This window comes from Meles meles, chromosome 21 (assembly GCF_922984935.1).
Source record: "Meles meles chromosome 21, mMelMel3.1 paternal haplotype, whole genome shotgun sequence".
Classification (NCBI taxonomy): Eukaryota; Metazoa; Chordata; class Mammalia; order Carnivora; family Mustelidae; genus Meles; species Meles meles.
Window position 1 is genome coordinate 12324498 of NC_060086.1, and position 70147 is coordinate 12394644.

Genomic DNA, 70147 nt, shown 5'->3' on the forward strand with positions numbered 1-70147 from the left:
TAGTCATCAACGTCTACAGTTGGGGTACTCTCCCAATGAGGGCAAACTCAACCAATATCATCGAGTCACAGGGTCACAGGGTCTCCTGCCAGAAGTTGTTTCCAGCCAGCTTTGGAGGCAGCTGTCCCAAACTAAGCCCAAGAGGGGGAAAGGGGATCACAGGGATGCTGAGCACTTAATGTCTGTGCCTCAAGCTCTAATTTGAGCTTCACAAAACTCCTGTGGCAAGAGTCTCTGAAGGGAACTGAGGGAGATGGAGACTCATGTTAAATCTAGGGTCACGGAGCTAGGGTGTGAGGAGTGACCCCAAAGATTATGCCGGGAACACAAGCAAGGGGAGTAGGAGAGGGAGAAGCAGGCTTCCCACTGAGCAGAGAGCCCGATGTGGGGCTCAATCCCAGGACCCTGGGATCATGAACTCCAGCCAAAGGCAGACACTTAGCAAGTGAGCCACCCAGGCACCCCTCACGATTTCTATTGCAACAAAAATCTTTGCTTGACCTTTCCAGAAAGTCATCCAACCTAGTGGCATCTCTGGAAAGGCTGGGCAGGATCTTCTCCCGTCCAACCGCAACCTCTTCTCCCCAACCTCCCCCCGGGCCTGTCACCTATTTCCCTACCTACTCCTCACTTGACCAGCTTGTAAGGAAGCAGGAAACGTTATTCTGACACTGACTGAACTGGATGGGAGAGGGGATTGGTGTCTGTAAGCCCCCAACTTAGCCCAGTTAATAGAACTTTCCTTCTCTTCATGCTTTCATTTAAAAAAATTCACACGAGCGGCGCCTGGGTGGCTCAGTGGGTTAAGCCGCTGCCTTCGGCTCAGGTCATGATCTCAGAGTCCTGGGATCGAGTCCCATATCGGGATCTCTGCTCAGCAGGGAGCCTGCTTCCCTCTCTCTCTCTCTCTACCTACTTGTGATCTCTCTCTCGCTGTCAAATAAATAAACAAAATCTTTAAAAAAAAAAAAATTCACACGAATAAAACAGCTGGATAAAAAATATTCATTACCTGATAACCTTTATTGGAGAAGTGAAAGGAACTTTGAAACAGTGCTTTGTAAGGCGCATCATACAAGGCCTTTGTTTTCTATGTGTGTGAGGACGCTGCCCCAGTCCCGCACTCCCACTCGGCCACCCAGTTTATTAAGATGTCATCCTGGTTGGCCACAGAATGGTGGTAACATCTTAGCCAGTTTCACTTTTACATGGGCAGAATGACTAGAGAAGACACTGATACTTCCAAAGTCAGGCAGCCTGCTGAGGTCCCAGATCCTTGTCGTCTGCATTGTGCTCTCTCACAATGATCCCAGCTCATGTTTAATTTACATGCACAGAAACCCTGTGAGCCCCCCCACCCCGCCCCCACTGTGGGTCACAGTCTGCTCCACTATGCTGAGATTTCCCACCCTTCCTCCACGATCTCAGAATCTTCCAAGGAGGATGAAAACAAACTAAACCGAGATGAGAATGCTGGGAAGATACAGATACACAAAAGGACAACCATGAGGTGGGGGCGGGGCGGTGAGCGATCAAGACAAGAGGTTCAACTATGCAGTCACACTGCCAATTTAGAAAGATGTTAAGAGACACACTAGATAAAAATAAAACCCATCTAGCTCCCTTCTTCCACAAGATATTTTAATGCAGCAAGCAAAAATACTACATCCTTCTTGTAGTAAGCACTGTTAGTATTCAACGCTTTAACATTTACGGTGCATCACATAAAAACAAAGTCATATGCTTTTGCACAAATCAAAAAAATGTAGCAAATCAATAAAATGGCAAAATCAGGAGGAAAAATTATAATTTCTCCTCAAAATACAGAAAGTTTTAGATTAATTTGTGGACAATAAACGTTTGAGGCCCCATATAGAGCTTCTGTTGCCAATTGAAAAATGAAAAAAAAATCATCCTGACATAGGATGTTCCAACAGCCTAATTCACAACAACAAAAAAAAAGACAATTTATTCTACATTTAATAAAATATTTATTTAGGATGGTAACACAAGACAAATCATGCAAGAGCTCAGTAAAAACAAAACAAAACAAAACAAAAAAAAACCAAAAAAACAAATCAAATAGTATAAGGAATGGCGATTGGTGCTGCCAATTAGGAAAAAAATGTAAATCTGAGCAGGGACATGGTTGTAGTAATCTTTTGGAACTGTTAATTCAAGTGATAGGTGACTAACTTGTGTTCCAGTCCTCAGAGGAGTCGAGTCCTAGATCCAACATAATCATTAATATCCCTCACACCCCACATTTAGATGGCAAGCAGCCCAGAACCCCTGCCCCCCCAAGTTCTCTGACACTCCTGGAACAATCTCAAAGTCACTCTTCTTAGCAAGAGAGTGGGGCAGGCACCTTTGGTGACTCTTAAACGAGACTCCATCTACATTCAGAATCTGAAAATTTGGTAACGAAAACCATAAGCTTGTGAGTCATCCTTACCGGCCTTACATGTAGTGTTGTGACGTCCAAGGAAGGATTTCCACATTCGGTGGGAAGAGATTTGAACAAAGATAGACCAGATTGAACATAGTGTCTCAGATTTCAAACAAATATAACTCATCTTTTGGCAAAAAAATAAATATAGTGGAATGCAAATTTGATAGATGGAAGAATATATAATCTACCAACTGTCAAGGAGTACAATTTCATTGCAGACACAAAGAATCAACAGTTTCAAAGAATTAAAAAAAAAAAAAGTTTGCACTTATTCCTCACAAAATCTTCACTTTTGGAACTACCCCAATTGAAGCTACACACTGAATTTATTAATACAGCATTAAGTTTCTTTGTGTAAAAAAATCTTTGTACATAGTAATAAAAAAAGATAAGGCAAGATGCATTAAACAGAAACCTTCTGGTTCTTTTCCTCTGGGTTCTTACAGAGCCACTGATGACTATCTGCAACGAAAGAGTTAAGTTTCTGATCTTTCCGTATCGAGCATCTTGTGCCTTTGCTGTGGTAAGAATTCTGTCCGAGCACCCTGAAGGACAGATGCTGGTGACGGTCTTTGGCACTTACGCTGGCAGACTGAGTTTCTTTCCCTTGAGTACTAGAATTTTAAAGAGAGGAAGAGCAAACAAAAGGTTACTGGTCTTGACAAGCTGATCATTTCCTTCTTCCTGTTCCTAGAGGTCTGTCACACTCACAACACTACAGAATGAGGTACAAGGAAAGTCTTTGGCACCAAGAGTCACTGGATTTTGGTGTCAATAAAATAAGGCCCCCGAACTATGAGTATGTCATGTACACGTACACTGGAATTTTCTTCACGTGCCTTGATGTCACAGCAACTGAATTTAAGAAACACAAATTCGACTGAAACTGTCACTAAATCCACATTTTCTTCTCATTACTTTCTCCCCTAATCAACATACAGTAAAATATAACTGTTAATACGTACAGAGATCTATGAAATTTGGGATGTTAAAAAAGAGAGAAAATATATATCTCCCCGTAGCTACCAATTCTACCATTAGGAATTATACTATATAGCAAGGGTTCTTAGCCTGAGTCTGTGGTTGGGTTACAGGGGCTCCTGAATCCCCTAAAACTATATGCATACATTTGTGTGTACATGCATTAATATGCCTTTTTTTAAAAACGAGGACCACAGTTTAATATGCCTTTTTTTTAAAATGAGGACCACAGTTTTCATCAAATTTTTGTGGCATCTGCATGTCCTATATTCATATAAATGTGAAAATATACATACACAAGGATACTCATCTAAGCACTGTTTTTGTGGTGTTTTTGTTTTTTGAGAGAGAGTGCGTGTGCGCAAGCTGGGGCAGTGGGGGCAGAGGGAGAGAGAGAATCTTAAGCAGGTGCATGCTCAGCGCAGAGCCCAACATGGGGCTCAATCTTATGACCCTGAGATCATGACCTAAGCTGAAATCAAGAGCTGGATCCTTAACCAACTGAGCCACCCAGGCGCCCCAAGCACTGGATTTTAATAGCATCAAATCAGTAACAGCCTGAATACCCATAAACAAGGGGCTGAGGAAGTAAATTATGATAATACACATAATGAAATATTCTATGGCTGTTGAAAACTATGTAGATGTCTATCTACTGACTTGAAAAACTGTGAATGGGGGAAAACAGATTATAGAACAGCATGTGTGGTTGAACTCACGTGTCTGTGTCTATGCACATACACACACATATACATATCTGCATAGACCTATCTGGAATTACGTTTATCCAAACATTAACTATGATCATCTCTGAGTGGCAGGGTTTCAGGTGATTGTTTTCAGAATTATAAAAGCAGATTAAATTTCTTATAATCAAAATGTGCTATTACAGAAAAACAATAAAGCCACAGAAAAGAAAAAAGGCTGAAAGCCCTGTGTTTTTTTGGAAATGTTTTTCTGAAACCAGCTGTGCTTGATGAGCTAGTGCCAGACTAGGACCAGGCTGGGCCAGGGAGCTCCTAGAAACACAGCACTGCGGGAACAAAGCAGGGAGGCAGCCCGGGGTACCTTTTGTTATGTACAGGTAGAAGAAGTCGCAGTATAGAATAGTCTGGACAACGCCGGCCACCACAGCAATGAGGTCGAAGAAGCCCTCGAAGTAGAAGCGCCAGATCCAGTTGACGAGATAGAGGGCGCGGTAGAGGCCCAGGAAGAACAGGTAGTGGGTGGTGATGGTCTCCGCCTCCCCTGTCTTGCTGATCATGAACAGCTGAGGAAGGATAGCCACGGACTCCAGGTAGATGGAGAAGGTCCACAAAATCTGCGAGAGAGACCAGAGCCTTCAGTCGGCACCCAGCACCCGCCACGAGCTCACAGGAAATACTCCCACTTTACTGTGGGGCAGCACGAAGAGCGCGGAGTCTGGGCAACGGAGTACGAAACGGAATGAATCTCAGAAACGGGAGTGGCACTGAAGAGGCACATTCCAATGACAAGCTGGGTGACCCAGACACCTCTGCCTCCGTGACTCTTCATGACCCATCTCTCCAACATCTCCTTCCCGGTACAATCTTCTGTGAATCTACCTATGTGTCTCTCCAGGGTAAGCCTGTTCCACTCCGAATGCAGGGTGCTCTCTGCCAGGGGGCACGAGGCTGACAGAGCCTTCTCCGCTCCCACTGCTGTTTTTCCTTATCAGCTGGTCTCCTTCACAGACTATCTCAGTATTTCCACCCTCTTTCTTAGTCTTTGGGCTTTCCTGGTGTGGTTAAATCAAAGGGATAAGTAACGGGAATTATAATTATGCAAACACTCTGCCCAACTGGATTCACACGGACGACAGAAAGCTTTGCAGGTAGCCCTGGGAACATTCTGAATCCACGAGCAGCAGCTTCCCCAGGACGCTAAGGGAAGGGCGAGGCACCCAGGAGTGCAGGGCACCGCACGAACCACTTTTCCTCCACACCTGCCGTGTGGCAACACTGCTTAGGGGATTGGCACACAGTTATCAATGTGCAACAGCCCTAGAAGAAACAAAGTTGGGTCTGAGTGCAGAGAAGACCATGTTCTTCAAGCACTGGGATGGGCAAGGCACTGTGTTTGCTACCGCAGAAGTCGGTGTATTCTCTGGAGGAGAATCCAGCAATAATCTGTCAGCAGACGCCCAAATAGCTGGGGGCTTAATGCCTGTCTGTGATTTATTTACACCAAATAGTGTATGCTGCACCAGGAGCTGGCCAAATCCCGAAACCAAACAAACCAGAACCACCCACATTACCTGCAAGCCCGAGTGTTTCCCTAAATAACCTCTCAACTAACCTCCAGAGGAGAGAAATCATGATTGACCAGGAAGGAGAGGCCTCCCACAGGGACCACCAGAAACTCCACTCGGAAGGTATCATGATTTCCGTCGTAGGTCGCCTTAAATTTCATGTAGATCAGGTACACTGTGGCATAGGAGCAGGCAATGTAGATGAGCTAAGGAGAGAAGAAAAGCACAGGTCATCCCTACTTTACAACGGCTCCAACTGCCTTGGCTTTCTACAGCAACCACATGTTCACAAAAGCAAGATCTTTTTCCTTAGCTTCTTTATTTCGAAATTTAAATACAATAAAGTTCACTTCTGGGGGTACATAGTTCTACTAGTCATATAACCACCATCACAATCAAGACACAGAACAGTCCTATCATGTGACCCCCCTCCCACCAGAAACCTCCCTCATGCTGCCCCTTTGCAGTCAAGCCGTGCCCCGAGGCCCGACCTCTGGAGATAACTGATCTTCTTTTTGGATAACTGATATATTCCTGGTCCCTGCAGTTTTTGCCTTTTCCAGAATACCAAGTAAATGGAATCATACGGTATGTCCCTGTAAGACTGGCTTCTTTCAAGTACCATAACGCATTCTCGATGCAACCACATCATTGCGTGTATTAATGACTGGTTCCTTTTCACTGCAGTAAAAGGAGGAGTGCGCTGTGCAGGTGAACCACAGTGTGTTCGTCCACACACTAGCTTTGGACAGGTGGGCTGGGATTGCTGTCAGCTTGGGGAACGGCAGAAAAAGATGCTATGAACCTTTATGCACACGCATTTGTATGAACTGAACTTTTCATTTCTCTTGGGTAAGTACCTGGGAATGGGATTGCTGGATCATATGTTAAAAGTGTACCTTTAACGTTATAAGAAACTGCCAAAGAATTTATTTTTAATCTCACTTTAAAAACAACAACAACAAACAAACAAACAAAAAACAACTATTAGATAGCAGATTAGGAAAAAAAAACCACCGAGTTCAATGGAGTTCAAAACCAGTACACTTCCCTCCAGCATGAGGATATTTCTTAGCCAATGCTTTTCTTTTACTTTTTATTTGACAGAGGCAGACAGTCAGAGAAGGAACACAAGCAAGGGGAGTGGGAGAGGGAGAAGCAGGCTTCCCTCCGAGCAGGGAGCCCAATGGTGGGGCTCCATCCCAGGACCCTGGGATCACGACCTGATCCTAAGGTAGCAGCTTAACAAAAGAGTCACCCAGGTGTCCCTTTTCTTTTCTAAGATGTATTTATTTATTTGAGAGAGAGGAAGGGAGAGCGAGAAAGAGTGAGGGGAGGGGCAGAGAGAGAGGATCTCCAGAAGACTCTTCAACAAGTGGGGAGTAAATCTCACAACCCATGAGATCATGACCTGAGCTGAAACCAACGGTTGGAGGCTTAACCGACTGAGCCACCCAGGCGCCACGAGCTCGAGCTTTTCTAAAGAAAAGACACAATGCAGCTCACATTTAACTTTACAATGATTAGTTTTACCTACACTGTGTACACTTTAATACAGAACATTCGGATCATTCTATGAAATTTTGTCTGGTAGCATACCAAAAGCAAAACCAAAAGTAAGGGACAACTTGTCAAACACTGCCGCCTACAAGGGCGCTCACATAGCAGTGCAGTGTTCAAAGGCTTACAGTCAAGTTATGTTCTTTCATATTCAAAAGGTCAAACACCATATAGTCATGTGACCCAAAGGAAAAGTCTGTTATTCTGAAATTACAGCAATTTTCAGAATGCAAAATTTTAGGCCCAAGAACCACAGGGCAGTTTGAGTCTCTGAATGGAAACAAGTGGGATATAAGTCGAGCTACCCGGTACTTCTCCTTCGGAAAAGCACCTCATGAAACTTAACTAAGACGTCTGGGCCAATGACTTATCAGGGAAATGAGAGCAATCATCAAGCCCTCCTATGCTTAAAAACAAAGTAAAGATACTAAACTATCTCTAGTACCTCATCATGGAGTTATATTTGCAAATAAATAGCTGGCAGGGTATTAAAGTTGTTGGTCATAACCGAACTACAAAAAAAAAAAAAAAAATTTGAGATTAACACCTTTTATTGTTAGAGTTCTCTCCACATACAAATATATGTATACATGGATATGAATAAAATAACATATAATCTACATGTATCAACAAAATACATATACATTTACACAGAGTCTACTCCAGCACAGCATCCAGCCAAGGCATGCGGTATAGCCAGGGGTCCCTCACCAGCGCCCGGAACATGACCGGCCGAGATTCTGTCCATAAAGGCTTAGGCGACCACGGGAGTAAGCAGCTGCTTTCCCCCTCTCCCTGTGCTTGGCATTTAAAGTCAAAGCAATGAGCACATAAAATTTGGCTCTCACTCCTCTCATTTTCAGGACATGCTTGGAAACCAGAACCAAGCAAGAAGGACTCTTCTGAAAGCCAAGTATCCTGAGGGCCACGGAGGAGGTTCTTGCTCACATGCTTATAATACCGGCAGTTTTAACTTGCCTGGACAACAAGCAGGGACCTACAAGGAGGCTAATTATTTCCTGGACACGAGGCTCTGGTCACTTAGTGATGAAGAATGAAATGATTCTGGGTAACTCAAGTTTGTTTCTCAGTAAAGACCACAGACCCATATGGCTTTTTCTACTCTGACCTGTGCTTATAAAAAATGCTTTGTAAGTAAAACACCAAGAGGCCTCAAGTTAAACATGACTTCCTCAGCTGGCCAATAATCCAATGCCTACAGCACCGCCCTGCATGCAGGTGCTCAGAAAGCTGTGCAGAACGAGTGAATGAAAGAAAGGAGATGCCAACGGCACGCCCTGAGAATGCCATGCTTCTCCCTCCCAGCACCCATCGCAAACTGCCGTCACCCACTGAGTACTGGGATGATCAGCCTACTCTCCCCAGCCAGACACTAAGTCTTCTGCTTGTTTGCCGCCCCGTCCTCGGCGCTAGGGAAGTGCCCAGTGCTTCGGGTGCTCAGTATTAGTTCAAGGACCGTGCGAAACCGAGGCCTTGGCGAGTGGGAAGTGCGCACCCCCTCAGGTCCACGAGATGTGAGATGGTACTCAAACACCTTGTGTTTTAGTAACTACAGGTTTTCACGTGGACTCAGAAAAAACAGGAGGACACCGAAGCCACAGATACTAACGCTCAGGACAAGTTAAAAGGTTTTAGAGAGGTATTAAACAAGTTATGGTACAGCTGTTACTTAGGCATGGAAGGAGTAACAAAGATGGCACACAAAGAAGTTTGCGGGACATGGATTTTGCAGGGAAAGAAAGAAAAGAAGTAGAAGCCTACATATGATACCTCCCACAACCGCGAAAGGAGGTACCGCAGTGAGGAGCCCCGGCTTTCGTTCCTTGCGCTGAGCCACCCTGCTGGGTTTCCCAGGGAGTCTGTAATTTCGCACGGCTTGAAAACATAATAGTTATCCCTCTTTCTTACAGGGTTATCAAGAGCTTTAGAAGTTTATCATACTCAAGGAACTTAAGGTTAAAAAATCTCTAACTGCAAAGCACTTTAATTAAACAGATACTCCTCTAAAACAGAAAATGCGCTTAATGATAACGCTATTCCCACTTCATGTACAAGGTGGTCTAAAAGTGCTTAGGTTGAGAACAGCATGTTTAGACATTATTCTAGAAGATGTCTAAGTACACAACTGACACAGACTTAATAGTTGCCACAGGCCCGTGAATTATGGATAAAATGCATTCTAACTGGATGCCATACCATACCTTCATAGATGTATTATATAATGAAATAAATGAAGTAAAAAGGTCCAGGTAACGAGTTGTGAAGACCAGTGCAAAGAGAAGCTGGCTTTTTCCAGAAATACCTAAAGAAACAAAAGGAAAGTATTAGAAAAGCCTCTTTAGAGAAGCTGAACCCTTCCCGCAGAGAACACTACAGGAAGTGCAGAAATGGAGAGTGGGCTCCAGGGTCAGAGGCTGATATCTGGGATGACTTCATAAATGAGGACAGCCGTCGTTTTCCTTTCACTTTACATTCCTGAACATGGTCCTTCGGGGAGGCTCTAAGAACCCTGCAGTCTCATCACGCTGGGTGACTTGCCTCGATCATGCCAACACCAATACGCCAGGATATACTGTTCAAATGAGTATTTTTCTTTCCTTTTTTTTTTTTTTAAGATTTTATTTCTTTCTTTATTTGAAAGAAAGAGAGAGCGCAAATGGGGGAGGAGCAGAGGGAGAGGGACCAAGTAGACTCTGCCCTGACACGGGGCTCGATCTCACCACACCATCATGCCCTGAACCAAAATCAAGAGTTTGGACGCTCACAGACTGAGCCCCCCAAGTGCCTCTGAATGCTGTATTTTCCATATACATATTTTAGGTAAGAATAATTTCACTACTTCTGCTGATACTAATTTGCTTGCTAGCTTTAGCATCTTTCTTTCCACTTTAAAACAATGTCTCTCAAGGTGACAAACCTTCATGGCCTGGGGGGTCTCATCTGATTAAGGAGATAAGGAACCCAGTGAGGAACACTGCGGCTGTAACAGTGAGCAGTAATGCAGTAACGTCACTCCCTAGAGCAGTGGTATGGCCTCCCAAGGTAACTTATTCTGTAAAGGTGCATTTCTTGGACAGGTTAAGATTTTTTAAAACCCCATCTCTTAGATTCATCACAGCCATAAAAAATTGTTGCTCTGGACGCCACGGCAACAAGAGGGTGGGACCCTACTATGACAGTCCTCAGAAGCAGCAGTCTTTAAAAAAACCAAAAACCAAAAACAAACAAAAAACAGAAAAACCACCACTACCACCAAAACCCCACCCCAACAACCACCACCTTAAATCTGCTCCCACCTCCAACCACCAGCCCTCCTCCAGAGCACTGCGGCAGCACGTGGAGATCATCTGCGGAAGTGTCGAAGGTCACGTAGTGTGTGTACTCAGCTTTTCTGACATCTCTATTTGGCCAAATATGTATGTGACAAAGGATGTGAACTAAGGGTTTCAGATGACGGTCGAGCGAATTCATGAAGGAAACAGAATCTGACTACCCAGTCAGAATCCACCCCCCTTCCTCTGTGTTGCAAACTACACACCATTCAACATTTCAGTAGGCGTGTATTTTGCAGAAATGTTGCTGCACCAAATTATTATCAACAGTCTTATGGAATGTGAAAATTACACTGTTTTTAAATGATATTTTACAACATAATTTTGTGGCTTGTTGAAACTAAAAGCCGGGACACAAGAATGTAACTTTCTTTTCTTTTTTTTTTTAAAGATTTTATTTATTTGACAGAGAAAGAGAGATCACAAGTAGGCAGAGAGGCAGGCAGAGAGAGACAGGAGAAGCAGGCTCCCTGCTCAGCAGAGAGCCCAATGCAGGGCTCCGATCCCAGGACCCTGAGATCATGACCTGAGCGGAAGGCAGAGGTTTAACCCACTCAGTCACCCAGGCGCCCCAAGGATGTTACTTTCTACATATGAATAATTGCAGTTCTAGTCTATTCACAAAAATACCTAAACAAAACCTGAAGAAAAAGTTGACTCTCTCCTTCTGGATCAATCAATAGTAACCAATTTCAAGGGTCAAGGGTGGAGATACAGACAGTTTGCTCCTTTCAGTTTCTCCCAGTAACGGGGAGCTTTTTTTCTTATCAGAGATCAGTGTTCCAAAGGAGAACAATGAGGCTGCCATTCACACAGAAACACGGGAGAGAGAGAGAGAAGATGAGATGAAGGGGAAAAGGACAGGGAGCATGCAGTTCACATCTGGTATTTGTTGAAGCTTTGAGAGAAAAATTCCCAGTTCCTTTCCCATCTGGTTCTTTCCAATATTTTATTTTTTTATTATTATTTTTAAAAGATTGTATTTATTTATTTGACAGGGATCATAAGTAGGCAGAAAGGCAGGCAGAGAGAAGGAGAAAGCAGAGAGCCCAATGCAGGGCTCAATTCCAGGACTCCGGGACCATGATCTGAGCAGAAGGCAGAGGCTTTAAGCCACTGAGCCACCCAGGCGCCCCTCCGGGATATTAAATAAAAAAAATTATAGGATACATACAGGCAAATTTGTTATAAAGGCTTTATTCTAATGTAACTTTGGAAGCCAGAGAGATTAGCGATTTTTCCTCATTTTCAGCATTCTTATACTACAAAACCAGGACTATCCTATCGTTTTTACCACTCCCTTTGAGACCCAACTCACATACCACTTTCTCGAGGAAGTCATCTTTGAAGACACCTCCCCCTTGGTGATGTTTATTCATTCAGCAAGTACATAATGGGAACTTCCCACCAGCTGCTGCCCTAGCTCCTAGTATGGTCTTATAAAATACACTGCGATTATCTGGTTGCCTGTCTTCCCACTTTCCCAACAGACACTGAGATCTCCAAAGGTTAGGATCACGTCTTATCCATTTTGTATTCTCTGTGCTCAGCTGTGGGCCTGACACGCAGCAGGGCTAAGAAAATATCTGCCGAATGAATTAACAAATGGTCCAAAAAAAAAAAAAAAAAGAAAAAAAGAGAATTCATTTTATTTTCATGTCATGGGGTAAATTCTCATTTTGTGGCATTTTGGGATAACATTTCCAAAGAGTATTTAAGTCATACTGTGTCCCTATGACTGTAAATAGGCAATGGTCTTTGGGCTCTGCCCTAATTTACTGCCAACCAGAGGGTGGGAGAGTCCCCTGAGCAGGAGAGGAGCGAGAGACAGGCAATATGTGGCCTGTAGCTTGTCTCACGGTGCAGAATCCACGTAGGAACTGCCATGCTGGAAATCTAAGTGTGCTTATACAGTTCCCTAGTCTTCCTGGTCTGGAATCCTGATCAGGAAGCAGCAACTTCTTCCTTTAAGACAGAAAAATTGTCCCGTCTTCACAGATGGCAGAGATCCCAGCTGAAGCCAGAGAGGGCAGGGGCAGGAATCTCTTTCCCGGGAGAACCTAGTCACTTTCTCCCTGTTTGGGACCAAAGCATGTGAAGGCTGGCAATTAACAATCTATCAAGAATATTCATTCTAGGGGCACCTGGGTGGCTCAATGGGTTGAGCCTCTGTCTCTGGCTCAGGTCATGATCTCAGGGTCCTGGGATCGGGCCCCACATTGGGCCTTCTGCTCAGCAGGGAACCTGCTTCCCCGACCCCCACCTCTCTCTGCCTACTTGTGATCTATCTCTCTCTCTCTGTGTCAAATAAATAAATAAAATCTTTAAAAAAACAAATATTCATTCTAGGTCGCCTGGGTGGCTCAGTCGGTTAAGCAGCTGCCTTCGGCTCAGGTCATGATCCCAGCGTCCTGGGATCAAGTCCCACATCGGGCTTCCTGTTCAGCAGACAGCCTGATTCTCCCTCTCCTTCTGCCTGCCGCTCTGCCTACTTGTGCTCTCTCTCTCTCTCTGTCAAATAAATAAATAAAATCTTAAAAAAAAAAAAAGAATACTCATTCTAAATGTTTCTGAAATGGCCATCCCAATACCAAATACACCAAATATTCATATTAATGAGTATACCATTTTATTTTTTTTTAAAGATTTTATTTATTTATTTGACAGACAGAGATCACAAGTAGGCACAGAAGCAGGCAGAGAGAGAGGAAGAAGCAGGCTCCCTGCTAAGCAGAGAGCCCGATGCGGGGCTCGATCCCAGGACCCTGGGATCATGACCTGAAGGCAGAGGCTTTAACCCACTGAGCCACCCAGGTGCCCCAAGTATACCATTTTAAATGGAAATCAGTCATTAAACCTAACACCATTTCTGTCATTTCCCATTGGGCCAAGTTAGGTTTAATACAATCCTACAACTAGGGGCGCCTGGGTGGCTCATTAAAGCCTCTGCCTTTGGCTCAGGTCATGATCCCAGGGTCCTGGGATCGAGCCCCACATCAGGCTCTCTGCTCAGCGGGGAGCCTGCTTCCTTCTCTCTCTCTCTTTCTGCCTGCCTCTCTGTCTACCTGTGATCTCTGTCAAATAAATAAATAAAATCTTTAAAAAAAAAATACAATCCTACAACTATACACTACAGTGTGTATTACTTTAAATCATGCTGTAGGTTGAAAGTTGCATTTTTTTTTTTTGAAAGTTGCATTTCTTTTATTTCCAGTGGTTTACGGAACAGAACCCTCGACCAAACAGAAAAGCCTTCCACGACTTACTTTTGTCCTGGTAACAGCTGAACTGCAAGGAAGTCCTGACCACCAGGACAATCTGCGCTGTCAACCAGGCAGCATTCAACAAGGACCCCAGGACCACACTCCAACCCACTGTCCCTAACGATGTGGATACTCTTGTAAAGATCATTAATGGTGCCTGGAACCAGCAGCCTAAGAGTCAGAAGCTGACTTGTAACACAACTCTTGTGACTTAGGGAAAGAGAGGTTCTGGAGCCAGACAGACTGGGTTTAAGCTCAGCCCCTGAACACATACGGTAAGCCTGGGCCCATTACATACATTGCAGCCCACCCACCACCTCACTTTCTGCATCTGTCTAATGGGAACAAATTATGACAACTTTGTAGGACTGTTAAAGAAAAAGTGCTCTATACTATACCTGCCACAATGGAAATGTTTGATAAATGACAGTTCTTACTAGGTACTGTTTCACTGTTTTTTCTTGTTTTCAAAGAAATCCATGCTATTTAATTAAAAATTCCAACTGGGCTAAAATATATGGAAAAACACCACAAAAGGACCTTTTGACATCCCTCCCACCTCCATTTTAAATGAAACTTTCCAGGCTTTTTAAAAGCCAGGGTGGCTCAGTCAGTTAAGAGGCTGCCTTTGGCTCAGGTCATGATCCCAGGGTCCTGGAACAGAGCCCCACACTGGGCTCCCCACTCAATGGAGAGTCTGCTTCTTCCTCTCCCTCTGTCTGCCACTCCCCCTACTCTATCAAATAATTAAAATCTTAAAAAAAAAAAGCTCCTTTTAGATATGTATTTGTATCTGCACCTGCATATACGTTTGCCCCTTAAAATGGGGCCATAGAATCTTTTGCTTTACAATTTGCTTTTTTTTAAAAAACATTTTATTTGAGAGAGCAAGAGAGCACAAGCAGGGGGAGCAGCAGAGGGAGAGGGAGAAGCAGCCTCCCTGCTGAGCAGGGAGACTGATCCAGGGATCAATCCCAGGACCCTGGGATCACGTCCTGAGCCAAAGGCAGATGCTTAACCAGCTGAGCCACCCAGGTGCCCCTACAATTCGCTTTTTTATCTTAACCTCTCAGATTTATCTTCCCCTGTTAACACTTCAGCTCCTTCTTGTTAACAGCCGCACAGTGTTCCCACAGTGCAACCACACCGCATTTGTGCAACCACTCCATGAACGGACATTTGGGTTGTTTGCAATTTTGTTTTTATGAATACTACACAAACATCCTTTTATCTATAAACAGTGTTGTGTAGTTATTTAGCTACAAGGAACATCTTTATACTTACAGATAGTTAACCTCTTACTTTTTTTACCCAGTAAAGAAACGATGGTATGCATTGCTGTTTTACCATCAGAGTTCCTAACTATAGGACAGTCATTCACACTTAATGGGCCTTCTGCTATTCTTCTGTGAACTGTCAACTTTGCCCATTTTTCTACCCTTTTTTAAAAAATTTGTAGTATTTTATTATGTGTGTTATGTATATTACGTGTATTATGTATGTGAGCTTTTCGTCGCTTAGATATATTGCAGATTACTTCTCTCAGTTTACTGTCTTTTAACTTTGATGACATTCTGAATCAGTAAGTTAATTTGGGGAAATGAATCATCTTGCCTCCTTACCAGCCTACCTGGTCCTATTCAGAACCACGGTTATAAAGATACGTTCAGGTCATCTTCTATGTCCATTAACAAAGTTTCAGACTTTTCTTCACAGAGGTCTTACATACACCTTGCTGGGAAGTCGTGGGAGCCTTCCCTGGGATCCTTCTAGCCACTTCACATCCACAGGATTTACTGCCTACATTTAATACCCTTTATTTTTATCTTTTTATATATGTCTTATTATTTCAAGTGAATTGCAATTTTCTTCAAACCAGAGACTTTGCTAGCTACAAGGTGCTTCTCTGAATTGCAACCCTAGTGCTTTGCACACAATGGGTGGCCAACAGATGTTCGAGAGCAATGATTAGCCAACAGACTGGCACTCAAAAGAACAGAGGAGACAGCTGCTACAAAGAAGGAGCTGGGAACGTGATACAATAGCTTCCTGAAGTACTCAGTGACTGACCTCAATAAAAGATGAGATTTTGTATTCAAAATTATATGCTGTCCAATTATGAGAAATGGAGGGGACGCTGGATGTTCCTGTCATATTTGGAAGGATAAAAAGTCTACGACAACACCAACATAACACCTAACAACAATCAAAGCAAAGGAGGGGAGAGACTAGGAGAGGGTGCCTGGGAGTGACCGATCTCAAAAGGACTCCACTAGTAATTTAAACACAATGGATACAGCACTATTAATAACTATCAGTCAGCCTACAGAAAAATGTCGCTAGGAAGTTCTTCATCTACATACCAAGGTTTGTTCTCCCAAGGCTATCCAGGTCAGTGTTTAGGACAAGGACAAAGTGATAACTTGAGCGTACTGTGGATCCAGCTGCAGCAACAGTTCAGGGACCTGAGAAAGTCACACTTCAACTGGGCACCCCTTAGTAATGACAAGAGCAGACAAAGACACAGAGAGCTAAACCAAGATCAGCTCTCTTGTCCTCACATTAAAACGGGCCCTTCAAGGTGGCCATCCTCAAATTCGATGATCAGGAAAACAGAATCTGCAGCTTCCTCACTAACCTGTCTCATCCCTTACCCTCAGGGAAAAAAGTCCCATGGTTCCGGCTGCAGGGATGCTCAAAACAGGTGCCCAATCCTAAAATGAACCCCAATACCAGTATTGTCAAAGTGAGAAACACAACCTGAATGTACAAGTCTCTTATTCCAGTTATTTGAGAAACTCATATCGAATTCTTACTCTTTCAAAAGCCTCTAAACAACTTCCATAATTTAGAATGGAAAAACAAAGCAGCCAATCAAATTTAGCATTTAATTCTGAATAAATGATCTCAGAGATTCTGATTTCTAAAAGGCCAGGAAATCTCATGTATAGAACTAAAATGATCCTAAATCTGACAAAGAGAATAGTTTAGTAAGTGCTACAGGTTAACTGTCGGGATACTTGACAAACACACAACCCATCTTGACAAACATACCTACCTTCCTTACTATTTTGGCTGAATTATTTTCTATTTTCCTAAATGCTCCTAGAGCTCTCAAATGAAGATAGTGAATATTAAAAAACAAACAAAACAGCAAACCTTCTCACTTTCTCCACATTACTCAAGGTTCCCTTAAGAATTTTATACGTGGAGGTATACTAGCTTCTCCCCAACATCTTAGTTTAAATACCTGTTTAAGACACAGCATGCTTCAATACTTAAGGACTTGACAGAGAACGGGATTCTGAGAAATACGCGAAAGAAAATGAAGAGACTAATACAAAAATTTTGGAGCAACAATCAAGATAAAAGTAACATTTTCTGAGTGAGGGTGGGTGAAATGGGTAAAAAAGTACACACTTCCAGTTGTATAATAAATTAAGTCCTGGGGATGTCATGAAAAGCAGGATGACTACAGTCAGTAACACCATATTACATATTTGAAAGTTGATTAGAGAATAGATCTTTAAAGTTCTCATCACAAGAAAAAAAAATGGCTAACTATGTGCGGTGATGGATGTTAACTAAACTTACTGTGGTGATCATTTCACAACATATACATATATCAAGTCATTATGTTGCACACCTAAAACTAATACAATGTTATATGTCAATTATATCTCAATAAAGCACAGGGGGGGGCACATTTCCTGAGTGTAATGAAAAAGATGACCTAAACTACTAGTCTGGCATCAGAGTTTAAACTAAAATTACTTTGGCCAAAATAGATCCGGATTCAAAATCCTTAACTGTGATTAGATTGCTTGTGTTTCAATCCTGGCTCTACCACTAATTTCCCCATCTCCTTTCAGGCTCAGTTTCCTCCTCCACAGAATGGGGACAATAGCACCTAGCTCTTAAAATCATTTTAAAGACTAGGTGGAAAAAGCTACGTAAAGCATTTACTGCACTACCTAGCACACAGCAAGCATTTAATCATTAGCTGTCACAGTTGCCGCAATTACTTTTCTATAATTGGAAAACTTACAACTGAATCTCTCAGAATGTGTACAAAATGAGAGATCATCTCCAAGCCAGACAACACTGGGTTCAGTACATGGACTTTGGAACATCCATTTTGACTGCTCAAAGGTCTCTTGTTTTTGCTTACTTCCTCGATCTCAGGTACCTTCTGGGGAGATAGGTGAGTCCTAAAGACAGCAGTCAGTGATGTGGGGTGTTACTGTAGATGTAGAAATCTTTAGAAATTGGTCAGAGAAATGGGATCTCTGCCACTTGGGTAGATCCATCTTTTACTGCCTCTGCAAAAATTAAGCTCTCCAACATGGCATCAAAAAGAAGTTTAAAGACACTGCATTTCAAGAAATCATCTAAAAAATTGCCCCTCCGAAACTTTTACGGCTAATGAAATGTAAAACTTCACAGTTGTTATCTGGGAAAGATTTGTCCCACTGCCTCCCAGCAATGCATGCATGAAATGTGTACTCCAGAGGAGGGAGTCGCCAACTCACTGGTGACGTGGAGTGAGGAATTACAGGAGACCACATGAGACCTCGGCGGCCCCCGGAACCGCAGGCTTAAGAGAACCCGTTATTAGATGGAGGCACTTCGGAGTTCGACAAACTAGTTCGTTTCTCAAAGCAGCACTGACGGTCCCCAAGAAATTCACTTAGGAACCTCCTCACACCTCCTCCCGCGGCGGCCGTGATCATGAATCCCAGAGCTGGGGTGAAGCCCACAGAACTCTCGGGTCAGACCTGACGCGACACCCTAACCTAAAGGTCAGTCCTCGAAGGCGCAGGGTAGCTATCGGGGTGACCTCCCGCTCCCGCTCCACCTCCCGGGCTGGCCATGGCTGCCACGTCAGGCCGAGCGGGCCGCGGTCCTGCCCATCCTCCTCCCTCCCGTCCCATTGATTCGCGGGCTCCCCGCACCTCCCGACCCGCCGCCCAGGCGCCCAGGCGCGCGGAGCTGCGCCCATCAGAGCCGAGGGCACCGGGGCGAGCCTGCCGGACTCCCCCGGCCCCCGCCCCATCCAAACTTTTCAGACAGAATGGGGTTTCGCGTATTCCGGCTGGAGCCTCCCCCGCCCCGACAGCTCAAGTTCGGGAGCCCACCCAGCGCCCAGCGGGGCCCAGCGCCGCGACACCCCTCCCGGCCTGCGCGCCCACCCCGAGGGGCCGCAGGGCAGAGTCCCCCCGCCCCACGCCGAACCCCCGCCGGGCCAGCCGAGGGGGTGTGTCGGGCGCCGCGGGACCGCGGGCCGTGGGGCGGCCGACGTCCGCGGCTCCTCGGGGCGACCCGGCCTGGCGCCCGAGCCTCTCCGGGACCTGGCCCGCCGCTCACCGGCGCAGGAGCGCGTCTTCCAGATCTTCAGCAGCAGGATGACGATGGCCGCCAGGTGGGACAGGTCCCCCGTCAGCCGGAAGATGTTCATGGCGGCGGCGGTCGGCGCAGCGGCCCGGGGCTCGGCAGCTCAGGCGGCGGCGGCGGCAGCAGCGGCGGCCCCAGAGAGGAAGCGGCGAAGATGGCGAGAGCGGGCGCGACGTGGCCAGGGACGTGGCCGAACTGCCGGCGCGCGCGGGGCAGTCTGGGAGAGGGGAGGCCGCTGCCAGGCCCCGCCCCCTGCCCCGCCCCTTAAAGGGGACACTCCCGGAGCGGGCCCTGTCCGAAGCGCCAGCTCAGGGACTCCCTCCGCAGGACCCCGACCCCTCCCCAACTCCCCCCTCCGGTTTCCGGCTTCCCCTCGGGTGCCAGCGATTTCCTTTAATTTTGAAATGACACTCCCTTGTGAGAGATTTTCCCCCCGCACCCCATCTTAAGAGCTCTGTAGGCTTACTGGATGAAAAAGTGTAAGAGGAAAATGAGTCATGTGTCCATAATTGTATAAGCTGGATAATTGCACCTATTCACGCAGGAGAGAATTTCCATTTTGACACAGAGAACTCACTTACCCTTTCACACTTTTACTGGCTGCAAGGGTTTTTTGCAGACCAGCTTCTGGCCCTCTATTCTGCACAATTTGTTTGTCTCTCACAGAGATGTGCCCCCCCCCAACCCCGCCACCACCCCGCATCCCAAATACACTTGCAAGAAAGAGCTTGCTGCTCAGGTGTAGGAAGTGTGGTCAAGATTCTGCGTCAGTGCCTTCTGGGTTGGCCTCACCTATGGGGGGGGGCACCTCCACCTAGGTCACCCCTTCCATGGGGCAACCCATATCTGCTTCCGGTGACTGAGTGAGCTGGAGGTAAAGGCTTGGCCCATTCACTTGGACATTCTAGCAGACAACACTTAGCCCAGAACTCCCATCCTATGGCCGGAGCTTTGCTGGGCCCGTGTGACCATTTGGCTTCTCCATGCCCTGTCCTGTTTCTCCTTCTTCCTTCCACAGGTATAGATTTCCTGTCATTCCTCCACCTGTCTCGGCAGTGGCTGTTTCTGGAGAACTCATCCCGCGACAGTTGGAACAGGGAGGGGTGCAAGAAAGCAGGTGATTAGAATGTGGGATTTGGAGCTGGCTGGCGGTGGCTACCCCATTGCTGGCTGGAGCACAGACAGCCCCTAGCAGAAAGGAGATATTCAGTTATGAAAACTTTAACTTGCCCAACCAAAATGAGTCTGTTATGTCAAGGGTAGGGCCTTGGTTGAAAACACCTGGAATCCGGGTACACAGATATGTGGGCAGAGGCCTTGACCATGTCTAGCTCCCTGGGTTACCCTAAAACATTTGAGCCTGCAGCAATGGCCCACTCCCCACCCTCCCCCAAGAGCTAGCATTCCCTGGAGCTGGAAGGCCATGCAAAGTCCTCTCCGCACCAGGCAACACGTGCTCCTCTCAGGACCAGCCCTGACAGATGGGAGGCTGGCAGCTGCGGGGCAGGGATTTCAGCAGTTAGAGTCCGGGGCTGGGCAGAGGCTCCGCACTGTCAAGATACCGGGGAGAGCGACCCCGTGCGGTAACCCTCAGTATCTACACCGCCTGGTAGCGTGTGCTCGTGAGTCCTCTTCCGCCTGGTTCTGGGATGCGCCTGAAACTCAAGTTAATTCATAGAATGAAACAGAAGGGATGCTGTTCTGGTTCAGGACCTGGCTTTCAAGGGGACTGGCAGTTTCCCTGTCCCCTCTCTTGGGAAACGTGTTTCTGGGATGCCTGGGCTGCTCTGTGAGAACTCCAGCTACCCTGCTAGGGAGGCCAGGATATGGGGAGAGACCTACACAACACAGCTGAGCTGGAAGGAAGGTAAAATATTGCAAAAACCAGAATGAGAAAAGAGCAAGAATACAGAGAAGAAAAGAAGGCCTGGATCTAGAATCAGCCCTGGAGGCTTGTGTTGATGGTTCTGGGCTCAGAAAGACACAGGAGAAAAAGTCTGTACAGTATGGGAGAGGGTTAGGGTTGGAGATCTGCGTATAAAGTAGGGCCCTCAAGAGTTGGGACCCTCGGTGGTACACCAGGGTGGAAATCACAGAGGGTGAAGGGCTTCTTTTAGCCTTAGGTCTTGGTGAAGGGAGCAAAAAAACAAAAACAAACAAACAAAAAACAAGTCTCCCTGAGAATTCTTTTTTTTTTTTTAAGATTTATTTATTTATCTGAGTTGGGGAGGAGGCGCAGAGGGAAAGAAGGAGAGGGAGAGAGAGAATCCTGAAGCAGGCTACCCACTGAGCCCAGAGCCCTATGCAGAATTGACCCCAGGACCCTGAGATCACGACCTGAGCCGAGACCAAGAGTTCGATGCCCAACAGGCTGAGACACCCAGGCATCCCTCCCCTGAGAATTCTTTTTTTTTTTTTTAAGATTTTATTTTTTTATTTGACACAGGTAGAGAGTCTACGGCCATACCACCCTGAACGCGCCTGATCTTGTCTGACACAGGCAGAGAGAGATCACAAGCAGGCAGAGAGGCAGGCAGAGAGGGGGGAGCAGGCTCCCCGCTGAGCAGAGAGCCCAATGCAGGGCCGGATCCCAGGACCCTGAGATCATGACCTGAGCCGAAGGCAGAAGCCCAACCCACTGAGCCACCCAGGCATCCCTCTTTTTTTTTTTTTAAAGATTTATTTATTGATTGATTTTTAGAAAAAGAGAGTGAGCAGGGGGAGGGGCAAAAGGAGAGAGTGAGAGAGTCTTAAGGAGACTCCGTACTGAACATGGAGTCCTACATGGGGCTCGATCTCATGACCCTGAGATCATGACCCTAGCAGAAACCAAGAGCCCAACACCCAACTGGCTGAGCCACCCAGGCACTCCTTCCTTGCAAATTCCTTTTTTTTAATTTAATAAAATTTAGATTTTATTTATTTATTTGCCAAGAGAGACCGAGACAGCAAGAGCACAAGCAGGAGGAGCAACAGGCAGTGGGAGAAACAGACTCCTCTGCTGAGCAGGGAGGCTGATGTGGAACTTGATCCCAGGACCCTGGGTTCATGACCTGAGCAGAAGGCAGCACCTTAACCTACTGAACCATCCAGGCCCCACTCCCTTGAGAATTCTTTTTTTTTTTTAAGATTTTATTTATTTATTTGGCAGACAGAGAGCACAAGTAGGGAGAGAGGCAGGCGGGGGGTGGGGAGCAGGCTCCCTGCTGAGCAGAGAGCCTGACACGGGGCTCGATCCCAGGACCCCGAGATCATGACCTGAGCTGAAGGCAGAGGCTTAACCCACCGAGGACCCAGGCGCCCCTCCCTTGAAAATTCCCAACACAACCCTACCCACCTATGAGTTTGAGGCTGGAATTCATAGTACCTATATGACAAACAAAACAAAACAAAACCACCAAGAGAAATGCACTTTATTTTGTTTTTTAAGATTTTATTTATTTGAGAGAGCTAGAAAGAGAGAGCATGAGTGGAAGGAGGGCCAGAGGGAGAAGCAGACTCCCCGCTGAGCAGGGAGCCCAACACGGGGCTCGATCCCAGGACCTGGAGATCAGGACCTGAGCTGAAGGCAGGTGGTTGACTGAGTGAGCCACTCAGATGCCCCAGAAATGCACTTTAAATTCAGACTCATTATAATAATTAATAATTAATAATAAGAATTACCACAGGCAAGTTTCCAAGAATAAGAGTTCTCAATACAACTCAATACAACTGCAAAACAAGCAAAAAGCAAAAACAAGCAAAAAGCAAAAACAAGCAAAAAGCAAAAAACCACACACAAGGAGAAAGCTGCTGTGAATTAGAAACCGCAGAAATGAAACATTGCTAATATTGGACTTGCAGAGACTTTAGAATTTAGAATTAGAATTTAGAATTAGCAGACACAGGATAAAAAATTAAATGTGTTTAACATGTTTATGTAGATAAAAGGAGGAAAATATGAATGGGAACCAAGAGAGTATAAAAAAAAAAGATCTGGCATAGTTGAAAAAGAACCAAATAGAACTTTTTCCAAAAAAAGACTTTATTTTTAAGCCATCTACACCCAATGTGGGACTTGAAGTCGTGACCCCAAGATCAAGAGTCACATCCTCTGCTGACTGAGCCAACCAGGCATTCCCCAAATATAACTTCTATAAATAAAAGCTATAATAATTGATATTAGAAATTCAGTAGGTGAATCAAGCAGATTAAACACAGCTAAAGAGAGAATTAATGAGTTAGGAGTTAGATATGAAGAAATTAAACAGAATTTATGGGACAAATAGATGGAAAACATGAAAGAGACAGAGAATAGAGTAAGAAACAAAATGTCTGATTGGGATTTCAGAAGAAAGAAAAGATGGAAAGAATGAGAGAGAAACAATATTCAGAAAAACAATTACTAAGAACTTTCCAAAACATGAAATATCTAAATTCTCGGATTCAGGAATCCCAGTGAATCCAAAGTAAGACAAAAATAGAAAATCCCAGCGTGCCTGGATGGCTCAGTCCATTAAGCACCTGCCTTTGGCTCAGGTCAAGATCCTCGGGTCCTGGGATTGAGTCCCACATTGGGCTCCTTGCTCAGCGCGGATCCTGCTTCTCCCTCTGCCTACCGCTCCCCCTGCTTGTGCTCTCTCTCTCAAATGAATACATAAAACTTTTTTAAAAAGAGATTTTCAGATACAAAAACGGAAAGAATTTACTACCACTGACAGGCTGTCACTCAGTAGGGGTGCCTGGCTGGTTCAGTTGGAAGGCCATGCCCGCCTTGATCTCGAGCCCCACACTGGATGTAGAGATTAATTAAATTAATACATAACAATGTTTTTTAAAAAGTTCTAGTGTTGGGGCTCCTGGGTGGCTCAGTGGGTTAAGCCTCTGCCTTCGGCTTGGGTCATGGTCTCAGGGTTCTGGGATCGAGCCCCGCATCGGGCTCTCTGCTCAGCAGGGAGCCCGCTTCCCCCCCTCTCTCTGCCTGCCTCTCAGACTACTTGTGACTTCTCTCTCTCTCTGTGTCAAATAAATAAAATCTTAAAAAAAAAAAGTTCTAGTGTAAGATAGGTACTTGAGAAGAGTGAAAATGATCCCAAGAAGGAAGATGGGATGACAATTGAGAAGAATGTGAGGATAAGAATTCTTCAGTGGTGGATACTGGGAGACCCAGAATAAGACAAGAGGGGGCACCTGGGTGGCTCAGCTGGTTGGGTGACTGCCTTCAGCTCAGGTCATGATCCTAGAGTCCTGGGATCGATCGGGCTCTCTCCTCAGTGGGGAGTCTTCTTCTCCCTCTGACCCTCTCCCCTCTCATGCTCTCTCTCTCAAGTTTATAAATAAATCTTGAAAAAGAAAAAGACAAGAGCTCAGCAACCAGCTCTTCATCAGGGTAGAAGTTCTGCATCCAGGAGACAGTGGGCCCAATGGTTCCCCAAGATGGAATTTTCCACTATGCCTGAGAAAAAACTGACAAAATTAAAAATATCTGCTATAGCAGCGATCCCTTGTGACTGCAGTTCAGCTCATGAACCAACATTGTATTAATTAGTGTCCATTTAAACAGCCTCCTTCAGAGATACCCGTTAGAACTTAGTATAAGGGAAGGCTAACCAAGGTTTTGGGATGAACTTCTTGAGCACGTGAGAAATGGCTCTTGACACAGGTACAAATATTCTAATTTATGGGGCACCTGGGTGGCTCAGTGGGTTAAAGCCTCTGCCTTCGGCTCAGGTCATGATCCCGGGGTCCTGGGATCGAGCCCCACGTCGGGCTCTCTGCTCTGCGGAGAGCCTGCTTCCTCCTCTCTCTCCCTGCCTACTTGTGATCTCTCTCTCTGTCAAATAAATAAATAAAATCTTTAAAAAATATTCTAATTTATTTCTGGGAACTTCAGATAGTTTTTGGTAACTAAGTAGTGTGTTTTCGACAAGTAGTATGTATTTCAAGGTAAATCCAAGTAATTTCAAGTAAATTCAAGTAAAAATCCAAGACTGGTCTTAATATTTTGGGTCACTTGTTGGCAAGCATCGTTTTTCACTGATCCCCGTTTTTGGACATCCTGGTTGCTTCTGATCTGGCCTACACATTGGAAAGCATCATAAAACAAATAGATTTGTGTAGCAAGATGCAGCCAATTGTATAACTATTTACATACAGCATACGCCTGTGTATTTCAGCAATGGGACGGGGGTCTTATCACCTATTCCCTTTGTGTTTGCTTGTTTGTTTCTGGCTGGTTGGTTGTGTTGTTGTTGTTTCTGGGTTTTTTTTGGTTTTTATAAGTGAAAAAGTTTCAGAGCAAGCACACAACCACTCTTCATTCTTCGCCACAGACAGATAAAACAGCCTCCTGTCAGGGCAATACAAAGTTAAGCACTGAAAGCATCCAGATAGTTTGAAAAAGCTATCCTCTGTTCATCTCTCCTTCCGTTTGGGGTATACAGCACGTGTGCCTTTTTTGGTATAGAGTCAGCTTTGTGAACCTTTTTTTTGGGGGGGGTAAAAAATTATAACACCTCAGCTCACCCTGACAATAACACCCAAGAAATTTATAGTTTCTTTTGACGCTTCTCTAGAGCTTATGACATAAAGTTTCAGCCTTAAGCACCAGCAAAACCTTGAGCACATGTTCCAGTTTGCTACGTAATGTAATGCTACAAAATCGTATGTTTTCTCTTCTCATTTCTCTTTTCGCACGCAAGTTTGCTGTGAAAATGCAGATCTCTGAGTGTGAATGACGTTACGTCTGAGATTTATTTCTGCATATTATGTCTCTGAGTCCATGATGTCTTCAGAGGAATGAGTTATTTTCTATGTGGATGTATATATGTATACATTCATGTATGCCTCAACACACAGACACATGCTTGTATATAATTCTTTTGAATAATATGAAATTATTTGGAGACAGGGACTTTCTGAAGATTCGTTCACCAGTGAGGATCAAATTGACTGCTAGGCACCTGGGTGGTTCAGTCGGTTAAGCGTCTGTCTTTGGTTCAGGTCATGATCCTGGAGTCCTGGGATCAATGCCTGCATCAGCCTCCCTGCTCCGTGGGGAGTCTGCTTCTTTGCGCTCCCCTGGCTCATCTGCTCTCTCTCTCAGATAAGGAAATAAAATCTTTTTAAAAAATTAATTAATGATTTCTTACAATTCTTTGACAATCTGAGGATATTTTCTCATGGATTAGATTAAGTGGCCGAGAACACTTAAAAATGGCAAAAGAGATTGGATGGCATGCACCTTGTTCTTCTCTTTCTCTGCAGACTGGTCTATGCTCCTCTGGCCCACCTGGCAAGTTTACTCCTCTTCTGTTCCAGAGAGAGGCCTTAATGAGCTCGAAATATTCAGGTATTTATTTCAGATCTTCTTGGGAGGGGTTCGGATTGGTTCAGCTTAGGCCAGGAGTCCACTCAAAATCCAACACCATGGCCAAGTGGGCAAAGACATACTGTGGGAAATGGCCGCCAAGGGCCCATTGGGTTTATTGGAAGGAGGGGCATTGGGTGGAGTCTGCAGAGAAAACCGGGAGGACTGCTCAGCACACTCCATGGGTCAAGGGCAGGCTCTCTGGCTCCTGTGAAAATTCCATTCCGAGCATCTTCTGGCTTCCAAAGTCAAGCCGGAAAGAATGGTCACCTTCAGCCCAGTCTAAAGCTTGACCTGATTCATTTCAGGCCCTGAGATTCACCTTTTCGAGGATGACCGATGGTACGATTTCTATTTCCAGGAGAAAACCCGTCCCCGGGAAAGGCGAGCACGTGGAAGTTAGCATTAGTGTACCCCCCCCCCCCAACCAGTGTCCACAGTACTCAGTTCTGAGCGGCTATGCAGTGGTCATGGACAAGCCAATCCCACGGGTTGCCCTGGCCAGTACTGCTCCTTCTTCTCCTCCCTCACCTGGGCTTCAAAAAACTCATCTCAGCCAAGGTCGTCTTGTTACAACCAATTTTGTATTTTTCTTTTTCATTTATTACATCATAAGTCTTCTCGCACGATTTTGCACCTTCTCCATATTTTAATCACTATGTTCCAGTCCAACATCCAACTGTCCTGTATCCTTCCACAAATCATTTTCTTTTGCACATTCTTGTTGCTTCAGATCAACTCCACAAACCAACGGACAGCTGTGTGCCTCGATGACAATTTGCATTCCTGTTTCTGTGGGGTGAATTTCCTAGTGATGGTTATCATCCATTTCTCTAGACTGGGAGATATGACGCCATGGGGGTTTTAACTGCTCAAATCACAATGCTTCTAAGATTGCTCTGGCTCAGACTTGTGGGAGTTCTGGTCTTCCTCCTGGGTTTTCCCTCCTCAAAGAGCTTCTGGGGAATTCTTGAGGGATGGGGCCATGGGCCACACATCTGTTGTGGTGGCCTCCTGAATCTTGGTCTAGGTCCTATGCTCTGAGCTGCCATTTCTGCCCACCCTGCTTACATCCCTGAACCAATTCCCTCCTAACACATTTAAGTTCTGCCAACGCAACTAAGCCCCCCGCCCAGGAGGTTTCTTCCCAGCACCCCAGTGTGGGAGGCAAGACCTCTGTCCCCGTAGCTCTCACGAGGCAGGGCCCAGATCACCTCTGGCTACTAAGGAGTCCCCAGCTCCACGCCAGCAGGCTCTCCCCTTCTGCACCCTATAGTCCTTCCTGCCCGTGGATGTGAGACAAACTGGACATCCATTTCCTTCTGTGGAAACCCCCCCCCACTGTCCCTACATGGTCCGTGAACACACAATCACTGTGTCTATTCAACGCTGGTGACATCGAGAATCCAAACTCTCTTTAGAGAAAATAATTTCCCTTCCCTTTCAAGACACTGTCAAGGTAAAGATGTAGCTGATTTGCACAACTCAACAGACACTTTACCTCTTGGTCTGTGGAACCCGTGGCTGGTTTCGTGGTAGCTCATGGTCCCCCCTTACCCCAGAACACTGTGCGGGTTCCGCCTTCCTACCAATGAAGGGCCCACTGGGTGAATTTCCTCAAACAAAGGACATCTTCAAAACAGGAGAGAGCATGGGGTGCCGGGGAGCAGACCCCCCATCTGCAGGGGGAACCAGCCCGTGGACTTTTGAGTAAGCCGTGGACTTACTCAAAACAGGGTCATCAGCATCTTTTCATCTAGACACTGAAACTGCCAACTAGCCTCAAACACAGTTCCCTTGTTAAAATTGGAAAAAGAATCACGTCCTTTGTTATGGGTTACCTCACTATTCCCTAGGTGCCAACGGGTGCAGACCCTCTATTTCAGGGGTTACGCACTCACAGCTGGGCCCCATCGGGCTCACAGGCATGTTTTCTTTGGCTCATCACAGATACTCTTCCTTACAGTTTTGCACTGACGGCCAACATCTCACCAGGACAACGTAAATAAAAAATCCAGATATCTAGCTTCCTTTGAGAAAGCCTGAAGATCAGGCATCACAAGGCGTGCCTCCCCACAGCAAAGTCCACGGGCTGGTTCCCCCTGCAGATGGGGGATCTGCTCCCCGGCACCCCATGCTCTCTCCTGTCCCTCCATATCAACCACCCTCCGTCCCTGGTCTTGCGTCACTTTCTTGCACCTGCCCATTTCTTGTGTTTGCCTTGCTTGCTAAAGCCTCTGTGGGCTTTTACTTTGCAAACCTTGTCCTAGTGCTTCGAATGCATGCGGCCAAACCATCTGACAGGAGGGAGGCAGCCATTTTCCTGAGCAGCTTGGGAGCCCTGTATCTGGATGTGATTTCGGTTTGATTTAATGGGCAATGACTGAGCGTTTGCTGTGTGTAAAGGCTAGAAGCAGCGGGGCCAGTGGGAAATCAAGCTGTTGAGAGAGTTATCGGTACACCTTGACCCCTGGTAGCCTGAGCCCTGGGTGTGTGAGAATTTGCCAAGGGAGGGCAAACAGTGCCCGGTGTTGCTTCAATAAAGGTCAGTTACGATAAGAATAAGCGTGCCCTGTGGCTTCCTGTCAGGGAGATAGCAGATCGAGGGGGATGATGGGAGAGAAAGCCAGGTGGCTGAACACTAAGAGGTGAGCGGATGGTGGGGAGGCAGAGGCAGGGAGAGCGGGTCACAATGCGGAAAGACTGGATAAGGCCCTGGGACACACACAGATTTGTAAAATTGTGTTGAGCAGCACAAAGGAGACATTTCCACACAGAGGATGGGCTTTCATGTAGACAGGGCTGAGTTTTTGATCCAAAAAGTCACAAACCTTCCCGAGTTTCACTTTTTATTTGTAAAAACGAGAGGACAAAAACCCATCTCAGAGGGTCACCGTGAACATGAAACGAGCTGAAATATGTAAAATGTTGGGTATACTACCTAGTAAACGTGTGTGATCAGGAAAGGTGGCATGTAATTAGGCTATGTTATTTGGGTAGTATTATTGAGAAATTGGTAAATTCCTGGGGCATAAATGCTTGCCTTCACAGCCTGTCACTTGGTGAGGAGTTGCTGGGGGTCAGGGTACACAAATGGCTCACATATAAGGCCTTGTACTGACTCAGGTATAGAACCACCGTGATGCAGGACTCTAGAAAACCAAACTCAGGGAGGCTGAACCATAAGGTGTTTGCACTCACTATGGTGCCTGGCACATAGTAGGCAGTCAGAAAGTATTGGCCAATGCATTTATGAATGAAGAGAGCTCACTGAGAATGTGAAAAGAGTGAACATCCATAACTATCTGTGGACGGGTGCTCTTGGCCAACCCTCTTAGTGATGCGAGCGACAGAAACCCATTCAAACCAGCCTAACCCAAAAAAACTAAAATAAATTTGGAAAGTTTACAAATGGAAGTGAAATGTGTTGGCTCAGAGACTGGTAAGTCCAGATATCTGCTTCAGGCATGGTTGGATCCAGGAACAAAGAGGTATATGGAGGGGGTTTCTCTCCTCTTCTTCCCTGTGTAGGCTTTACACCCAGGCAGGTGTTCTCCACATGGTGGTCCTGGCAGCCCCATCCGGGGTTCCACCCTCTAGACATCCAACAATTCATCTAGAATAGAGGGAGCCTCCCTTTCTAAACAGTGCTATCTTGAGTCTAACTGAACACTGAGCCACACAGCTGGAGTCATGGGACCATCCTTGTCCAATCAGTCCTGCTCAGGGCCTATGAGTAGGGGAGGCATAATTTCCCAAATGAAAACTGGGGTGCTTTCCCCCACAGAAAGGAGACTAATTGGTCTAGGCAGGTGCAGGGCCCTACTGTCCACCGGAAGGGATAGAGTCAGGGGACTAGGCAATGGGTGACTAGGTAAGAGAGAGGGAGAAACATGCTATAGGACGACATGCAGAAATGGCTAACCAGAGCTGAGCTGTCAGGACCGAGGCCACTGAGGAGTTCAGGAGGCTGTGATCTGTACCGGCATGTCTGGCCAAGCAGGCAGGCAGTAGACTGATTGTAAAAATGGCCCGATTCTCCACCCATCCCTGAATCCACGTCCCCTGCCATGTGACTTGGCATCACCTGTCATCAAGAGTGGAGCCTATTAGCCCTTCCGTGGAACCTGGGCTGGCCCTGTCACTTGCCAGGAGACTATGGTGGAATGATGGTATGCCAGCTCTGAGGTCTGAGCTTAGACATCAAGGGGCCTTCTGTGATTTTGCTTCTGTGACTTTGGTTCTCTTGGACCCCTGCCTCCACCATGGGAGCCATCCTGGCTATTTGGCTGGCGGATGAGAGGCCACATGAAGTCATCCCATCTGTCCCAGCCAAGGCCCCTGATGTGGGAGAGAGACCTGAGAAAGAGGGTGGGGAAGGGCAGAGGGAGAGGAAGACAGAATCTTAAGCAGGCTCCATACCCAGCATGGAGCCTGACACAGGATTCGATCTCACGACCCTGAGATCATGACCTGAGCTGAAATCAAGAGTCAGATGCTTAACCAGAATGAGCCACCCAGGAGCCCCAGGTTTATAGGGTGGCTGTGAGTGGGGAACAAGGAAAGAACATACATGGCCTCGAAGAGCAGTTGTGGGATACTGGCAAGAACTGAACAGGTCCCAAATACTGTCCAAAAGCAACATTAGCTGTTTGACTGCAGGGAGAGAAGAAGAATCCAAGAGACAAGTTCAAAGCCCAGTGCAGACTTTTCTGGAAGAAAGTTAAGGAAAGAGGCAATGGGAATCTACTCATGCTGGAAACTGCTGGCGGGAGCATGGGAAGGGTGGAGGAAATTAACACATTGTCCCTGTCCACAGCAGCCCTGCTCCCTGTCTCCTCCGCCCCCTGACCTCACCAGGGCCTCCAGACACACATGTGAAAGAGCCTCTGGGATCCCAGCTATGTCCCACTGTGTCATCCAGCCCAACGCCTGCTCTGTGCAGGGTACCCATTCCAGGGAACATCACCACGACCCAGCCAATCAGTCCCCGAGTCCTGCTGACCTGCACCTGAACATCTTTCTGTTCTCTCTGCCCGTACCTTGACCACACCATCCCACTTTCAGGCTCCCCAAACTGAACTAAAATTTGTCTGCTGGATAAAGCCCCCAATTCTCCAGTCTGGTATGGTGTGTCTTCCTAATCCACGCCTCCTCCGGATCCCTGCCCAGCATCTGTCCTGCCTGTCCTGCTTCTGGGCTGCAGCCAACTGCAGTTTCTTCCAGCTTTCAAGACCCAGACTAGGAGCCCAGGCCCCCAGATCCCCGTACCCAGGCATGTCCTTTCTCCCGCTTTCTTCTGAGCTGCCCCAGGAGGTTGGGGCTGGGTAAGGGACCTCAAGGCCAATTGTGCCCACTGGCATGGCATGTTCAAGGGTGTCTGTCACCTTCTCCAGGCTCCAGAGTGAATGTTCTGCAAGGGCGTCTCTCCAGCCCACTGGGAGCAGGCACCAAAAGGAGATTCCGATGTCCTCGTTTGGGGCAGAGTATGCTCTGGCCAAGCTTGGAGGGGCAAGCAGCAGACGCCGCCCCAGGGTGGGGACCGCCCCACAGTCCGTTTGCTGGTCGCAGCCCTGTCACCCCTCCCTGGGACCAGCCAGAGTCCTGAGGGTGTGCACCTGCTCCAAGGCCCACAGCGAGGCAGGGCAGAGCCAGGCCTCCCAGGGTGAGCACACCTGTGGGCAGCCAAGGTTCACACTCCCTGGGGAGTTGGCACCTCCTCTCTGCCTCAAGCCTCCAGTGCTCCACTGGAGCCAGAGTCAGGGCCAAGGCCCACAGAGGGGCCTTGCACCTTCCCGGTGCCCAGAGCCTGACGGCTGAGGTAGCTGGAACCACGGGGAGGCTGGGCCCTGTCTCCCACCAGGCCACTCTGGGCTGCTGCAGGCCACTGGGACGGGCCTCAGGTAGGACAGGCTCCACGCAGGTCACCAGGCCAGGGGTGAAACCATCCCCGAGCTGCGCGGGCCATCCCCAGCCTCTAGGTCACTGAGTGCTCGCTGGGGAGGAAGGAACACGTGGGGAGGGTCTGGTCAGTGGTCCCAGGAGCCCCTGACCCCATATTGCCTCACCCTCCCCCCCCACTCCCCCAGAGAGCCAGGGAAGAGAACTGTCGACCTCATGTGGGTCACATCACACTTGCTGGAGGTTGCTTCCTGATCTGGGCTTCTTGGAGGCCCCGCATTTGACCTCTGGAAGGACTTCTCAGGGACCCCTTGGGCCTCCCATCATGGCTCACCTCGAACTTGCTCATGAACTCTGCGAAGATGCCGAAGAAGGCCTCAGAGGTGGTGGCTTTGGAGTCCTCACCGAAGAAGGCCAGCGCCCTGCCCAGCTCCTCCATGGCCTCGCGCTGCAGCCCGTCCAGGGCCCGCAACACCGGCTGGGCCGTCTCTAGGAAGGACTGAGTGGACTCTGTTAAGGAAACCGCTGGGTGCCCTCAGGTTCTCTAGCTGCCCGACTCCCACCTGCCCCGTGCCCAGTGCTTGGCTGGGAACCAGGCCGTGTCCAGGGGCTCCAGTGCCTTGGCATGCGGCCCTCTCAGCCGCTCCTGAAGCCTGCCACGTCCAGTGCAGCCACAAGGCCGTCCACTTGCCTTCTCTGTGGGGCAGTCTTCTCCCCACTCTGGGCTCTTCTCAGATGCCATGACCCCCTCTTCCTCCAACACTCACTTACAGTAGCCCCCTGGCACTCTCTCGGCTTTGAGCTCCCCCTTTTTTTTTCCTGTAGCATTTGTCCCCAACTGTGCTCACTGGCAACCCATCCCTCTCCTGACTGCCTCTGGCTGGCCAAGACCTGTATCTTGTGACCCAAACCGGGGCTCTACTGCCCACGAGGACAGATGGGGCAAGACAGCAGGTTTTGGACAGTCAAGAAAGCTCCTCTTGAGTAACAGAGACTTGGTGCAAGTGCTTGGGTTCTAAATCAGCAGGACGGACGTGCTCCCAGGACCCATAGCAGCCTCTGTCCAGAATCTCTGCTGGGACCTAGGGTCTGCAGTGGCCGCTGGAGTGACAACCAGCTCTACCTGGCTTCCCCAAGGTCCATCCTGGTGTGGGGACAGGCTGCTCACTGGATACCGTCATGACCACAGCAAACTTGTCCTCACTGGAGGGGCACATGCTCTGGCAAGCAGCCTGTATCTCACTGATGGTGCCGTGGAGGTCAGCCAGGTCACTGGTCAGGGCCCGTTGGTTCACTGCAGGGAAGGGAATGGAGCCTCATGAGCGCTGACCTCCTAGCCCTTCCGCGCCCAATGCCCAACCACTAGGCCTACCTTTGGCAGCCAGGGGCACAGTGGGCAGGTCTTGAGAAAAGCCCAGGAGTTCTGGAAAGTGCTGGCTCAGTGATTTGGCAAGGATATGCAGGAAGGTGGACTTCCCGTCCACAGTCTTGGTGGAGTTCAGCTGCAAGTGATGCCCAACACACATCCTCCTCAAGGACCCCATCGGATTCCTGATCGCGTGGGTCTGGATACTCTTGTTCCCACATCGCCTGGACTGTGGCACCAATTCCTGGCCCTTGACACTCATCAACTCCAAAGTGTATAGTACTCCTCACTGTGAAGCTCTGCTGGGATGCCCACAGGCCTCCCAAAGGTGTTCGGAGCTTCCCTGGCCCAGATCTTTGAGATGCTGCCCCCAACTCCCGCCCAGGAACCAGGCCCATTGCCAACAGCTAGAGGAGGCCACCAGGTGTCCTGTCCCTGGAAGCATGAGCTTGTTGGCAGATATAGTCCAAGATTTTCTGACCTCCTGGAGGTGGGGCACCACTCACATAACTTCCCTCTTGGGGCTTTCTGGAACCATATGTGGCCCTTCTGTGCCTCAGACATCCTAAAACATTCATATCTACAAATAGAGTTTTTCTTCCTCCTTTTTAAAACAACTAACGGTACCCTGGGGAAAGGTCCCAGAAGCAGCGGGAAGACTGGATATTCGAGCTATCCTTGTTCAGATCCGAGGTTTCTTTTGGGGGGTGGGTAGGACACCTTGGCAGTGGTAGTGGTATTAAGGGGCAGAACCTACCAGGCGGGATTCCCTCCTTCTTCCTGGAGTCTCCCCTCCTTGCCCCCCATACTCCCTTCTTCCAGACCCTGAGGCTTGGCTTGGAAAAGCCTCCCACCCCAACCTTTACTGCAGTTACATCCTGGCCTGCCAGCAGCCAAATTTTCCTCCTGGGGAGGGGCCCTCTAGGGTCCTTACATTCTCTCCTTTCCTCTGCCACAACTTGGGGTAGGCCTGCCCTCCCCAGCTGTGACAGTAGGACAAGCTCATGGATTACTACCAACTGGTCCCCTCACCTCTGTCAGGAAGTTGATCTTGAAGCCGGTGGTCTTGTTGGTTTTGGGCTGTCCGTCGTTGAGATAGTTGCCCATGGCTAACACAAACTGTGGAAGGGAAGATGGGCAGGCTCTGCCCAGGACCTCACCCCACCGCCCTGGAACCACTATCAGGATGGGTCTCCAGACTGGGAGCCACAGGGGGCAGACAGTTAGGTGGGGTGCCATGAGAGGGGGTGCGGCCTGACCTCCAGGATCTTGGCGAGCTTCCGGCTGTTCCTGAGCTCAAGGGAGGCCTGGCGCAAGCACTCCAGGCTGCCCCGGATCTCCTCCGTCTTCTCTTGCAGGGTGGCTTGGAAGTGCAGGCTTCGCAAGCGGGTTTTGTATTCGGGAACCGAGAGCATCTGTCACCAGGCAAGGCCAGGAGTCACCTGCCCCACCAGGACACTCACCGCCCCACCGCAGCCTGGGGTGGGGGTCAGCTGGCTGCCCGGCATTCCCTCAAGAAAAATAAGCACAACCCCAATACAAGAACAAAAAAAGCAGCGCAATCCCATCTACCTTGGGCCCCAGGTGGGAAGGAACTGGCCGTTAAAGGTGTAACACGGGGACTCAGAGGCGCCACCGCGGTGGCGGTAGGGGAGGGGGACTCACGCAGCCCCGGTGACAACAGGGGAGAGAACCCTGACTGGAGGCGGCCGAGGCCGCCGGGCAGCACCCCCTGCCCCCCGGCGGCCGTCGCGGCCCAGCACCTGCAGGACGAACTGGTCGGGCTCGCTGAGGCGGCCAGGCGCCTCGCGGAAGGCCTGGTAGCGCTGCTCCTCGTCGGCGTCGGGCGCGAAGAGCAGCAGCTGCGCCAGGTGCGCGGGCTCCAGGCGCCGGGGCTCCATGCTCATGAGCACCTGCCGCAGCTCCGCGGGGCTCAGCTTCAGGTGAGCCAGCAGGATGGCTGCGGGCGGGGCCGCGAGGGTGAGCCGGGGGCGGGGCCAGACGGACCGGGGGCGGGGCCCAGAAGTTCCCCGGGGTGGCTGGGAGGAGCCTGGGAGGGGCAAGGAACCTGGGCGGGGCAGGAGCCGGCCCAGAGATGGAGAGGGTCCTTCCCCCGGCCGAATGAAGGTGAGGACAAGGTTCTCGAAGGGACAGACCTAGATACGGGAGCGGCTTGTGGGGGTGGAGCCGGAAACGAGGGAGGAGACCGCGAGAGGGAGAGCCAGGGAAGGCTGGAGGCGTGGCCAGGACCCTGGAGCCGCTCACACGTGGGGGCGGGGGCAACGAGGGGGCGGGGCCAGTGAGGGCGGAGCCCAGGCCGACACCAGCACCCAGGTGGGATCTAGGACCAGAGAAAGGGCCTTCACCCAGCCGGCGTCGTCGGGAGGGCCCCCGGGGCCCAATCCACACACGTGGATTCAAAGTTCTGCCGCCCAGAGAGAGGGTCGCCTCCTGTCCCCCACAACCCCTGGGACTCCTCAACCCCTCACAGGTGTTGTAGGCCTTCTTGTGAGACAGGATCTCCACCACTTCTTTCTTCCTGAAGGGCTCAGGCCCAGGCACTGGCTCTAGAAGGGAATATGGTTTAATGAGAGGGGAACAGGCTGGTGGGAGGGCCCAGGAGGGGTGTGGCCACATCCAATAACCCAGAAACCCCCTGACGTGGCCTTTAACGACGAATCAGCTCCAGGTGTCCCCAGTCCCCTCCTTCCTCAGTCTCCCACTCGGGACTCTCTGGCCCGCATAGTCAGCGCACGGTGCGTGCCTCTCCCTCATCTTCTTTCCCCTTGGCCCTTGGGGTTGAGCTGCCCAAGGAAGCTGAACCAACCACCTCTCCACCTTGCAGGCGCTTCCTGGGTGGACAAAGGCCTTTCTCTTCCATCCTGCAACCACCTTCAATGGTGATACAAACAGTATCCCGGCTGCCGGGAGCCCCACCCAACAGCTATAGGGAGATACCCAGAGAAGGGCGGGGGGACTGAGAGACTGGAAGGGACATCTAGTTGGCTAGATATGGATGCCTCCTGACCCCTTATTCTTATTCTTACTCTGATTGTGTGACTTTGAGCAAATTACCTAGCCTCTCTGTACCGCTTCATCAGGAAGTTAGGGTGATCACAGTCCCTACCTCGTAGAATGGTCACAGCATTAATTTGGAAATGGGGGTGTGTGGCATCCTGTGAGCATGCGATAAATGCCAGGGACTATACTTTGCAGTTTCAGATGGGAGAAACGCTCTGAGAGGTTAAATAACTCGGGGACGCAGGAAGGAAATGGCAGGCAGGGAAGACCTCTGGGACTCTAAGCCCTGGGACGTAACGGAAGGCCGCAGGTGGGCTTACGCAGATGGCCTGGTGTGAGGGTTCCCCCAGGGCCCTCAGACCACTCACTAGCAGGTTTCTGGGTGCCAAAATGGAGCTCCAAATCAAGGTATTTCACCATGTCGCTCAGCTTGTCGTAGTCAGAATCTTCCCCGAGCTGCAAGGTGGTAGAGCAGGGGGGAGGTTCAGGGGGAGGAGGAACACGGGCAGCTGGATTGCCATTCCCCCCTGCCCCAACCTCTAAGAGCTGCCCGGAGAGACAGAGGGAGATTCCCTCATCAGGCCCTGGGAGAACCCTGAGGCCCAGGAGACACTACAGGAAAGGCAAAGTCACCCAAGTGATGGAGCAGTGCGCCACCTGCTAGTGAGGTCAGTAACACACACACCCGGAGCACTCTCCATGCGGGAGGCTGCAAGTTGCGTGGGGGCGGGGGGGGGGGGGAGTGGCGGGGGGAGGTGGGGGGGGTTAAGGGACAGCAAAGGGGCTGCAGCCAACCAAGGGGGCTTAAGGAGGTGGCTGAGAGGTCTGGCCCTGTCTTGAGGGGTCCTTTGCCAGCGGTGAGTTCACCGGAGCTGCCCTGGGCTTCTGATGCTGGGGGAATGGCAGTAGAGACATGCCAGGGGCTAGATGCTGGATAGGGTTTTGTCTTCAGTGTTGTGGCCCAGGCCAGCCTCCCCTGGTGGAGGGCACCCCCAAGCCCCAGGTCACCTACCTGACCCCAGATGGTGCCTTCTGAGTTCTCCACCTGCTCCCACCGCAGGCGCTTGACACTCATGTGACTGGTCTCACTTCGGCGGTGGCCCAGGCCCCGGGACAGCAGGGGGGGTGCACAGGGCACCGGTGGGGGCAGGGGTGGCGGGGGCGGTGGAGGGACAAGGTGGCTGAGTTGGGTGAGGGGCTTGGCCAGCGTCTGAGGAGGGCCCCGGGGACCATCAGGGGTGCGGGGCTTCGGGTCATGGAAGGGCAGAGGTGGTGGAGGCGGGGGGCTGAGTGGGGGTGGGGGGATGTGGTCAGAGATGGAGGAGTAGGTCAGGGAGCTGCCCTCCTCACTGCTGCTGATACACTCACTAGCGCTGCTCCGCTCATTGGTCACAAAGCTTCCCTGGTCATCGTGGAAGCTCATCTGCCCAGGGCAGAGCAAGGTGAGAGAGGGTGGGCTAGCCTGGGGATCAGGACAGGCTAGTCTAGGGGGTTAGCCTGAGGCTGTGGGTAGGATGGCCTGGGAGAAGGAATGGGGTAACCTGAGGCAAGGAATATGGGGGAGACTTGAGTGAGGGGTGTTATAGCTGAGTCAAAGGGTGGGATAGCTCAGCCAGTGAGTGGGGTAGCCTGGGACAGATTCTAGGCTGGACTGGGGCAGGGAGAGGAGTAGCCTGGGGGCAATCCCAATGGCAAGAGGTCTCTTGCAGGAGCCCTGTCCCCTTTACAGGCCCCCCATGTCACACCCGAGTCCCCATCCCTCCACGTGGGCCGGCAGGTGCTTACCTCCTCATAATCATTCTCAGGGCTCAGGAAGTCATCCACGACAGTGACCCGGGGGCCCAATTGCTCATTCAGCACATCCAGGAAGCGGTCAGTATCCCGGCTTTGCACAGGGCGGGAGAAGGTGAAGAGCTTCCTACGGCTGGGCGGGCGGGCAGGGTCCGGGCTTGGGGGGCTGTCGGAGCGGATGGGCCCAGGGTCTGGCTGTGGGGAGGGTGCCCTGCTGCTGTCCAGGCTGGCGTAGGGGTGGGACTCAGAGCTGCTGGGGGAGGCCAGGCCCCCTGAACACAGTGGGTAGTAGCAGGGGGAGGGCAGGAGTCGCTCGCTGGGCCACGAGATGCTGGACAGGGTCCTGGGCCCTGGGGTGGGGAATCAAGCGTGAGGACCCCTCTCCAGTCAGTACCTGCATTCCAGGTGCAGGCTGGAGGGGAGGGTCCTGGGGGCAGGTTGGCTCTGTGTCCCCGGGTACCTTCATTTTCCCCTCTGGACACAGCGCAAGAAGACCCTAGATGACCCTGCCCACCCCCAGACCCTTCCCTGAGGGAAATCAAAGGTCAGAGTATGTGAGGGAGAACATTACTTAGCCCCAGGACAGGCCAGACCCCCGCTCATCTTGGAAGGGACCTCAAGGATTCCCCCTGGGACCAACTAAACACAACTGAAAGGACAGAAGGGCCTTCTCCAGGCCCCAGATCAAGGATCACAAGGCACCTCCCACACCCAACAGGCCTGTGGCTGACAGGAACATCACCCAGGGGGTCCTGCCTTCTGAACGGCAGAGAAACCATCTTCCCAGTTGTGACATTCACGGGGCAATGCATGCACTTAACAGTTTATCCAGCAGCCACAAGCTCATTTGTGGCTCCTTTGGGGAGGATCTCCGCTTTTCTAAATCTACAGTGGGAGTAAGGATCAGAGAAGGTGTGGGAAAGCCTGTGATGACCTCGACCTCAAGAGAGCTTTGCCATGGAGGGCTGCTGAGGTGCCCCACACCTCAGTCATGTGTTCATGGACCAAAGGGGAGGCTCCAAGGATGCACTCCAGATGGGGGCAACACTCAGACAGACAGCCCAGAGGCCAGTGCTGCTCCCAGGAGCCAGAGCTGGCTAAGCCCCTACCTGCTGGGCCTGCCGGGCTGGCCACTGGTGGGGAGGCACGGGATCTGGACGTGGTCCCCACCTTCCCTTTGAAGCTGCTGTTCAGCCGGGACTCAAGCTCTGCATAGACGGCTGACATCTTCAGGGAGAGGAGGCCAGGGTGAGTCCAGCCCACTGTCGCCTCCCCCATGAGGCCCTCCCATTGCTTCGAGGCCAGGCCTGGGTGATCTGGGAGGCAGGGATCTGGAGCCACATGTGGCCTCGGGAGCCACATGAACCCCCAGGAGGATAGGGAGTGGGGTCTCACCATCTTAGGGTTGGGAGTCTCAGGGAGGGACGTGCCGTCGCCCGCCTGGCGCTCGCCTGGAATTAGAGGAAGAGGCATCTCGGGGCAGTCGCCGGGACCTGCCAGGGGAATCAGGGAGGGTGGAGTCCACCATGGAGAGGTCTAGTGATACCTCTGAGCTCTAAGGTTTGGGTTCCAGCCCAGGCCCTGTAGGCAGCCACCAAGAAAGGACCAGCCAGCCCTGGAGCCCCAGGAGGGCCACCCTCAGCCCTCCTCAACCTGTTCTCGGGGATCTCTCATCTCACCCACCCCATTCTGCAGATGGAAAACTGAGCACTGTTGGCTCCCTCATACCCAGCCCCGCCTTTCGGTCCAGAGCCTCACCGCAACTGAGGCTGGCCTCCAGGCCTTGGGACCGGAGGCTGCGGCGGCACATGGACGAAGCCCTCAGTGAGCTGCGCCGCTGCAGCTCAGGCACCGGCTCGGGCTCCGGCTCTAGCTCTGGCTCCAGGTCCAGCTCGGGCTCTGGCTCTGCTGGGTGACACGAACAGGAGACAGCCCCTTTGTCCTCTCAGCCAGACACAGTGCCTCCAAACACAGGAGGTGGAGGCAGTCACTGTCTGTACCAATCGGTGACCCCAGGCCCTGCTTGGCACGTGGGCTGAGATGGAAGATTCCAGGTCTAGGCAGATGTATGGAATAGCTTTGCCCAGTCCATACTCTGAGCCTCTTGCTAAAATCCTCGAGCCTCCCCCAGCAAACCGTGGGTGTCCAGGACCAGGGACAGCGGGCAGCCGAGGGCCAGCACGCAGATCTGTAGGCTGTGACGTCACTGTGTGACACAGAGCACCTAGAACAAGCGCTGGGTTTGGCACGCTTCCAATTCCTGTGGCCTCAGTGGTGAAATGCATGGTTTTATGGGCACACGGGGCCCGTGGTAAGAGGTGCGCGGCAGCGGGAAGTGGAAGCCTCACGTGGCCCCGCAGACCTTAGTGTGCATCTGCGTGCACCAAAGCCCACCAGCCAGGTGCGACCTCGCTCTCCGGTTCAATAAATGGCAACCATGTGAATTTCTCGATCTGCGACATGTTTTGTGGCGTGCAGTGCACAGCCACTGAGGTCACTCCCATTTCGTGGGTGCGGAGCCTGGGATTCCGGGCAGAGAGGTGCGGTGTCTGAAGTCTGAAGTAATGTGGCCCTTCAGCGGGTGGGCTAGGCATGGGGGGAGGCTGCTTACCTGTCATGGCTGTGTAGCCCAGGAAGCACGCGATTTTCTCTTGGCAGAGTTCCTGCTCCTCGTAAGTCAGCAGCTGGTAGATGAACTGCCAGAGAACTTGCTTGGCTGGCGTGTCCAGCACCGGGTAGACGTCCACGATGAGGGTGTCAATGTTCCTGGGGGAGGATGCAGGAGCAACGGGTTCATGACTCAGGCGCTCCCCATAGGGGCAGGGGGAGATGGACAAGGGGGCACTTCGAGGCACCAGAACCCACCCGTGCAGAGACAGAGAAGTGGGGAAGGTAGGAAGGCAGGCCCTGGAGACGGGCTCCCCCCGCACCAGATTCGAATCCTGGCTCTGCCACTTATGGACCAAGTGACCTTTCTCAAGTTACTTAATTCCCCCATGCCTCAGTTTCCTCTTCTGTAAAATGTGGGTAAAAATAGCATCTACCTCACAGAGATGCTGTACGATGAAAACACACGGAGTGTATTGGGTAAACCGACTCACTCTGGCAGGGATTGGCAAATGATGGCCCGCAGCCCAAAATCTGGCTCACCTTCTGTTTTTGTTCAAAAATGAAAAAAAGAAAGTTTTATTGGAACAGCTACGACTGTGTGTTTACATATTGTCTATGACTGTTTTCAATCTACAACAGCAGGGTCGAATCGTTTCTATGGAGACTTATATGGGCCACAAAGCCATTTATCATGTGGTCCTTCATAGAAATAGTTTGCTGATCCTTGCATTATATGGGAAAATAAAACTGAGTCCTCGCATAACACCACACATAAGGATGAACTCTAGGTGGATAAAAAAACAAAGTATGAAAAATACAACTGTAAAATTAAGAGAAGACGGTGTAAGGAGAATGTCTTTTGGCCTAGGGATAGGGAAAAGGTTCTTAAAATTTTAAGAGCCAAAGCCACAAAGCCTGAAATGTATTGAATTTGATTTTACAAAAGCAAGAATATCTGTTCAAAAAACCCCAACTTGGATACATGGATATTAGATGGAACAGAAGTACTAAGAAGTAACAAATGGGAGAAGATGTTTATAGTATTTGAAATCAACAAGGAATCAGTCTCTAAAACATACAAGGAACTCCGGCAAATCAACAACAATAAAAAGGCCAGTAAAATAAAAATGGGCAAAGGGTCTAAACAGGTAATCAACAGATAAACAAAAAAGGCTGAAAGGGATATTCAAAGATGTTTAAAACAATCATTTCAAAACCGCAAATAAAATAAATGTCACTTTATGCCTAAAAGACTAGCATGAGTAGAAACCTGAATGGTGCCAAATGTTGGTGAGGATGTGGGGATGGGGGGCCCAGGAGCACTGCAGGTGAGACAGCAGTGCTCTGGGAAGCAGTCTGGGACGACCTGGTCACATTAGGTAAACAAATACCTTACTAGCCAGCAATGCTGCTCTTAGATATAAATTCCAAATGAATCGTACATAGCATCATGTGGAAATGCGTGCAATGATGTTCACCACTGCTATCAAGATGGAAGAGAGTGGTGACAAACTGGTGTCTGTCACTGGCAGGTAAGTAGATCAGACCCGGACCCATGAGCCACAGGAGTTTGGCTGCAGTTATAATCAACGTATTACATGTACACAGAGCAACACAGCCAGATCTGAACACATAGGGCTTGGTGAAGAAAAAAAAAAAAGCCACACTCACGAATGCACACAGGATAGCCACAAAGGCAATGTAGACCAAAAATACAGCCCATGGGGGTGCCTGGCTGGCTCAGTGGGTTAAGCCTCTGCCTTCGGCTCGGGTCATGATCTCAGGGTCCTGGGATCGGAGCCCTGCATTGGGCTCTCTGCTGAGCAGGGAGCCTGCTTCTCCTGTCTCTCTCTGCCTGCCTCTCTGCCTACTTGTGATCTCTCTCTGTCAAATAAATAAATAAAATCTTTAAAAAAAAAAATATAGCCCATGGCGGGGCGCCTGGCTGGCTCTGATGGAAGAGCATCCGACTCGCAATCTTGGGGTTGTGAGTTTGAGTCCCACGTTGGGTACAGAGATAACTTAAATAAATAAAACTTAAAAAAATACATCCTACAAAACAGCAATGCCCACACTTGAAGAACACGTCAGATAAAAGGATGCCCGTTAAACTCAACGGACTGGGTGGCCGTGGGAAGGGAGGGACGCAGAAGAGGGAGTGGAGTTAAAAGGTGGAAACAAGGCAAGTGTCCATCACGGATAAATGGACAGGCAACATGTGGTCTAGCCACACAATGGAATGTTATTTGGCCATGAAAAAGGGAATAAGTAGATGCCAGAACTTGGATGAACATCGAAAACATGATGTTGGGGGAAAGAAGCCAGACATAAAAGCCCACATACTGTAGGATCCTATTTATATGAAAGCCCAGAATAGGGAAAGCCACATAGACACTAAAGTAGATCTGTGGTTTTTCGGGGGGTGGGATGGCATGCCGAGGGGCGAGGGGTGGAAGACAGGGGGGGACATTGAAGAGGTGCAGGGGGTTTCTTTTTGAGCGAAAATGTTCTAAAACCAAATGTGGTGATGGGTACACGGATTTGTCCATTAAAATCCAGTGCATTGTACAGCTGAGTGAGTGAATTGTAGGGTGTGTGACTTATACCTCAATAGAGCTGTTTAGACAAAAAAAGAAAAGGGCGCGGACGGGTGAGGGGTTTGCACGGACCATGACCATGACCCTATGGACGGAAGAGTGCAACAGACACAGGCTGCTGGCACTCAGGGACAAAAGGAAGACACCAAACCAATCCCAACAGGCCTGGCTGGCTGGTGGCAAAGGCCCACAGGCGAGTCCTGTGACCTTTCCACAAACATTTCGAAGGTCACTGCTTCACTTGACTGAGGCTGGGTCACGTGGCTGGGAGGTTTCAGAGTCGGGGTTTGTGAAGGGCCCCTTGAGTGCCTGCCACCCAGGGGCCCCGGTACCAGCGGCTGCTTTCTTTGGGTCTCTCCCAGGAGAAGGGGGCTCGGGAGGCACAGGCAGGGAGACCCGGATGGTGAGTCTGGGCAGGATTTGGGGTCCACCCAGTTCCCCCACCACCACCCTGGCCCAGCCCACCTGTGCTGGAAGAAGCTCTCAAGGGCCCGGCAGATCCCATAGCGCTCGGGAGGCGTGAGGAGGTGCTCCAGCTGCTGGCTGAAAGTCCTCCCCTGCACCCGGATGCTGGAGGGCAGGATCTCTGCTACCCACTGCAAGGAGGTGAGCGCCGAGGATGGGTTGGGGGAATCCAAGGAATCGGAGTCTGTCGGGGCCACAGGCAGGAGAGGTGCGGGTGACCCAGTGTCCCTAGACAAGAGGCAGTTTCTCTCCCGGTGGGATCTGGGGACAGGGATGGAGGGACAGCCCCAGGCAGGACCCTGAGGCTTCCCCATTGGAATCTACAGCACCACCTGGGGAGGGAAGCTGCAGGTTTGGGGGAAAAGCAGAGTTCTCTGCAGACTTGTAAGTCCCACACGTAGAGGCCCTGGCAGGGGCTCTGTGGGCCACGAAGCCAAGTGGCCATGGGTGTCTCACCGCTGGCAAATGGGACGAGCCCCTCCTCCACCACCAGTGTGGGCATCGCGCCGCTGCCTTGAAGCATGGACACCACCTTGTCATGGGAGCAGTTCCTGCCAAGAAGAGATGGGCCCGGGAGGGCTTGACCAGAATGAGCAAGGGCCACGGCCGCCCACCAGATCTCCCTGTCCTGCCCGTAGAGGCCACTCAGCAGTGTGCAGCTGGGCCAGGACCAGAAGCCATTCTCCTGCTCATTTATCTCCTCTGCAGGAGGCCCTCCAGGCCCAGGACAACCCGGACACTCTGGATGCACAAGGGTTGTGATCATGTCACCCTAGGCAGGGCTCCCCTTGGGGCAAGACACTCATGGTCCACTTAATTCTGTGTCCCCTGGGCACCGGACTGGCGCAGCCAGCAGAGCCTGTGACTCTGGATCTTGGGGTTGTAAGTCCAAGCCCCACATTGGGTGTAGAGATTAGTTAAAAATAAAATCTCTAAAAACAGAAATGAAACAGCAACAAGGACCAACCCCTCTGTGTCCCTTGCATGGAGCTGGGGTATTTTCCAGTTGGAAAGATAAACTGACATCTGTCTAGTCTGAGGGGACAGAGTCAAGAGTTCCCAAAGGAAGAAGGGCAGACCCTGGGGATAAACTGGTCACAGGCGATCAGGACCATGGCCTCAGTGTCCCAAGAGCCAGGGGTTCTCAGAGGATGGTTTGTCACCAAGCTTTGACATCCCCAACAGCCTCTGACCTCATGTCCAGTCCATTGAGGAAGAGGATCCGGTCTCCTGACTTGAGGGATGCATTGTCAGCTGGGCTCCCTGGGAGCAAGAAGAGAGAGTGTGCTGATCAGCTGGGCGGGGCTGTGCCCTGTGAACACATTTTACAGGCGCCAAATGGGACGAATGGCAAAGGAGAGCCAAATGCAGCCCAGCAGACCCCACATTAAAACCAGCACCCCTCTGCTCTCAGCTGCTCGGAGTGGGGAATGAGCCCTTGGGTGGGGGTAGGAGAGTTTGGGGCTCAGCGTGGACCGCAGGTCAGCCTTGAGCTATTGGAGAAGGGGGAAAAATAAAGAAGGTCCTGGGAGTCAGATTTCTGCAGCATCCATACACCCGCTGAAAAGCCCGCTCTGTACTGTTCTCTGCCCCGCACGTAACGGTGCCCATCATAGATTCTCTGTGCCTTTGTCATGGGCAGAAAATGCACCTGCCTGCAGGAAGGGAGCTTCCTCCCCCGGGCTGGGAAACATGGTGTATTAATCGTGCTTGTTTGTTTCTGTATTTCCTGAGGCTTTGGCATCTCGGGTTGTTGCTGACCTTGGAAACACTGCCCTTCCGTGGCTGGCCAGTCCCTACCTGGTCAAATACTGGCTCACAAGAGAGCCTCTTGTATGCAAACTGACCAGTCCAGAACCCACACCCAGCGCCCTTCCCTAATGGGCTCTCACACCCCAGGCCACGACTGCGCCCTGCCCTAATCTCCCAGGGCCAGGCACCTGCCGACTTCCTGGGGAGAGCTATGCCTCAGAGCCTGCTCTGGCTAGGCCTGTACCTGCTTTCGCCTGCCTGACCCCATCCTTCCCTTCCCCTCTGTGGTCCTGCATGGTGTGGCCGTGCTTGGTGTGGCCATGTCCCCTCCTCTTGGGAGCTGTGAGGAACAAACTGTTTTTCCATTGGCCATCACTTCCTCATCTGTTGACCTCACCATACTTGAATAATAGTAAGACCTGTGTTTTTATACATTTTTTTTCTCTTTTTGCCTCTTTTATCAGCTGTTCCTCTAAATTTGATTGGAAAGCAAGTGGGGGAAGTGACAAATGCCTAAAGAAAAGGCACTCTCAGATTGTGAGGGGCTCTCTCATGAGGCTCTGGGGACTGTCGGGGTGGGGGTGGGGGGGGGAGGGATGCTCAGAAAGACCCGCTGGGGAAGTGAGTCCTTCCCCAGGACTGAAGAGGCAGGGAGGCGAGAGGCGATGGTGGTGATGGATCCAACCAGACTTGTCTGGAAGCTTGGGCCAGCCTGGGGTGGGAGGACCAGAGGGGTTGTAGCTGGGGATTCAAGATCACTGGGCCAGGAGTCAGGAGACCCCAGGTTCTGGTCCTTGCTTTGCCAGAGTCTCTAAAGGCCTCAGTTTCCCCATCTGTAAAAGCTCTCACTGAAGCGTCCTATGGCTTCCTATGACAAGGAAGGCATGGGGTTACCAGCCTGGAGGTTGGGTTGGAAAGAACAGCACCCCCGGGTCTTACACATGGCCCCAGGCAAAGTATGCTTGGCTGCACCCCACATGGGGGTGGGGGGAGGTGGGCGGCGCTGGTGGCGGCACAGTTGGAAGAGACAAAGGGGAGAGATGACTATTGCTGGAGGACCAGCCATGTGCCTCTTCCCTGCAACACTGTGTCAACGATTTCGTAACACCAAATCCGAGGAGAACTGTGGCATGTCGGTCATCAGGATTTGGTGTCAAAATGATCTGGTGGCTGGACAATGATGCAAACGCACTAACGCACTTTCCTGGGGACCAGAAGTTGTCCAACCCACAAATCCCTGCACTGTAGGTGTGAGATGAGGAAGGGTAGAAAGGACTCAGCGTCAGATGGACACAGATGGGGATGTGTCACTAGGAGCATCATTCCCAGGTGCTAGGAGGGTATGGATACACGACAGAGAGAGCAGGTGACCCAGCCCTGTGCGGTGATAACTGGGAGGGAGAGTTCAGTTTAGCACCAGGAGACATTTCTGCCCCACAGAGACCTTCCACAATGGAATGCGCTGCCTCGGGAAGAAAGGAGTTTCTTCCCACTCTCCCCCCACCTGCCCTGGAGAGGCAGGAAGGAAGAATTCCTGCATCAAGAAGGCTCTGCTTTCTTCACGTTGTCACCATTCCAGGAGGAAAAAGAGGCAGGTTGGGTGGGAGCAGGAGCAAGGTCCAGACTGGGGGTTGGGGATAGTAGGCAGAGACCCCAAGGGCCTAATGGGTCTCTGAGTCTGGCCTGCCCAGAAAGTACCAAGTTCACAGTGGGCACTCCAAACTGGGCAGGCGTCAGATGTGTGCTGGCTACCCCAGTGTCTGGGGCAGTGGCCCCCAGCCCTCCCCGCTGGACGTAGAAAAAGTCTGGATAGAGAACTGGGCTTTCTTGGCTCAAAGGTAACCTTGAACTTGGACAGAGTTTGCCCCAACTCGGATGGTCCCTCTGGGATACTTAAAGGACATGAGCTACATGAGGTTAGAACTTGGAGACAGTAATGGGGGCTACTTAGTATGGACCTAAGAGGGTCCTTCATCCCATCCTGGACAACTCGCCCACCCCTCACCAGGCAGGACAGACTCGATCCAGACAGGCCCGTGACCGCGCAGCGTGAAGCCGAAGCTCTTGTTGCCCTTGTAGACTCGTACTGTCCTGGGGAGAAAGAAGGGGCGGGGTGGGGGGCTGGCAGGGTGCCCTGCCCTGGGGAGAGGGAGTCTGGGGGTGGGGCGTAGGGGATAAAGAAGTCCGTGCCCTGCTCCCCTTAATCTCTCCTGCCCCCCCATCCCCACACCCAAGTGTCCCACGCCCCAACCTCGCGCCCTCTGCCCAGATCTGCATCCCAGCCCACCGACTAGGAGGCATCCGCGGCCCGCGCCCGCGCGCCCCGGGTACCTGCGCGTGCCCCCTGGGCCCGCACGGCCGCCCAGCAGAGAGGCAGCCTTGCGCGGTGGCGGCTCGTCGGGGCGGCGCGGGGCCGCGCTGGCGCGAGTGGACACCAGGAGGCGCTCCGGCCGCTCCTCGCTGCGGCTCCGGCGCAGCCCCTGCGCGCCTTGCGCCCGCCGAGCGCGGCACAACTTGCCCAGCAGACCCTGTGACACCACTTCGTCGAAGCGCGCCCGGTGCTTCTTGGGGATGAAGATCCTGCCGGCGAGGACCGTAGAGTCGGGGCGCGCCCCCAGACCGCGCCCCGATCGTGCCAAACCGCTCCCAGGAGAAGGCTCCTTCTCCTGGGCGCCGCCCTAGGCTCTCCCGCCCCTACACGGGGGTTACAGGGGAATCAGGAGCCGGCACCCCAGTCTCCCTCTCGGTACTGGGACTTGCGCCCCAACAGGCCTGGGCCACACCAGGACCTCGCGCCCAGCTCTCCACCTCGGCAAAGTCACAATGGGACCGTCTCCATTACTGTGGGCTTGGGGACCTCGGTGTCCCCTAAAGCCCTTTCATGGAACTGTTCCTCCTCCTGCTTCCGTCTTCCCATTTCTGGCCTCTCCCCTAGGCCCTCATTTCATGCCCTTGCACCTGCCAGGCCATCCGCCACCACCTGTCTTCTTACCTATTCCATGCAGCTCTGCCGGAGGAAACCGAAGCCACACTCTGGCCGGGGTCAGACTTCCTTCCCCCAGACCCTCGACACACTCCAGGCCTTCCTGCTTGCCTCTCTGGCCAGCCCTTTCTAGAACTGCCACCTCAGAATTTGCCAGGACGGCCACAACCAGTTCTACCTCTTACACTCTTGCCGGGCACACTCTCTCTGCTTCCTAGCTACACAGGGATGGACCTTCAACACCCAACACTGGCCTTCCTTCTGTTCAATCCCGCATGCTTCAGTAAGGCCCTGCTGTCCGTGCCGGCCAGGCACTTGGGTTCAAAGCTGAAGGCACTGTGGTTCCTACTCTCAGGAACCTGAAAGTGGTGAGAGGCAGTGGGGAGGCTTGGGTGGACGCTGTATGGGGTCTACACCCTGGCATGAGTCCCTGGAACCCTGAGTGTCTCCTGCGAGGAGGGAAGCTCTCTGAGGGCTAGGGCTGTAGCTTGGCTGGGAGCCACAGTGACGGCTCAGAGTTTGGCACAGGGAAGGGACTCAGTGACTCAGTAAGCAGGGGGCCCACCAGCAGCACAGCCACAGCTCCCAGTAATGGCAGCAGTTAACAACCGGGTGTTGGGACCCCCTGTCTAAGGCAAAGGATCCGGGGGCTCAGAGAAGACCTGTAACTTTCCAGGCTGACACAGCTGGCCCTTGGCACAGCTTGAACAGAAGGCCAGTCTCTGAGCCTCGGCATCGTGGCAGGACTCTGCCAAGGGCCTCTGAAGCTCTGGTGGCTAGTGAGGCCTCCCTGGCCACATCCCAACTTTCCCTTCCCTGTCCTTTGTAAGAGGAGGCACTGCCAAGGCCATGGTGGGGAAGAGGGAGGAAGACAGGAACAGTGGCTCTGCAGCCAGCTGAAATACAACCCCTCTGTGGTCACCCAGTGGCCCCCAGTCGGTTTCCCTGACCTCTACAGTACGATTAATAAGACCAGGCAGGCAGAATAAGCTGCCTGGTGGGAAGGAAGGGAAGTGGGTCCTCCAGGAGGAGGGGGCATCAGGGTTGACCCCGCTGAGCCCTGCTCCAGGTATGAATGTTCCAGGCAACCAGGAGACCAAAATAAGAGACCTTCTCAACTTTTCCAGGACATTCTGGCCCGATGCTCATCCTTGCCCACCCACAGAGATTGCCGAAAATCTAGAGCCTCAGACTCATTGCCCAGATGGTCACTCAAGGTCTCCAGAGCCTGACACCTCCTTCTGCCTGACCTGCACATTCCCCACACTGTCCCAGACCCACCACCCATGCCTCTCGCCCAGGCAAAGGAGGGATGACAAGCCAGAAATTGGCCACCTCACAATCTGGGCTCCAGCCCCAGGCTCCAGAAGGCCCCATGTCCAGCCTGGGCAGGGGCCTGGTGACCATCCCAGCTCCACCCTCCAGCAGCAATTAGAAAAGGTCTGCCCCTCCCCACTCCTTCTGCCCGGGATGGTAACCATGGTGAGTCACCAGCTGCCCAGGTGGGAGAAGATTGGTGGCCTTTTCTCTGCTTGGTGTCCTTGGGACTGCGCCAGATGCCCTTCCTGGCTTGCACTGGCCCTCCATGCAGCTCAGTCTGGCCAGGCACCCCAGGCCTGGGTCTGCCCTCAATCCACTGACCCAGCAGAGCCAGGCACCATGGGGCCTCACGGACCCCTGTGGCAGATCACTAGTCCTCTGACCCTGAAAGCATGGCTGCCCCAGGACTCCCAGGTCCCTGCTATGCCAACAGGCTTCTCTGAGACCACACGACTCTTCCCTGGCCACCCAGCCACGGTTCAGTCAGTCAGTTCAGTTCCCTCTGCCTGGGGGGGGGGGGGGGGGGGTCAGGAGTAAATCCGCGTCCAGATTCTCCTAGGGGTGGCCCTAGGGTCCTCTCTCTCTACCACATTCCCTGCCTAGGCTCTCTGGCCAAGTCCCTGGACCTGCCCAGTTGTAGGAAGGAAAGAAGAGGGCTTTTCAGTCCCAGCCCTTGGTCCCCCCTCCGTCTCCCATCCCGACCCCCAGGGGCGCGTGCAGGTTCCAGGCATCCAACGGGGGGAACTCGCCCCCTTGTGCTGGTGGGTGTCCATCTCAGTGCCCCAGCCCCACCCCTTCTCAGGCCGCCCGAGACGGGTCCGCCGCGCCTATAGGGTGCACAGTTCCCGGGGGCACGAGGCGCGGTGGGGAAACTACCGAAAGTGCCGAGAGAAGCCCTGGTCCTTCCCCATCTGGAGCCGGCGACGGCGGCGTGGCAGGTGCCCACAGGTAGGGGTGGCCGAGCCCGCGAGCAGAGCGAGGGCGCCGCGACTCCACGAGCCTCTGCTGGGCAAGCGCACTCGGCCCCTCCCTAGCCGGCCCGGCCCGCGGCCCCGCGTCCGCCCCCTCCGGGTGGCCCCGCCCCGCCCCGCCCCCAAGGGGGATCCTGCTGCTTGCTTCGGGGCGAAGGGGGGCGGGGACGAGGGTTGGGGGGCGGTTCAAGGCTGTCAGCGCTGCTTCCTCTTGGCTCCCTCCATCCGAGCCTCCCCAGGTGTCTCGCCTGCAACCTCTGGAGGCCGGGGCTCCCAGGTTCCCTGCACCGTGGCGAGTCCCCGGCCCCTGGCTGCTGCGAGGCTGAACCCCAAGAGCTCGGAAGAAGCCCCGAATTTCTTGTGTAGAGCGTGGGAAGGCTTTCCGGAGGGCGTGACCTTTGTGCTAGGTTTCAGGGAGTGGGTCAGGGAGGGGAAGCCCCCCTCCCCTACCCAGGGGAAAGCGCTAATCAAGAAGCCGGTAGAGAGGGAGGCCTTGAATGACATTGCCAGATGCTGAGACTAAACTTTGAGTGTGTGTTGGGGGGGGGGCGGTTCTGAGGATTTAAGGAATGGAGGACGGACCCCAGAGATTTTGGTGCACCAGGGGAGTGGGTGAGGCTGGGAGGTGAACAGGGAGGGTGTGGGGTGGAATAGAAACACAGAGGAAGATGTATGAGATTTGGTGAGTGAATGGAAATGAGGAGGGACAGCCAGGCTGGGGCAACTCCCGAGTGTGTGTGTGGTGGGGGGACAGAGGGCCTCCTACTGGGAGAGAGGGAGCTAAGAGGAGAAGAGGGCGATGACAAGGAAAGGAGTCTGGACCTGGGTCTGCTACTCCTAGAAGTCAGAGCAGGAGCAGACCGCAGGGAACCCACCGCCTTGTCATTTTCTCGCTGCTCCAGTCCCGCCTGCCTGCGGGAAAGGGCACATAGATGTGCTCGCTTCGGCAGCACATATACTAAAATTGGAACGATACAGAGAAGATTAGCATGGCCCCTGCACAAGGATGACACGGAAAGGGCATATAGATACAGGGGAGCTGGCCCAGGACATCCTGAGCGGGGGGGTCCTTCGGGAACATCCACACCAGGCTCTCTCCTCACCAGGACTTGGCCAGGACGCAGACAGACAGGACCTGCAGAGGCAGAAAATCCTGGGACTCTCCCTCCGTCTCAGTCACTGGCAGAAAGGGACATCTGACATGGTTCTGCCTCCAGGTTCCTGAAGTCAGTCAGACCACGCTGCCCAGCACACCTTAGCCCTGGTTCCTGGCCCCAGGGAGGCCACTACCCTCCCCTGATCAGCCTGGGCTGCTTTTGTCTCCAGCAGCAGCAGCAAGCCCAAGCCAGAACTCACGGCCGCATGTTCCCATGCTGAGTCCTCAGCCCCGCCAGGGAGAGAGCCCCGCTACAGTGACTATAGCTCCCTGACATCCGCAGGGCCACAGCCATCCCATCATGACCGAGCCATCTCGGGAAGTTGGGTTCTGGGTGCAATGGCCCGGCATCCAGAACCAGGCCAGCCCAAAGGTTATGAAGACTGTCCACCTCGCTGGGGGCAGAGGAGGTGTGAGCAGGGAGGAAACCCTCGTGGCTGAATCCAGACAGAGGCAAAAGTGCACACACTGCCTTGGGGTTCATTGTCCTTGTTATCCCCTATCCCTGTCCCTGTCTGTCCTGGACCCCTCGGTCCCAGCACCCCAACACAGAGGGAAGGCATCAGAAGGGGAGAGCAGCTGGTGCATTGGGTAGCCCAAGACAACATGGGGGGGGGTAGGGGTCAAGCGACAGCTGGAGTTTGCTCAAGTGCCCGCCCCTGCTAGAGGGGGCTACTCTGGGCCAGAAGCTCTCAGTTAGGGATTTTGCCCCCCTCCTCAGGGGACATTTGCATTATCTGGAGACAGTTTCGGTGGTCACAAAATGACAATTAGGATGGGGAATGTGCTACCAGGATTTAGTGCTGCTGAATATCCTACAAGACACAGGGCAGCCCCCAACCACAGAGGGTTATTGGGCCCCAAATGTCAAAAGTGCAAAATTGTGCTCTAGGGAGAAAGAGAACTTCCCTAGGGGAAGCCCCCATGAACTGAGAACATAGCATGTCCCGTCATTTCATAGATTTCTCCCGATCTCTTTGTATTACAGTGTCTCCGACACTGGTCCCCAAAGCAGAGGAGGATGGAGTGGGTACAGGTGTTCCCTCGCACCCTCCCCCCAGGTTATCAGCTAATCTCTTTTCTGCTTCCAGTTGGCAAGGTCCATTTCTGAGATTTCCTCCCAAGAACCCTGCTGGGAACACATAAGCATGACCAACCCCATTTTACAGATGGACTGTAGAGGTCAATGAACCTGCTCAAGGTTGCACAGTCCGTGAGTGGATCTGGGGGTCCAAGGGAGGACTGTGGGGATTCCACACCCCAGCTCCCTCCAGCACCTTCCCTGTGCTTCCTTCTCCCACCTGCCAGCCCCTCTCTCCCCTTCCAGGTTTCCTGAACCACCACCACCACCCCCCACCCCCGCCTGCAGACCACACAGCTGCCTTTGCTTTCCTCCTCCCTCCTAACCACGAGTCACACTTCCCAAGCTGCCTGGACTGGCCTGTCCTAATTAGAAAGTCATTTTATCACTTCATCAAACTGGGATCCCTTTGGGGATAGACCCAAATTAAGCTTGGAGCTGCAGGGTGAACTGCCGTCATGGGGAAAGATGAGACCCTTTGCTTCCATTATCACCACTGACCCAAATCTTACGCTCACGGCAGCACCATCCAGGAGAACTTTTTTTTGATGATGGGCATATTCTAAACGTGCACTGTCTTGCATGGTGGCCACGAGTCATACGTGGCTAGTGAGACTGAGAAGCTGAACTTCCAATTTTATTTAGGATTCACCAAATTTAATTTTAAAAAGCCACACGTGGCTACTGTGCTTCATGGTCTCATTGCTCCTTCTCCTTTCTCCGCAAGCTTTCTGATTCGGCCACTGGGACCACCTCTCAGAGATCACACAGTGACTTGGGTGGGTTCCAGCCTCTGCCAATCAATCTCTCTCTTTCTCTCTCTCTCTCTCTCTCTCTCTCTCTCTCTCACACACACACACACACACACACACACACACACACACACATTGCTTCACCTACTGTTTGCGCTCACAGTCTAATGTAAACCCTGTCTCTCCTCAATGGGTCATTCTAAGGCCATAACTGTCACTCTTTGTGGCCACCCATCCTAGGCAAGGTGGTTCACAGCCCAGTACTGTTGAGTACTCAGTGTTGGGTACTGAGTGGCCCCACTCTCATTGTGGCATCATCCACTTCTGTGGCTAGATGCCTGGCCCTGATGAACTCTTCTTAGCGTCTGTCTTTCCATCCCCATAGGACACACTGCCAGACTCTAATAAGATTCATTGAGCCACAGCGGTGACACCTGCTGCCTCCTCCAGGGAGCCCACCCTGATTGTCCCCCCTGCTGAGTTGGCCCTGGGCAGCTGGTACTCAGGTCTTAGAATCACAGATGACTCTATCTGTGACTCCTCCTTGCCCCCTGAGAGCTCTCCAGTAGAAGGTTCTGCATGGGGATCGCTATTGCAACCCTGGAACCCAGCATGTGGGCCACCAGACCCTGGGGGTGGGGGTGGGGAGGTGGAGTGGAAGGAAGTGGGGGTTGGGTGGCTGAAGCCCCACTGCCAAGGTACCCCTCTCCCTGCAGAGCCCAGCTGGGCACCGCCCCCTCCTCCAGCCTCCGCCCCACTTGCCCAGTCGTACTTGACACGCACTGACAATAGAGGTTGCTGTTTCATCCTCCCCAGCAGTGTCCCGGGGATGCGATGTCGCCAGGACTCCCGCTTCCCAGGCTCCAAATCCAGCCAAAGGGGACACCTCCCCCACCCTGGCTCTTCCTGACCCGCTGCCGGTGGTCGCTTGGGGAGGAACTGCAGACAGGAAAGCAGGCGTGGGGAGGCAGACAGGCTATCCGGAGAGGCAGAGGTGACCTAGACACCTAGACGGAAGCCAGGGCAGCTCTGAAGGGAGATGAGGAGGACGGAGAGGACCTCCAGCTGAGACTGGCTGCTAGCAGCCTTGCGACACGCACGTGCCAACTTCCCAGGGGACAGCCAGCTGCCGCCGGTATCCCTGACCCAGCCCTGGTAGAGATGGGTGGAGTGGGGGGCTGCCCATCCATCACCTCCCCATGGAGCCCTCATCGCCAGTGCATCATCTCCGCTGCAAATTAGGCTGGAGAAATAACTTTTTTTCTTTTCTCTCGTCGGATTTTCCTAGCAAGGGGCAGGCCCCTAACTCACCCCAGGCAGCTCATGGTGGCCTCTTTCGGTGGCCTTCTGTGCTCGGTGGCAGAGCCTAGCCGCTGCGCCCGGGCTTTGGGGGGGGGGGGGGCGGTGGTGGTGGTGGCCAGCCCCATTCCTGACATTGGCCAGGCCCAGAGGGAGGGGCAGGCTGCAGGGTGAATGGCAGCAAGGGGAGGGGGCGGGCTGAGCCCAGGAAGTGGGGGCGGGTAGAAGTCCTAGGCCTTGGAGACAGGGTAAGAGGGCGGGCCCCCGCCCCCCCCATCCCCCACAGGATCCCGACAGGGAAGGCATCACTCAGGCCCAGTGGGGGCTCATCAAAGCTGCGCTGGGCCAGGCAGTGATGCCCTGGCACCCGGCAGGAAAGTGGGTGGGTGTGGGGGCTCCAGGCTTCAACCCACCAGGAATTTTTCTTCCTAAAGGATAAACTTACAGGGTCCAAGGCTGAGCAGAACAGAAAGTGCAAAGCTGATGGGTTCACAGTCCAGTGCCAGCCACTCATTTGCTGTGTGACTTTTGGGCCAGCCTCTTAACCTCTCTGAGACTGTTTGCCTCCGAGAAATGGGGATAATAATAGCGCTGGGATGATTCAGCTGGAGAGGGTTCTCCTAGGCCCCCGGCGAGGTCCTGGGCACACAGCTGACATCATCAAAAGGCAGAGAGCACACACACTGTCTAGCATGGGGATGTCCTTCCTGCAGGAGGTGGGTCCTGTCTGCAGCCCGTCCCAGCCCGGCATCCAGCAGCACTTCCGTTCTCACTCACAGCAATGCCCTGGGACTGCGTCGTCGTTGGACACCTCTGAGCTAGCCACACCCTGCCTGCCCCTTCCTCCCCACAACCGGGGTACCTGAGGTTGTCCAGGAGGGGCATACGGGCGTCGCGGGGCAGCTCCAAGGTCAGCGCCCACACCAGGTCATCCACCCGCTGCTCGGCGGCAAACTGCTTCAGGGCGGCGAACACTCGTTCCTTGGCAGTCGGCTGGTCCCCCAAGATCTCATCCACCTGTAAGGACGGGACTGGTGAATGACCACCGGGAACAGAGCAGAACACTGCTCACCTCCTTCTCTTGCTCCCTCGGTTTGCCTCCATGGGACATCTGACATGGGAGCCCTGCCGGGGCTCTGTGGTGACCCCTCTACCCAAATCACATTTCCAGCCTCATAGCAGACAGACAAGGTGACATGGGTAGTATCTTCATGTACATCTATGCACACGGAGGCTGGTGTAGGTGGAGTGACCTGCCCAAGGCCACGGGGATCACGACTCAAACTTAGAGAAAGCCCTTCTACCGAGTCTTATAAGGATCAAAGGAATCAATACAAGGGCTTTACCATGTGCCGGGCACTCAGTAATTGCTAGTCACTATTATTATAACGCTATAGTTCTTTCCACCGCACTGTTCGCTGAAAGATCCCACAGAGAACATTCTGGCTCCACAGAGAAGCCCTGGAGTGTGTGCCTAGCCCTGAATTTGGACTCCCTCGGTGCTCCCTCGAGATTTCTGCTTTCTTCTGCTCTGTGTACAAACCAGCTGACACCAATCTCGGTACATCTAATCAGAGGAGCCCACGCAGCCGCTGGAAAGGGGCGTGCAAATAGGCACCATGTTTCTGGAGGCAAGCTTTGGTAGGCATGTCCAGGGTCTAAAAATGCACCCGTCCTCTTACCCAATGATCTAGGAACGTATCCTAGAGATGTCCTGAAAGACAGGGTGGTGCACAGCCTTTGAGTGAAGAGGCTCACCTCTGCGTTGTTGTAATATGGAGACGTTGGAAGCAGTATCGATATCCAATATTATGCAGTAAATAATGTCAGCACATCCATCTGGGGGATATTTGCAGTCCTGGCTATTCAGCTAAGAAAGGAGGAAACCCCAGACTATGAGGGAGGTGGGACCCTGGCAGTTCGTGTTGTAGCCTTGGGCATTTGGAGGCTCTGGTCCAGGGTTTTGGCTCTTGAAAAAATGATGCAGAGATGCGAGGACAGCAGAGCTTCCTGAGGGTGGTGACCAAGCCCCGCAGTGCACCTGGAGCGGACTCTTCCTGAATGGGTGATGCAGGACAGATGGACTCCTCGTTGCTGAACCTGTCCTGCTTCTAAGGCTGGATCTTCGGCGCGGATTCTGCAAACTGTTCCTCCCACAGATCCCTTTCCTGCCTAAGTGAGCAGAGTCTGTTGTTTGAGAGCCAAGTTCATTTGACACACTGTAGTACTGGGTATGGTTGATTCTGGGGTGATCATTCTTTCATATTCTAACATCTCCAAAATCAGTATGTGTCCTCCGCTAGTTGTCGTTCCTATGGGTGTATATGGATGTGATCGTAGCTGTTCCTGTTGTTACTTACACTGACTTATGTGCATGGCTGGTGCTGAATATGTTCATGTAAGTCTAAAGTCCTCTTCTAATAACTGCTAAATTAAGTGACAAGTAGGTGACAAGGTAGCATGTGCCATGGGTGTATTGCCAGGGGCATTCCTCTTTTTGTGATTAAAAAAATGGGATGTCTTGCAACTGACAGTTTTCAATGTGATGCAATGCGGTACTTAATGGCCAGGAAGAACGATGCTATAGATATTTACTGAAAACCATGAGGCGCTGAGGCGCCTGGGTAGTTCAGTCAGTTAGGTGTCTGCCTTCGGCTCAGGTCATGATCCCAGGGTCCTAGGATCGAGTCCCGCATCAGGGTCCCTGCTCAGCGGGGAATCTGCTTCTCCCTCTGCCAGTCCCCAACTCTCCCGCTGCTTGTTCTCTCTCGCGCGCGCACTCATTTTCTCTCACTTAAATAAATAAATAAATAAATAAATAAAACCCATGAGGGACACCTGAGTGGCTCAGTCAGCTGAGTGTCCGACTCTTGATTTCAGCTCAGGTCGTGATCTCAAGGTCCTGGGATCGAGCCCTGCGCTGGGCTCCACGCTCAGTGAGGCGTCTGCTCGAGGATTCGCTCCCTCTGCCCCTCCCCCCACCCTGCTCACTCTCTCTCTCTAGAATAAAGAAATCTTAAATGAAAAATGAAACCATGGGGGGTACCTGGGTGGCTCAGTGGGTTGAAGCCTCTGCCTTCAGCTCAGGTCATGATCCCAGGATCCCGGGATCGAGCCCCACATCCGGCTCTCTGCTCCACGGGGAGCCTGCTTCCTCCTCTCTCTCTCTGCCTGCCTCTCTGCCTACTTGTGACCTCTGTCTGTCAAATAAATAAATAAAATCTTTAAAAAAAAATGAAACCATGAAACGGAGAGTGATAGCTAAGGGTGTGAGGATACTTTTTGGTGTGAGTAGCGTGTTCTGATATTGATCATGGTGATGGTTCCACAAATCTGTGGATTCACCCAAAACCACTGGATTGAACACTTTAAACGAGTAGATGGTATGATATGTGAATCTATCTCAATAAAGTTGTTATAAAATATTTATTTGTCAGAGAGATAGAGAGAGTACAGGCAGGCAGAGTAGCAGGCAGAGGCAGAGGGAGAAGCAGGCTCCCTGCGGAGCAAGGAGCCGGATGTGGGACTCGATCCCAGGACGCTGGGATCAATACCTGAGCCGAAGGCAGCCGCTTAACTGACTGAGCCACCCAGGCATCCCTAAAGCTGGTTATAAAGTACGCAAAAGTTGTGATAAACAGGTGAGAAAAATGGTTTACAAATGGAATACACGGTGTTATATTTTTAGACACATATGATCACACATGTGTCTATGAATTGGAAATATGTACTAAGTTTTACAGTCATTTGGTTTTTTAAAAATAAGTCAGTGGTTTCCATCTTTTCTATAGTGAGCTTATAGGACTTATACAGTCAGGAAAAGGAAGGCATGTTATCACTGTTCCTTTTTTTCCCTTTATTTTTTACTGTTGTAAAAATGCATATAACCTATAACTACCATTGTAACCATTTTAACGTGTACAATGTCATTAAGTTACGTTCCACAGCGTGCCGTAATCATCACCACCATCCAGTTCCAGAATATTTTCATACTCTCCCAAATGAAAGCTCTATACCCAGGAAATAATCACTCCCACCCCCCCCCACCCCCGCAACCACTAATCTGTTTTCTGTCTCCATGGATTTGCTAATACTGGATACTTCCTGTGAATGGAATCATACAATATGTGGTTCTGAGGTCTGAAACGGTTACGTTTTGTTTAAGCAGCAGTTAAGCATCGTCTGTCTGGTCTGTCCGTACTCCACAAGAGCCCTCCCTTGATAGTCAGGGGTCTGGGGTGTGTCCGATGCCCTGAGATGACCCGGAAGCAGAGGTGGGGGCTGGGCGGTGGAGTGTGTGGGTTTGTAGTGCCTCTCTCTGGGGAGAGGGTGGGCGCAACCTCAGCCAGAGCTAGGGCTGTTCAGCGTCAGCTTCATCCCCTTCCACCCACCCCCAACGTCCGCATGCAGTATCCTTCCCCACCACCCTCCACTAGCAAAGGAGGAAGACCTCCCCCCTTCCTGGCCAAGGTCGACCTCCGGTTCACAGACACCCCACTGCCTCACCTGTCCCTGCTTTCTCTTCCTCCACCTACTTGTCACTTGGCTCTCAGCTCAAAGTCACCTCCTCAGGAGCCTTCCTGACCACCCCGGACAAGCGGTCCCCATCTCTCTCTCTCATCTCCCTGTTTATTTCTTCATATCCTTGATCATGAACCCTAGATTGTTTATACGTTTGTCCACTTCCTCGCTGGCTTCTCCCCCACAGAGACACCTGCTGCGTGGGAGCAGTTCCCCCGCTTGTCCTCATCACAGCCGTCTCCCGGGGCCCTGAGGCATCACAGGTCCACCATCAGTAATGGCGAAATACATCGATTTCAGTGTCTCTCCTGCCTCCTTCCCTTCAGCTTACATAAATGTCCGAGTGTCTCCCCACCTACAAATACGTGAATGGTGCAATCCGAGCATCCTGTTCATTTTCCGGGCCCAGAGCTGTCTCCACTTGCTATTTCTATATGACTGCCTTGACCCATTGCAGGGCGCCCCCTACTGGTGGCACTCAGTGGCCATTCTCTTGGCAAGGACCCCAGATGGTGACTTCTGGACGTTGATCCTCTGCCCACGCCATGCTCCAGAGCTTCAGATCTGCATAAACTCCTCCCAACACACTTGCACAAGGGGATAAAGGCCGGCTTTCCAGAGGTGGTGAAAGAAGCAAGGGGTTTTGGGGGCCTCATGCCTGAGTCCTAGCACGTGCACTCCACAAAGCCTGTGTTGCTGTCTCCACCTGACATGACCTGATGGGACAACCTGAGACCCAGACCCGAGGTCTTGCTCCCGCCCAGCCCCAAGCACAGGGCTTGGCCCATAGGAGGTCCTCAGTGAATGTTTATGGAGCTCAACCCAAGAGCCACAGAGGGCCGGCTGTCCTCTCGCTGCATTTCCTTCAGCTCCCCGCCGGCCTCAGTTTCCCTGGCGGTGAGGAGGGCAGGCCGCAGCACCAGCACCCCCTCCTCGTGCACCCACTATGCCGAGGAAGGTTAGTGGTTTTGCAGTCAAAGTCAGCGGCAGCCTCAATTCAAAGGAGAACATGGCTGGCTGGAAAGACGTTTTATGTAAGAAAGAGGAAAAAAGAGTTCCTCCCCCATGGGGCCTGCGCCACAGCGCAGATTTGGTGTCAGCTCTTACCCAGATGCTCTCAACCTACATCTAGGCGCGAGGCACCATCACGGGATGCTAATGGATTTTCTATTAACTATCAGAATCCTCAAGGAGGAAAAACTGGGGCAGGGAGAGCGCCGGTGAGAACCCGAGAGCTCACGGTCAGAAAGCCCTTGCTTGTCCGGAGGCAGTGTCTGCTGGGGATTTGCTCCCAGTTTTTGGAGGTGAGCTTGGTGAGCTCGAACCAGAACCCACCACTCCCACTCCCCCTAGCCAGCACACACACACCCTGGCTGGCCTGGATAGCCAGTCACCCCCCGGCCCTGCCTTGTGGCTAGGTCTGCGGTCCACCTTGCCCTTCTGGTGCCTCTGACCGTGCCCCCGTCCAACTCTCCGGGGGTCGGATGGAGTCTGGGACAGGGCTTGGGTTCTGCAGCTGGTCATCTGGAATTATTGACTTTACCAGTTGCTGCGGTCTGAATGGTGGTACCCCGCCCCCTCCATTCCTATGTTGCAAACGTGCTGTCCAAGGTGATGGTGTTAGGAGGTGGGGCCTTTGGGAGGAGATGAGGCCACGAGGGTGCCCTGATGGAAGAGAGCCCAGAGAGCTCCCAGCTCCTTCCCTCCCATGAGGACACAGGAGGTCTGCTACCCAGAAGAGAGCCCTCTCTCCACCATGTTGGCACGCTGACCTTGGGTGTCTGGCTTCCAGAGCGGTGGGAAAAACATCCCTGGGGTTTCTTTCTTTTTTTTTTTTTTAAAGATTTTATTTATTTATTTGACAGACAGAGATCCTAAGTAGGCAGAGAGGCAGGCAGAGAGAGAGGAGGAAGCAGGCTCCCTGCTGAGCAGAGAGCCCGATGCGGAGCTCGATCCCAGGACCCTGGGATCATGACCTGAGCCGAAGGCAGAGGCTTTAACCCACTGAGCCACCCAGGCGCCCATCCCTGGGGTTTCTAAGCCACCCAGTTTGGTATCCTGTTACAGCAGCTGGGAAGGACTGAGCCATGTTCTACTTCATGCTCTACAGTATTGCTAGTTCCCCTCTGCTCCCTGGGCGCACAGAAGACGGCATTTCCCAGCACCCTTTGGGAGCAGTAGCGTGCCTAGTTCTGGCCAAGGAGCACTGGCTATAGATGCAGCGCTTCACTCCCTCTCTGAAGTCCTTAAGAGCCGATGTGCACATTTCCGCACGCTCTTCCTCCCCTACAGAAACTCCTGAAGCTGCACATTGAGATGGGGGTGCCTGGCACGTTGAGGCCTCGTGCAGAGGTCAGCCAGCCTGGAGAGTGCCTGCACTTTTCGAGGACTTTGTGCAGATGGGAAATAAACCTGTGGGGTGTGCAAAGGCACCAAGATGTTTGATGTTTGTTATAACAGCAGAGCCTGCTCTGGGGATAGAAAGAAAGCTGCATCTTTGGGGAGCTGGACAGTGGTGACCTATGGAGTCCAAAGCTGGGTTGTGTGTGCATGTGTGAGCGACTGCATACACTTGGCTACAGAGGCTGGCCTGTTCTGGGGCCATGGGCTGAAAGGGTCAAGCTGGGGTCCTACCCAGACAAGGGGTCATGCCAGGGTATGTGGGGGAGGTGCGGTTCCTGAGGGGGTTCAGTTTGGAAGAGGGGAGGACTGGACCAAGCTTGGGCACTGGAGAAGGCCAGGTGAATGGAGATCTGATACCTGGGCAGTGGGCTGGGGGTCAGTTCTCTAAGAGCAGAGCTCCTCATCTGCCCCCCAAAACTTCATGGTCATGCTCTGCCAAGAGGACGAATGAACAGTGCCCTTTCCAGGGAGGGTGTCTGTGAACTCAAGTGTCCCAGTCATCGAACTGAGTTTCTAAGATGTTGGGCTGGACTCTCCACATCTAAAGGCCCTGGAGGACAGTACATGAGAGCGGAGGGCTTGAGGAAGTTCCTGTGGTGACATCTTTCTGGGGCCCCCAGTAGGTAGGGCTGAACTGGTCAGCCTCCTCCCTGACTGTGTTACTTCCAGGTAACACAGTCCCTGGATTTGTCCAGAAAAGGGCCAGATTTCTGCAAATCAGTCATTGCTCAGGATTCTGGCCTGAGGACAACTTCATCCTCAGATGTTATTTTCCACCTCTGGGTCTCTACCTTTCCTGATGGCCACTCCTTGCTTCCTGAAGGTGACTCAGACTTTGGACTCCTCTTGTAGCTAAGGATGTTGACCATTCCAGGATCTGACTCTCAGTCCTCAGCGAAGCCCTTACTTTCTACCTTCCAGGAAATGCCTCTGGAAGGTCGGGGGACTTGAACCAGGGCCTCCCGTTGCCAACCAGCCAGCCAGCCAGACTACTGTGTGAGGCAGGGCCAGATCCAGTTTTGTGGGGGCTTGAAACAAGTATGGCTCTTTTGAAACACACACACACACACACACACACACACACTCTGGTGCTATTGTCTGAATGTTTGTGTTCCCCCCAAATTCATATCTTAAAATCCTAAGTCCCAACAATGATGGTTTTAGGAGGTGGGGTCTCTGGGAGGTACTTGGGTCATGAGGGTTGAGCCCTTATGAATGGGATTAGTGCCCTTAGAAAAGAGACCCCAGGGGCACCTGGGTGACTCAGTGGGTTAAGCCTCTGCCTTCGGCTCAGGTCATGATCCCAGGGTCCTGGGATCGAGCCCTGCATTGGCCTACTTCCCCCACTCTCTCTCTCTGTCTGCCTCTCTGCCTACTTGTGATCTCTCTCTCTCTGTCAAGTAGATAAATTAAAAAAAAAAAAAAAGAGAGAGAGACCCCCAGAGAGCTCCCTTGCTCCTTCCATCATGTGAGGACACAGTGAGAAACCACCAGCGATGGACCAGAGAGTGACTCTCCAGCACTGAATCCGCCGGCTCTGAGATCCTGGACTTCTGGCCTCCGGAAATGTGAGAAATACACTGAAATAAATTCTTGTTGTTTCTAAGCCTCCCAGTCTCTGGTATGTTGTTACAGCAGCTGCAACAGACTAAGACACTCTGTTCATAATACAGGCAGTAGGAGGAATGGCCCTGGATGAAAGTCACAGCAAAATGTTGAGTACAAGAAGCTCAACACCAGAGAGAACGCACGGTGTATCCAGTAATATAAAGTTCATGAATGGGCAAAAGTCAACTATAAGGACGCAAGTCAAAATAGCAACTACCTCTTGTTGGGGTGGACAGAGAAAGGGGCATACGGGAACTTTCCGGGGTGAAGGAATCAATCTATTTTCTACGCTCTATCATTATCTATATTCTGTCGATCCGCATTTTGATCTGGGGGTGATCACGAGGGTGCTTTCATCTGTAAAACCCAGTGAGCTGTCCACTTAATGTACTTTCCCGTACACCTGTGTACCTCAGTAAAAGAGAAGAGCCAGCCCCTCAAAACCACCACACAGAACCACAAAATTAGGTACAGGGCCTTGAAGCTTGCACGTCGTTATATTTCGGGTAAATATGTCCCTAGAAGTCTCCTCAGCTCCAAGCCCGCTCCAGGCCCTGCAAGGGCCTACCCGGCCACGGCCGGGGGACCCAGCCAACCACGTCCCGCAGTCCCCTGCCCCGCGTCCTACCTTGCGGCTGAACTCCTGGGCCCTGCGCCTGCGCTCCCGGTGCACGGCCTCCGGGCGCCTGCTGCGGGTGAGGCGCAGCAGCTCGCGGCCCAGGGAGAGGCCTCGGCCGGGGCGCGCACGGCCCGATCCGGAGCCTGGGTCCCCCTGGGGACCCGGGAGCACGCCGAGGCTGGGCGGCACTCGCGGGCAGCGCCGGGCCAGGCGCATAAGGCGCTCGCGGCTCAGGCCACCTACGGCCAGACCCTCCACCTCCAGGATCTGGTCCCCGGGCCGCAGACCTCCGGCGTGTGCGCTGCTCCCTTCTGTCACCTCCAGGACGAAGCAGGGGCCCGAGCCGCCCAGCCGGAAGCCGAAGTCTTCGGGCCAGCCCTGGTTGGTGGCCGGCATGGCGGCGCTGGACGTGCGGCTGGAGAGGGAGAGAGACCCAAGGAGGATTCATGGAGGCCCTGTCCGACGTGCCGCAGGCTGCTTAGAGACCCAGGGGATGCGCCAGACTGGGCCAATGCTTCTCTCTGCCTCTCAGTGGAGGATTCGTTCTTAAGATACTGTCTCGGCTCCTGGATCCAGCTGTGCCTGAAATTCACCAACTTCCACCTGACAAAACGACTTCCCAGTGACAGGAGCTCACAAATTCCTACTGACTTTGGCAGATATTTGTCGTTTGAATTGTATGGCTCTCCTTTTTGACTTCCTTGGGGAAGCATGGTAGGGCTGACTTGGAGGTCTCTGGGCTCCTGGGTCTAGGGGAGGGGGTGCCTCTGGCCTCCAAAAGAGGCCAGAGTGTGTGGGTTGGTGAGGTGGGCCCAAGACAAACCTGAACATTAATAATGGGAGACCCCACTAAAACAGAGTCTGGAGGCCAGAAGGGGGAGCCATACCACTCCTCAATTATAGGAAGGATTATCTATTACAAAGCCCAACAGAAGAATGATGAAACAGAAGCGAATCTTCGATTTCAAGGCCAACAGGAAAAGACATGCATTGTCTCTCCTACAAGAAAAGGAGCATCCCTGCAACTCGGCCAATGAGCAGCAGTGACCACCCCCATCTCCTGCTTCCCTCCAGCGGACTTCTGTTCAAAATCACCCCTCCCAGCTTCCTTGTTCTTCTCTGTGAAGTTCCTCTCCTTTGTTTGTTGGACTCGCCTATGGTTTTTGCCATACCTTGCTTGTCCTGGATTGCTATTCTCTGCCATTTCTGAGTTAACCCATTTTTGCGGGGAAAATAACTTTTATTTTTGAGGTTAACGAACACGGCCAAGGGAGTCTAGGGTAACTGTCCTAGATGGAACAATCTATGTGTGTTTCTGTAGGTCTGTTTAGAGCAGGGGATGCCCACAGCCCACCGACAGCCTCTGAAATTGTAGGCAGTATGGGTGTGAAGGCTCTGTTTTCTGAGCTCGCCCTCCCAAGACACCTGGACCCATCTTAGCGGCTGGGGAGTTGGAGTGAGGAGGAGACCTGGGGTTCCAGCAGCACCATTGACTAGGAAAAAGTGGTCTTAAAGGACAACCAGGGAGAATCAGTATCACCTGACCACCAGAGGATAGTGTGGGCATAGTGTGGGCACTGTCACCTGGGGGTGGTGGAGGGAGGCTGGCTGGCTGACTCCCGAGCCCATCCCAGGGGACCTGGTCCTCCTTCGCCAGGTGGTCATGCTGCCACGGAGCCTCAGGGACACTTACTCTTTTGCTTGGTGGCTTCGCTGGAGTCCTGGGTGCACTGGGCCCAGATGGGGTGGGGGAATGACCACATGTTAGAGGCCCTGAGGTCAATTCTTGTACCATGTAGTTAGCTCCCCCGCAATCAAAGAGGGTTTGGTTGACAATTCTGAATTTGGGGCTGGGGCCCATGCTTCCCCCCCATGGGCACAGCTGTGACAAGGCTGCCTCTCAGAGGCCAGAGCAGCCAATGCCCAGCACCTCTACCAACCTGCGGTGCCCACACGGCCAAAGGGGCTGCCAGCACTTGGACCCCATTGGGCTTCCGCACCGTGGCAGGCCCTCCTGTGTGTCCCCAGCCCTGCAAAGTGACTCAAGCCGTCTCCCACCCACCCCGAACTCCTGGTGTGGGCCACTCTCTGCTCTCTCACCTTCACCTGGAAACAGGAATCCAGACTCCGGGCAGGGCTGATGGAATCTTTCAGGGGCTGCGAGGGAGGCATCCCAGGGCCGCCCATCCCAGAATACTGCGGGCCGACCCCCTCGCTCCCAGGTTTGCTCACCTTCCTCCCTGGCGATTTCGGTGGTTGCAGGGACAGAGCACAGGGCTTGTGGAATGCCTGGGGACACTTTAGCTTGTTGCCAGCCCTCTGCTGCTCAGGGCCTTGGCGTCAGTTACTGATGCGCCCGAGGTGACAGCTGGAGTTTCTAAGGCAAAGTGATCCTGCGAGTAATCTGAGAAGGCCCCAGTTACCAGGCAGACCAGCAGGATGGCTGGACAGCTTGGCCAGGGCCCAGAGTGGCCGGCGCCTGCTGCGTGGTCCTGAGGGGCGAGCAACGATGCTCAGACAGGAGTGAAGGCTGGCTAGGGCTGGCTAGGGCTGGGCCACGGGCTGGGTCCACCCGTGAGGTCATGGAGCTTGGCAGGTGGGTCGAGAGGGTTCATCCAGGCTGTTTTGAGGTGAGGGGGTGTCCCTCAGTCCAGTGATGGCAGAGGGGACTGTGGAGACTCAGCGGGGCATGGGGACCCAGTCTCCACGGAGAATATCACTGCAGGAGCCACGACGGTCAGATTTATCGTCAGAAGAAGGGGAGATCCAGCCCAGGAACAAAGGTTTGGATGGACAAAAAGATGCTCACCTAAGTACCTTTGGAAGTGAGTGCCGTCTGGAACTAAAGGCGCATGAAACCGCACGCGGCACCGTCCTCTAGCGGGAGAAGCTGCTTCCCACGGGGGTACAGGTTAACGATTCTGAAATCACACACATGCATACTGGGATTGAACAATTAAGTAAATGGCCTTGGGGACCAGCTTTCTCTCTGGCCAAGTAGGAAGTTACAGACAAGCGAAGGGGGAAGCTGGAATCATCCGTGCGGTACTGGATTAGACTTGGGGACGTCGGAATGAACTCCTGGTTAGCTCACTATAGCTGCAGATGGACACATAGAAGTATTTCTAGATCTGTGTATGTACATAGGTTAGTCTACGAACATATGTCTGCTTAGCCTGTCAGCAAGACGGCGTGCAAGCCAGGTACCCTGGCGGCAATGAACTTGGCTTCTAATATCATTCTCCAATAACAGGAGCCCGGGATCCTCAGAGAAATGACTGATTCTAGGGCTGGAGCAAGAAGCACACAAGCTTGTGAGCCTGGAGCATCTTCTGGGGCCAGAGAGTACAGAAGTGCTAAACACACACACACAAACACACACACACACACACACACACACACACACGTGCGCATGCATGCACCCACGTACGACCGTGCTTGTCAAAGGGACACAGGAGTAAATTGAGAGAGATTTCGTTGGTCAAAGATGGGACAATTTGAGCAAAAAATAAATAGCGGCATACTGGATTATAACCCAAGGTATAAAATAAATATCCGTGAGTCTATACTGATGTAAACTAATGGTTGACTAAGTAGGGAAGAAGAGACATGGGTCCCATGCAGAAGAATTCCACATAATTTATAACTTTCCCCCCTTTAAGTGTGGGCTGCACATAGGGACATCCTTCCAATGAGGGCAGCACAAAGGGACAGGGGGCACAGTACTTTATGTTGGAGAAACTGACAAACACAGCAGGTGATCAAGGTTAACGGCAATGGGGAGAAATCAGGTTGATGGCACGTGCCCTTTATCTGCTGTGATGAGAACCGCACTTGCTTTTGTGAATTTCCTCTCCTAAGCCCTTCATCAGTCTGACTATGAGGAGGAAAAACCTCAGACAGATTTAAATGGAGGGACATTCTAAGAATATGGGGTTTGTCAAAGGGACACAGGAGCCAGCTGAAAGGGTTCCCAGGGCCGGTGCTGGAACAATTTGAGCAACAAAGTCAATAACAGAATGTTGGATTATAATCCAAACAAAATGAATATCCACTGGTCCATACTGATAAGGACAAAACAGACTTGACTCTTCAAAATGGCCAAGGTCATCAAAAACAAGGAAGCTCTGAGAGACCGTCACAAACTGGAGGGGCCTAAGGAGACCTGATGACTAGCTGCCGTGTGGGATCCTGGGGCAGAGAAGGGACATTAGGTAAAAAGTGAGGAATCAGAATTAATCACAATGGATCAACATTAGTTCATTAGTTGTGACAAATGTACAACAGTAACGTCAGACGCCAGCAATAGGGGACATGGGGTGTGTGGGGCAACACAGAGCTACTGTTCCAACTTTTCTGCACATGCAACACTATTCTAAAACTAAATTTTTAAAAAGATTTTATTTATTTATTTAACAGAGAGAGATCACAAGTAGGCAGAGAGGCAGGCAGAGAGAGTGAGAGGGAAGCAGGCTCCCTTCAGAGCAGAGAGCCAGACGTGGGACTTGATCCCAGGACCCTGAGATCATGACCTGAGCCGAAGGCAGCGGCTTAAACCACTGAGCCACCGAGGTGCCCCTAAAACTAAATTGTTTAAAGATTTTTTTTATTTTTTATTTATTTTATTTTATTTATTTATTTGACAGAGAGAGAGGTCACAAGCAGGCAGAGAGGCAGGCAGAGAGAGAGAAACAGGTTCCCCACTGAGCAGAGAGCCCGACGCGGGGCTCGATCCCAGGACCCCGAGATCATGACCTGAGCCGAAGGCAGAGGCTTAAACCACTGAGCCACCCAGGCGCCCCTGTTTAAAGATTTTTATTTATTTGAGAGAGAGACAGTGAGAGAGAGCATGAGAGGGGAGAAGGTCAGAGGGAGCAGACTCCCCATGGAGCAGGGAACCGATGCGGGACTCGATCCCAGGACTCTGGGATCATGACCTGAGCTGAAGGCAGTCCCTTAACCAACTGAGCCACCCAGGCACCCCAAAACTAAATTTTTATTATTAGATCCCAGGATGTGGGAGCTGGGGATCAGATGGATGGGACAATTTTTTTTTTTTTTTGAGAGAGAGAGAGAGGTGGGGAGGGGCAGAGGGAGAGGGAGAGAGAGAATCTTAAGTAGGCTCCATGCCCAGCACAGGGCCCAACTGGGGCTTGAACTTGAGAACCTGAGATCAGGACCTGAGCCGAGATCAAGTCAGATGTTTAATTGGCGGAGCCACCCGGGCACCCCTGGGTCATGACTATTGGATGTTTTCCAGAGTTTGCTTACCCAAAGGTGCTCCAGGTTACTGTGTGTGTATGTGTGA

General features: G+C 51.7%; 2 protein-coding genes and 1 non-coding gene across 4 annotated transcripts; 1 reads left to right on the plus strand and 2 right to left on the minus strand.

Moving 5' to 3' along the window:
* Positions 1-1004: 1004 nt before the first annotated feature.
* Positions 1005-19586, minus strand: KDELR2 (KDEL endoplasmic reticulum protein retention receptor 2). Its single transcript, XM_045993574.1, has 5 exons — positions 19249-19586; positions 9488-9588; positions 5753-5911; positions 4502-4754; positions 1005-3066 (listed from the first exon to the last, which is right to left on the minus strand). The coding sequence occupies exons 1-5, from the start codon at positions 19337-19339 to the stop codon at positions 3032-3034; spliced, it is 639 nt and encodes a 212-aa protein (XP_045849530.1). The 5' UTR covers positions 19340-19586; the 3' UTR covers positions 1005-3031.
* Positions 19587-28838: 9252 nt separating this feature from the next.
* Positions 28839-51419, minus strand: LOC123934199 (Grid2 interacting protein). 2 transcript variants are annotated; one of them, XM_045994222.1, is made up of 21 exons: positions 51306-51419; positions 48458-48706; positions 48132-48217; positions 45568-45637; positions 44831-44925; positions 44375-44558; positions 41314-41468; positions 40461-40607; positions 40098-40195; positions 39812-39929; positions 38697-39052; positions 37924-38334; positions 37280-37367; positions 36380-36457; positions 35654-35850; positions 35150-35305; positions 34923-35009; positions 33897-34026; positions 33700-33818; positions 32859-33023; positions 28839-32619 (listed from the first exon to the last, which is right to left on the minus strand). In XM_045994222.1, the coding sequence occupies exons 1-21, from the start codon at positions 51338-51340 to the stop codon at positions 32548-32550; spliced, it is 3096 nt and encodes a 1031-aa protein (XP_045850178.1). In that variant the 5' UTR covers positions 51341-51419; the 3' UTR covers positions 28839-32547. The 2 variants fall into 2 exon arrangements, with proteins under 2 accessions (XP_045850178.1, XP_045850176.1); XM_045994220.1 differs by having other exon boundaries at positions 40461-40610.
* Positions 51420-52334: 915 nt separating this feature from the next.
* Positions 52335-52441, plus strand: LOC123934304. The gene has a single exon (XR_006816773.1). It is a non-coding gene; the product is annotated as a U6 spliceosomal RNA (small nuclear RNA).
* Positions 52442-70147: the final 17706 nt, after the last annotated feature.

Bases quoted from the DNA above. Each gene is read 5' to 3' on its own strand.
- LOC123934199 (XM_045994220.1), bottom strand. From the start codon at position 51,340: ATGGGGAAGGACCAGGGCTTCTCTCGGCACTTTCG. The intron at 48,707-51,305 runs GTAGTTTCCCCA...CCTCGCCGGCAG, and splicing joins GGCTTCTCTCGGCACTTTCG to GATCTTCATCCCCAAGAAGC. The intron at 33,819-33,896 runs GTAGGCCTAGTG...CCTTCCCTGCAG, and splicing joins TGTGCCCCTGGCTGCCAAAG to TGAACCAACGGGCCCTGACC.
- KDELR2 (XM_045993574.1), bottom strand. From the start codon at position 19,339: ATGAACATCTTCCGGCTGACGGGGGACCTGTCCCACCTGGCGGCCATC. The intron at 9,589-19,248 runs GTGAGCGGCGGG...TTGTTTCTTTAG, and splicing joins GAAGACGCGCTCCTGCGCCG to GTATTTCTGGAAAAAGCCAG. The intron at 5,912-9,487 runs GTATGGTATGGC...TTCTCTCCTTAG, and splicing joins TATATAATACATCTATGAAG to CTCATCTACATTGCCTGCTC.